The sequence below is a fragment of the Erithacus rubecula genome (assembly GCF_903797595.1).
Source record: "Erithacus rubecula genome assembly, chromosome: 1".
NCBI classification, from domain to species: Eukaryota; Metazoa; Chordata; class Aves; order Passeriformes; family Muscicapidae; genus Erithacus; species Erithacus rubecula.
In genome coordinates, this window is record NC_136658.1 from 77,714,710 (window position 1) to 77,786,798 (window position 72,089).

At 39.1% G+C, this 72,089-nt stretch overlaps 1 long non-coding RNA gene across 2 annotated transcripts; it reads left to right on the forward strand.

The window, feature by feature from the left end:
- The first annotated feature begins 3,262 nt into the window (after positions 1 to 3,262).
- On the forward strand, positions 3,263 to 59,201 carry LOC306803711. 2 transcript variants are annotated; one of them, XR_013774669.1, is made up of 3 exons: positions 3,263 to 3,336; positions 25,612 to 25,697; positions 57,930 to 59,201. It is a non-coding gene; the product is annotated as an uncharacterized lncRNA (long non-coding RNA). The 2 variants fall into 2 exon arrangements; XR_013774670.1 differs by lacking the exon at positions 3,263 to 3,336 and adding an exon at positions 13,442 to 13,578.
- Positions 59,202 to 72,089: the final 12,888 nt, after the last annotated feature.

A 72,089-nucleotide genomic window follows, 5' to 3' on the forward strand; every position in this document is an offset into this window, starting at 1 on the left:
GTTCTTAAAAAAAGTATCAATCAGAGAAGGTCAAGAAGCCTCAAGCAAAACTTTTATGAAACTACCAGCAAAGCTTCTTTGCTTTTGTTTTTCTACTGAAAAAGATATTCTGCAAAATGGTGTCCTCATATGAAAACAATCTGTGCAAGAATCATCATCTTGGAAATCTGTCCAAGGGCAGAAAAAGAAATCCAAACTCATAAAAACATCTTACAGCTAATGGGGAAGAAAAAAAATACTTAAATGCCTCGTATTTCACATTTGTAATTACTAACTTCTCTTTTCATAGTGTCTTTAATAAAAAAATGCTCAAGGTTTTTTAAGATTTATTAGTCAAGGTATTAGGAAAGAGATTTTTTTTGAGAACTCCAGTATTGCTTAAAAGTATGATGATGTAGGGACGTAAAGAATATCATATCTGTGGCTCTCATTTATTCCAAAGATATAAGCACAATATATTTAGTATATAAATCTAGTAATTGCCTAACTCATGCCAAGGCATGTTATACAAAAATGAAAGCATAGAGAATTTCCCCCTTTTCAGTAATATTATAGAACAAAGAATAAAAAATCTTTTTAAAGGGTTTTTAATGAAGAATTATCATTACTACAGCACTGCGACTAGTAAGGCAGAATTTGTTTTAGAAAAATGTGTATCCCCAAAAAGTGTTTATATTAGACTTCAATTAGATTCTGGAATTCCATATTTATTCTTATTGGAAGTATTCAGATAACTTCAAGATGAGCTTTTGTATCTTGGACTGTAACTTCAAAAGCTCATAAAATGAATGGTTTTGCATTTTATTTCCACAAAGTTAGACAGCTGGGAACTGAATGTTATATTTTGTTGTTTTTTTGAGTAAATATCTGGGAATCTGTAAAGGGTAAAATAAACCAACACTGAGGTAATATAAATTAGGAATCAGGACTGTTGACAGTGTGAATACTTCTAATGTGCTATTAACAGAGGGACAGTTTAACTAATGAGGTACAACATCAATAGTGTACCTTAAGGTATTAAAATACAATGCTCACATATTTGTTAAACCATATTAGCAGAGGGACTGTTTAGCTAATGAGGTACAACATCAATAGTGTATTTTAAAGTATTAATATATAATGCTCACATATTTGTTAAACCATAATATCCAATGAATATTCTCTTGCTATTCAATTAGGCATTTAGGTTACAGTAAATGGGCTATTTAATCTCACACTTTATATTTAATCAAATAGCTACATTCTTGTAAACATTTGCCACCAACATTAAAATAATATAATTACCATCTTGTAAATACCAAGTTAGGTGCCTCATAAAAGCACAAATGGATGAGGTCACAGCCCTGTGCTTCTATAAATTCTCCACCTCTATCTTTTGTGACTTAAAGCCAAATGCACAATGCACTATTCCTGTTCTGGAGCAGGAGGCACCTGCCCGGTGCTCTGTGTGAGAAAGGTCAGCATCCCCTGAAAGAAATGAGGCACTGCCTGACCAGCATCTAAAGACAAGTCTGCTGGGCTGAAGATTCCTGGCTGGAGCAGATCTCCTCAGGTGGAGAAGCCTTCTGCAGCTGGGTGTGCCACCACGCTGCACCGCGGCTCCAGCTCCTGGGCTGGGGTCTCCAGGGGCTCCCCCAATTGCAGATTATTTTATCTCTTTATTTGCCTTAGTCAGTGTTTTAAAACAATGTAAAGATTCCCTCTGGATAATTTTTAAAACTTAATGTGTATAAAAGATTTCTGAATGCGAAAAAAATATTTTCAATATATTTTTAATTTTTTTTTTCCCATGCTATCAGTTGTTCTCAGCTTTTCATTCAAAACTTTGGATAGAATTTTAAAAAATAGAAGTTCACATTTCACAGGATATTTCCCTGAACTGCTTTTTGTCCTTCATCCAGTTAGAGTCTGTTCTTGGAAAATACTTCCTCTCCCTAAAAGCCATTGATGAAAAACCCTATCTCAACCTTTGTGAAAGTATAATATCATTTTTTAATTATCTGAAGTATGCAATTGATAATTTCATTGTATAATTTGTTCTCCCTCTCTTTGTAAGAATTCCCAGTGATAACCATAGGAATTCCACCAAAAAAAAAAAAAAAAAAGCCTTATCTGACAGACACCTTCTGAGACAGACTGTACCTTGAAGAGAAAATGGCACCATCTAGGCACTCTCTTTTTTTAGGCTGTCATAAGGTCTGGGAATATATTGTCTAGGAACTACCTGGAAGATTCATTTGAATTTAAAAATTTGTTTTGGTTGGACCCATGCTCATTTTTTTTTTTTTTTTCTATAATGAACAAATTTATACCTTGTGCCCAGATAAAAAGCTTTTATTCTGGCATATGAACAGCAGACACTGAATGTTTTGCCAGACACAGAAATTATTAATCCAAGATTTTGTGATTTTTAATAGAAAATTTAGTATCATTTTCTCCAATGTAATTTTTTAGGGATGTTATTTAGAGAAAATGAGACAGAATATATTTGCAGAATATATGATTTGATATCAATTTTATACCTGGTATTAACTTTAAGAACAAGAAAGCAAGCATAGGCTTTTGCATTGTTTGTACATTATGTTCCCTCTGCAAGGTCAAGCACTGCCAGAGCTCAGGTGAAACTTTCAGAACAAGCAGTATGATCAATATGAGAACTAAGGATGCCTGGTTCCCCACAGATTTCTTTTGAGGTTGGTTGACTTTGATGTCTAAGCAGGAAAGATCTATGAATGAAGCTTTTCACTTCTTGACAATGTTAATAATGGCTCACTCCACGTGGATCCTCTGATGTTTAATCAAGGTTAAATCTCCAGTTTCATCAGTGCAGGTCCTTAACAGGCTACCTCAAGTGCCTTCTTTTTTCTTGGCACTAGTAAGAAGCAGGTTGCATTAAAAACCAGAAAACATCCACTAGTTTGAATGCCACTGGCCACTGGTTTTGGGGGAGATAAGTTAATTGGGAGGCAAGGCAGACAAGCAGAGTTAGAATAGGACCACACAAGTTTTCCCTCAAGAACAAGGAAAGAACCACAATGCTTACAACGTGGTACTGAAGCTGAGGCCCTCCCTTCTCTGTCTGAGTTACAGCTAAGGCTCCTTGCTGTTTCAAGGAGGAAAAACATCCCTGCATGTCTCATGACAGACAAGCTGAAGCCATGACCTCTGGTGGCTTTCTCTACTCATGTAAGAGGAGCTGCTAGGATTTCTCATCCAAAGCAGAGGGGTCTCTGCCTCTGATTAACCTGTGTGGTTCCCTGCACAGAGACACTGCTATCCAGTAATGACTGAGGCTATTTTGCACCAGATGACTGAGCCCTTCTCAGCAGGATGTAGGTAAGACATGAACAGAAAGATCTGAAAACACAATTACAGAAATGTTCCCAATGTCAACACGTATTTTCAAAGGTAGTGGCATCCTTGTGGAGTCACACAGTGAACAAACACTGAATCAGTGCTAATACAGCTTATGAAAACTCAGGTTATTGCCAGCAGGTGATGAGACTATCCTTATCAGGCATGAGCAGGAGCTAAGAAACTGCTCCCATTTATGACAGCCCTTATCAATATACTGAAGAGATCAAGCTCTTCCATCCTTCTGATTTTTGCTGAGAAACTTTTGAACTGCTCACTAAAAATCATGATGTCTGTTTGACTTTAGACAGGTGAAGTCTTTGTAAAAATACATCAACATTTCAGTGATAAAAATAAATCTTCTTTTGTGCTGCAAAAATTAAACTGAGAGATTAAAAAAGTTTCTTTTGTTGTTAGTTTGTTTCGGATTTTTTTATTTTTATTTTTATCATCTGGCCAATTTGTCATTTTTCTCTTACTTTCCAAACTTGACCAACCTCCACAGGGAGCAAAAGGTGCTACTGAAGCACTTCATTTCTTGGGGCTTGCAAAATCAGACTATGAGCTTCTGCTGTGATCCAAAGCAAGCCAAAGACAATAAGTCTTTCCACTGGCTTCAGGGAACACTAGATCAAGCTTTAAATTCTTACAGCCAAGGATGAGGGTGTTATATTCACATCTGATACTTCAGGTTGCAAAAGATCCCAACTTCTTTTTGAGATCTATGGGTTTTCTGCATATGTAGAATCCAATCTTGGTGTGGGCTAAATATTCAGCTGTTTAAATGGAAACATATGTTGTGCTCCAGAAGCTGAAATAGATGCTAATTTAAGATATTACCACTCTTTTTTGTCTTTCTGAGAGGGTAAAGGCAATAGGGACATCAATTTGTACCAGTGATCCCAGGAGTCAGACAAACACAAGTCTCTGAGTTCTTCCTGCTAATTGGAAAATTAGATACCATAAACATTCAAATCTCTAACAACAACAAGTGATTTTTCACTATTTATCAAACGAGACAGTTTAAAACAAACGAACTAGCTAAATGGAAAGGCAGAGAAAAGTGCCTGCAAGTTAGTTTTCTTTTGTTTTTTGAAAAAAATGTCCCTGACATATTAGCAAAGGGAAAAGGACACTACACAGACTCATGATTCTGCTGTAGTCAGCAACATCTAAAAGAAGAAAGCAGTTTGGCTAAAAATTTGAGCTTGTTATATTTATACAGCAGCATGTGGGGCAGTGTATTTTATTTGACTTTCCACTGCAGCTGTTGCAATTGGTCTTTGTAAAGCCTAGAGGTAGGTATAAAAATAATATTTGAACCTGCAAATAATATTTGCAGGCTCCTCATGCACTAAGTAAAATCCACCAGAGTTCTGTTTCTCCTATTTGAAAGTATAATAACTCACCTGCACATTTGGAACAAAGAAAGACTTTATAAGGCACCTGCTAGTTGTCATGGAATCACACACTATCATTTTAAATAGCATATTGCTCCTGGGCACAAGCAGCAAAGATCATAAATTACATACAGGTTAGAAGAAATGGTACTGTCATTGGTGAGATAAGTATGAACCACATTTTTAGGAGTATATGCTCTTTCTGCTCAGACTGAAGCATTTAAGTATTTAAATTTTTTTTTTCCCTTATAATGAAAGGAAAGAAGTACTTTAAGTACATTTTTTTCTTTTTTTTTCCTCACAGAAAAAAGTAAAAGCAGAAGGCATTTTTATGAATGTTTCAGTGTGTTGACATCATAAACACCCTTCTGTGTCACCTACATTTATAAATCTTGGGTTTTAAGGTTGCACAGAATCCTAGCAAACATAAAACATCTTTTAAGCCTCCCACAAGAAAAATCTCTCAAAATGAGCCTATGGGGAAGTGGTAGCCAAATGTTTGCAACAACATGTAGAAGAACCTGCCTCAGGAGTATTTAAGAATACTCAGCAGAGTATTTCAGTGCTTTAGTAGAATAAATTAAATGCCATATGCTCATAAGGAAAAATAGGTTATTTTAAAATCTATAGTGATACTAATAACATACCTGTGGATAAGAGTAATGCATATGAATTTAAAGAATGTTGTCATCTATTCTATTTTCTCTCCTTTTCTACCTGAGTAAAAAGCAGTGTGTTAAAGAAAACTGAGAGGCATATTTTTGGTGTATTGAGCATAAGAAGTGAATATATCTTGCAAAATTAAGGAGTTCTTTTGGTGTATATATATATATAATGTGTAATAGATATCATGCTTAAATATATATTTTTAACTCTAAAAAAATTTAACCAATGTCAAAGAGTAAGTCAATGGAGGAACGTCTCAAAACTAAAATCCTCTTAACTTATTAGATATTTCATTTATTAATGCTTTCTCGTAGAGATGATTAGAAAATTCCATATAAATATTTTATAATGTAAGGCAATAATCCTTAATAGTTGTTGGGAGCAAATTTGTTAGCAACACCCAGAGCCATCTGCCATATTTAGCAAACCTTTAAAATAAGCAGTAGAAGGTGTTCCTTTTGGAAGACTCAGAAATTCATTGCACAATTTTTCTAACAAAAACCTCTAAAGTCAAATACCTATATCCTTCAGGTCTTGATAGCAAGCAGAAACAGTGTAAGCATTCTTATAGAAGATGAACAGAATATTATTCAGTTCACTGGACTCATTTGACCTTTGAAGATGCATTACTGGGAGTGTATTGAAACAACCAGGATGTGATTCTGATGTAAATGATGCCATTTGCTCAAGTAGTGCTGATGGTTACTCATCATTCACAACAAAGTAGCTTGCAGCAGACATACACCTCACTGAGATTTCACATTTTAGCCTATTTTCTTTGTCAACTTTATTTTTAAAATGTGGAGGGTAGAACCCAAAAGCTTCTATTGGGTACTTTAATTTGCCCAAAGGGCACAATTGTTGCTTCTTTGTGCCCATTTCTTTTGCAGGTGAAATCAATAGATACGTTTGGCCAGCTAATGCACTATTATTTGGCTCACAGCATGGATCCACAATATCTCTGTTATCTGAAAAACTGAAGCAACCTGTGCCATTCAGGAGTCTTAAGAAAATGGTGTACTCAGAAGTCTTGATTCTTTACAGGGCTGCTAAGTTTTTTTACTGCTTTTCAGATCTTTATGTTAAATGTAGTTGCCGAGGCTCAAAGCAAGAGTGAAACATTTCCACTCTGTTCATGGATGGCTGGGCAGCCCACAAAAAAAAAATTGCAAGAGAACTGGGAACAAATGAAAGGGAATCCTGCTAGACATAAAGCATGTTCAGCTTTGTTACCTGAGAGACATTTCTGTTAAAGGAAACATAAAAGAAGTGTAGAAAGGTTTCTTATTGCAATAGCACAAGAAAATTCACAGCAGCTACCTTTTCTTAAATGAATCTGCCATAGGTGATCACAGCCACCAGCACTTAGGTCCAAAAACTATCACCTGAAACTAAAACCAAGGGTCATCTGTCATCTTTTAAAAAGATGAAGCTGTTTCAGAATCCTCTTTATGCATGCCCTGCACAAGCCCTCAGTGACATAAGCATGCTTGCCAAGCACTGAAATCACAGGAACAGTCAAAGCAAGAGCTAGCAGAGCAGGGCGTACCAAAAAATCACAGAGCGCTAGCACACAATTCTTGTAGCTCTGCCTTGGGTGACGATTACTGCAATGAAATTCAACAAGTCCAAGTGTTGGATTCTGCTCCTAGGGCAGAGTAACACGAGGCAGAAGCACATGCTTGGAGAGGAATGGCTGGAGAGCAGCCCTGCACAGAGGGATCTGGGAGTGCTGGTGGGGAGCCAGCAGCAAGCCCTGGCAGCCCAAGGCCAAACCCTATCCTGGGGTGTGTCACCAGCTGGGAAAGAGGGGATTGTTCCACTGTATTCCATGCAGGTCACCTCAAGGAACTGTGAGCATTTCTGGGCCCTGCAGTTGAAGAGGGCCTCTGAATGCATCTGGAGGAGGGCAGCAAAGCTGGAATTGGCTGGAAGGAATGTCCTGTGCCTTGGAGCTTGTCTTACTTGGAGTAAAGGAGGATGAGGGGAAACTCATTGTTCATGAGCTAAGTGAGCAGAGGAAGTGGAGAGCTCTCCCCCTGGGACTCCATGGCAGAACATGTGGAAATGGTTAAACCTGCACCAAACAGGACATTAGGGAGTATTTCTTTACTGAGAAGGTGGTCGAATGCTGGGAGAATCCTAGAAAGGTGGTGGATGCTCCAAGACTGTCAATGTTTAAAATGTATTTGGACAATCCACTTAACGGTGTGCTTTAACTTTTGGTCAGCCTTGAAGTGGTTTAGAAAATCCCTGTAGTGCATTAGTGATTCTATTCTATTCTATTCTATTCTATTCTATTCTATTCTATTCTATTCTATTCTATTCTATTCTATTCTATTCTATTCTATTCTATTCTATTCTATTCTATTCTATTCTATTCTATTCTATTCTATTCTATTCCATTCCATCCCATTCCACTTTATCTTAAAATTACCTTTTAAGGTTGCTCTACTTTTCTACCCTTTTTTTCATGCCTGAAATACTATTTTTAAATCCAGCTGATTCCTGTTTGAGAAAGGGGAAAATTATTTTAGCTAGTTTAATTTGCACAATGTTCCACAGAGTGGCTGGAGTGTAACCTGGTGTGTTATTGGCAATCCCCTTCAATCTGACCCTGACTTTGCTGATGTCAGTCACATCCTGGAAGAAAAGTTGCATGTATGTATGTTTTACTTTACCATTGCAAGAATAGCCTAATCAAGTGAGTAACTATGTTTAGGAAAATGAGACAAGTGGTATTTATAAGAGCTAGTCAAAATGGGTTGTAATTTGAGTAGCATGGATCAATTTCATGGCCAAAAGCAGTCATGAAAAATAGGAATTCCTGTTCTGAGAAGGAACATAGTCCCTGAGACATATTTATTTGCTCTTACTTTAGAAATAGATGTCCCTGACAGCCAGTGCTATGGTCAGCACCATTCACAATTAGCCTAATCTTGGGCAATGGGTAAAATATCCTCCCTTCCTTGCAAGCACTCATTTTCCCCTCTGCTGTCTTCAGAACTGGGGGCATGAAACCTCTCTGCCCCAGGACAGCAGGGTGAGCTTTCCATCCATGACCACCTTTGGCTTCTTTTGTCTCCTCAGAGCCTCTCTCCTGGGAGATATCACAGCTTCTTTTCCCAGTGTCTGCCTCTCTGCTTCAGTCTTTTCTTGCTTTTGGCAGGGTTGTCAGGATCTTGGTGGGAGACAGCAGGACAGTCTTCCCCAAGGTCACACCTAGGACATCAATCTTGTACTTTCACCTTCTTTTAGCAAAGTTTTAGTCACCAAGGCTCTAAAAGGCAAAAGTTATTAAAATTGTCTTAATTTTCATGCTATGCAGTCTATTAACTGACTTAGGGAACATTTGTTTCTCAGTATCTGACAATTAAAATGGTGATTATCAGTTTAATTGTGTAATAGTGCAGACAGGGGACAATGAGGGGTGATTTTGTCATGTGTGCTGAAGCTTGTCAGGAAAAGACTTCCTCTATCAGTCTTGTTAGCTCAAATGTTCAAAACCTGGAGTATGTCCTTCCATCACAGCCTAAAGCCGTGAGATGAAAAAAAAATTAAGCTAATATTTTCATATTTTATATTTCTGGATTTTGATTTTTAGTCCAAGAGAGTTTAAATTTTCCTTCAGCATGCCTTCTGAGGAACAAATGCAGTTCTTGACAAACCACACAGTAGTGAATGAAGAGTTTCATGGATTTTTACTTACATTGAAGTTCTATGTTGGTAATTTTGTCCCATGTCCTTTAAAGCATAGTAGGACTCTCTTTCCCTGCTGGATCCTGGGTCCCACTGGGATCCCATGCTGTTCACAGAACAGTAAACATTGGAAAGGACCTTTGAAGGTCATCTTTTCCTGTCATCTTGAGGATGTTAAACAGGACTGGACCCAGAAATGAGCCCTGAGGGGCACTGCTAGTTACTGACCTCCAACCACAATTTGTGCCACAGGTCACCAACCTCTTTATCAGCCTCTCTATGAGGATCTTACAGCAGGCAGTGTCCATGATCTGGTCTATAGCCTCTACTGGCTTGTTTTCAGTAAACTCGGGAGTCCTGGTAGACAATGTCCACTGCTCTCTTCCCCTTTATCAAGCCAACAAATTCACGACAGAAGGTTTTCAGGTATTTGGGCACAACTTTCCCTCTGTCCATGTCATTCTGTTGCTGGCTGTTACTGGATTCTCAGCTGTGCTGAAGCTGACTGGAGGGAGATACTGCACACTGCTGAAATCCCTGTACGTGCTCATTCTGGTCAGGGACCAATCCAAATCCTGCACAGGTCCCTTTGTCCCTTTGTCCTCTGACTATCCACTTCGAATCCCTGAGAAGTGACACCAGAGGTAATGCAGCTAGTGATACCTTCTGCTGCATCTGAACAATCTGCTCAATGTGGAGGTTGGATATGGACTGATGAACATGGACCTGGAAAACAGAAATCTGATTAACATAGATCCTCTGTACACAGTATCAGATGCTAATCCAAAAAGGCTGCAATGTCCTGGAAATGAACCTTGTATCCAATAACTGAAGAGGCACAGTAGTGAATTGCAATAAAAAAATTTCAATTGCAGCAGTTGTGACAATTTCTTTTGTTCACACAAGGTTTTTTAGTGTCTGTGTTTTCTACATGCTTACATTGGAAAATAAAATTCATCTGAAACAGGAGAAAGAAATATCTAACCTTTCCCAAACTCTTTCATGTTTTGAATATCTCATCCTGTAGTCTTAATGACCAAAGAGGACAGAGTTGAGCTGGTAAGAAAGATTCTCATTTACACATCTGGTTTTAGGAATCAGGAAAAACACATTTACTATGTAAAGAGAGCAGATGTCCTTGAGGTGTGATTAATATATGGCTAACAGTACAAGTAGGACAAGGGGGATTTTTTTGTTCTCAAAAAGAAAACAAAGCCATAAACAAAAGTATTTTCAATGAGGAAATACAATGATGGATGATTTTGTGTATCCTAAGGAAAGCTTGAGTATCAGTATATTATCACATAAGGAAACAAATCTTTCTTGGCAAAATCAGGACAGAAAATTATGTCTCCAATGCCAAGTCCCACAATCCCCAGGAAGATAAACTTCTTGTACTCTTACAGTCTACAGCAGCATTCCCACCTGAGGAATGCATTTACTGATGAAGAACAATGATGAAAAAATTCTGCAGAATGCAGTGTCATGACACCCAAACTCTAACACTTCCCAGTTTTTGAGACAAGGCTCACAAAAAGGAAAGGAATGAAACAAATCCATCTAAAGCAATGCCTCTAATTTTCAATAAATGTCAGAAAGATAGAATATGTGAAGTGTAGCTGTTTGTTGTGAGAAGGACATTAATTCAAGAAATCAAAGGCAGGATACTCGAGACAGCTGAAACCATCTTTGGGAAAGCCCAGTGGTCTCCTCACTGCTCTGGCTCTGGCTTGGTTGAAAGTGAGTCACAGTTTTACTGCACTAACCAGCAACATTTCTTGGAGATGCCGTTTTCACAAACAAAGAACATTTTATTGTGGTTGGGTTTGGTTTTTTTTATACTTCCACAAAAGTATAATGTTCTGGGGAGTTTTCCAGTCAAACTGAGGAGGCAGATGGTCAGTGTTGGCATGGTGTCCAGCCAGAGCCTTGCAGAAATGAACCTTCAAAGCACTCACTTTAATGGAGGCTCCACCTGTGGTCAACTCTATTGAGAGACTTTTATTTACCAAATGTTGAATAATCGGGTCACTGTCCTGAAAAATGATTGCACTTTTGTAATACTTTAGTCAAAGAAAGCAAATAAGCTGTTCAGAAACACAGCTTTAATGACTGATGTGCAATTCATACATTTTAAATAAAGTCCCTAATTGGCTGGCTGTGAAGTAGAAAGAGGGTTGGTGCAGTGAATGGTTTAAATGCAGCAATTACAGTATTTCTTATTCTTTGCCAATCTAAAATTAATGAAAAACCTTTCTTGCTGTGACCTTGACAAATGGTGGTGTAACCTTTTTCGATTCTCGGAGGGTGCTGAATTCTACCCTGTGAGAAAGTGATGTAAAGGAATTGCAGTTGAACGTTTATAATTAGTAAAGTGAAACCCTGTGACAGGGAAGAAAGCTAAAAGGTACTGATTAGATTTAACATATATTAGACACCATCCCCAAGGAATGGAATCGGAAGTTAGCTCTGAGTATTTTAATTTTTGCATACCTGATTATCTTCGGGCATCACTGAGCCCTGCATTATTGAATTGTCTGCAAAACTGATGTAAACCTGCTAGAATTCACCCAAAGTCTGATCCTGTAAAATATTGAGTATGTTCAATTCCTACTGCTCTGAGGAAATGCTTAACTCCTCAGGGAATGGGACAGAGAGAACAGCTTCCCAACAAAAGGTCTGACATTTGCACTGGAGATAATTCACCTATCCCTGGCATTATATAGGGGTTTTGACATGGAGGTGCAGCACAGTTAAACCAGCTTTAAACCCTTGTACACTGCCAAGGTGGTATAATGAAATCTGGAACCTTCACATTCAAATCTAATTTGTGTAAGTATCATTTCCATATAGGTATAAAACAGTGCTGGATTACTGAAAGTGATTTGTTGATCTGACACCATGAATACTCCCAGGAGACTCAAAAATCTCTAGAACACTGTTTTCTTTTCCTGATAGGTCATCCTGTGATATATAATGATTCAATTATGTTGTGTTATATCAGCTCTATTTTTATTCCTTCTAAGACCCAAAGAATTTTTGAGTGTTAGATAAACAAGAGAAACGAGTAAAAAAATGTACCCCTTCATTTTTTTTTTGTATTGCTAAATCCTATTTTCAACCACTGGACTGTCTAAATTGCCTAGGGTATCTTGCAAGTGATTTCTATTATTTCCTCATGTCTTGGACGAATTAGAAAATTCTCAATCCCTTTTGAGAAGCTGAGCATCTTGTGTTTTATTTAGTGATTCATATCCTGGCAACGCTTTTTATTCTGGGTCCCACCTCCTTGACTCCTTTCTGAAAAGAAAACCAAGTACAAATATAGGTCAGGAGAACTGATACCCAAATTCCCTGTCCTTTGCATGGAGCACGTAAAAATTTTCAGTGCAATTAAAGACTCTGCAAGGTTAGTGGAGCAGGTCTTTCTGACATTAATTTCTATTATATGTTAACTATTTTGCAAATTCCTTTGGATTATAATTTAAAAATAGGCACTTTTCCTTTCTAACAGCAAGTGGCCATGTTGGTCCTTAGTTCTGTCACTAAAAAATCAGTCCTCTGACAGCAAATGATTATGTTTGTGTGAGAAAGAATAGATATTGAAAAGAAAATAAATTTAAGTGCTTTCTGGGTTGTTATCAGGGAAAAGTTAGGTGGCTTTTATTATTTTATTCTTTATTTTCCTTAGTTTTCAATAGAAGAATTGATTTTACTTGTAAAATTCAAGGTAGAAGTGATTTCAGGCAGGGCTTTTAATTATCTGATCAATTCCTCACTGCAAATTACAATGGCAGAAATAGGTTGTGCTCTAATTTTATTTCCTTCCATTTTTTTTTACCTCTCATACTCTCTGCCATACTCCATCCAGTTTTCCTTAGCTTCGTTTATGTCTGACTTTTTGACTGATGCAACTGTGGCACTGGTTTATGGAATAATTGTAAGTATCTGGTGTTAAAATTAGCTGTACATGGAAAATAATATGAAACATAATTGCACCTTAGAAGTGTAAACATAATAGAAACAATGACTCTGCTGTATGAAAACTTTCTTACCTGTATGGAAAGAATTTTCCTACTGAGTATCTTTAATACTAACTGAGAAATTTTAAGAAAATATCAGTACAGTGAGTAAAATTAGTAGAGACTAAATTGTTTAATCATAACTGCAGTCCTAGATTTAGTTAAAACTGATGGAACTACCTTCTGCATGAAGACAACTTTCAGATTACATCTTTTGCATAGGTATTTCCTTTCTAATATTGAACACAAATCCAATTAAGTGCCAGTGTTATCACAAAAAAAATTATCAAAGGGAAAATTGTCCACATATTCTCAGAACAGAAACCCCCAGCTGACAGAAATCTCTTTGAACTGAAGTCAGAAGTGGCCAAGAGGCACTGATGTGATAACTGGTGCTGGTACCCCTGCCAGCACCTCAAGCCAGCCTTGTGTCCCAGGTAAGATTGTTCAACTTTCCTGTAGTTTTGATGGGAATAGAACAGTTCTATCACATGGTGGTACCAGCTGCTCATTCATGCCTGTGTATTTCAATAATTGTACTGTCAGTAATAAATTCCACCAGTATTTCCACTCAGATTTTGTCCAAAATCCAATATTGTCAATGAAAATCGCCCCAGACTACTTACCAGAGCTCTACCAGACCTTGAAAAAATCCAAATGTTTGCAAATTCTTCATTGTTTATTGATAATTCCTACGAATGTTGGCATTCTGAAGGCAAAAAAGAAAAGACAGCTTAAATTCCTATATTGAAACAAAGACCTTCTTTCAAATCAGTACAAATTTGTACAAAAACTTCCTTAAAAATTCAGCATTTAGCACACATTAACTTAAAATACTATTGGAATCAGGTCTTTGTTCTCAATCACAGCTTCCTTAGGAGATGGTAGGGAGACAAATTCTGAGCTCTTCTCCCTGGTATCCTGTGACAGGATGCTTGGGAATAGCTCAAAGGTGCACCAGGAGAGGTGCAGATTGAACATTAGGAAGAATTTCTTTACCAAGAAGCAGGGTCAAACACTGGAACAGGCTTCCCAAAGATGTAGTGGATGCCCCAACCCTGACAGTGTTTAAGAAACATTTGGAGAATGTACTTGGCAACGTTTTAATTTTCCTTCAGCCCTGGAATGGTCAGACAGTTCAACAGGATGATTGCTGTAGGTCTATTCTATTCTATTCTATTCTATTCTATTCTATTCTATTCTATTCTATTCTATTCTATTCTATTCTATTCTATTCTATTCTATTCTATTCTATTCTATTCTATTCTATTCTATTCTATTCTATTCTATTCTATTCTATTCTTTATTTCCATTCCAATTACTCTGGGAAAACCTAGAAAAGTTCTGCTGAAGAGGATTGGTTTCCATTGTCTTCATGTGTATTACAGGTATCAGGAGTTGGAGCCACCTGTCCCTATCTGCTTTCTCTTCCCGAGGGGTGGGATGCTGTGTCCAGGAAGGGACTGGATAAAATTCATTGCTCCTATTTTACCTAAAAGCCTAGGGAAATTATCAGACATTCTAAAGCTCAGTAGTTTTAAGCCCCATGGAATGATAAGTAATGCCACTTATTCTTTTTATGGCAAAATGAGTTTTTCCACTTCATTTCTTCACTGAAACTATTTACATAATGTCTGTGTTCTTTTATGACTTGTACAAAAAAACCAGTACCATACTAAATTTGCATGGGCTTAGGGAGAAGGCTGAAATAGGAAGAAGTAATAAATGCATATGCCAATCATTTATCTTATTTTTAACTATCTCATACATTATAAACTTCATAGAAATTTCAAAGTAGTAATTTCTAACAACTGAAGAATGCTTATTTCCTCATGAACTTTCAATATACTACCATTTAACATTTAGTGGCCCAATTTTCTTTGTATAGGTCAAGAGGATTTTTTCACATCTTGTCACAGGGAAAAGGGTACTTGAGTGGAAAAGGTGCACTCTCTATTATCACCACAGAATTTCAAGTACCTGAGCATATTCATTAGAAGCTGGAGGACTTTAGCAAAGATATGAGATATTAGAACAAAACCTGCATGTTCTCACTATAATGAGAATTGGTTATAGTCAAACTGATATAAAGGGCAAAACTCATTTGCCAAGCATGTCTGAGTTCTAGTTCAGGTCTGCATATCCTACTTTATAGTATTTTCTAGTCTTTTAGAGAATTAACTGATTATAAGAAAAGTTATGTTACAGGAGTCCCAGTGACACTAATGTATTCCAGCACCAAGCAGATATTACCATGTGCTGTCCTGAATTATCTCATTCATGCTGGCATTGCAAAGCCACAGAGGCCTCTGTTCTTGAGTATTGGAGTGCTGGGGAGAAATCTGGGGGTGGGAGGAAGACAGAAAACTCAGTGGAAAGGTAAATGAGCAAGATATCTAAAATGAATATTGTAAAAGGTTAAGTTCCTTTCCTGAATTTTGGATCCTTTAAGTAGTTTCAGAAGTAGGCAAAATAGTCTATTTCAAACTCTGACTAAAACTCAGGTGTTTTGCCATCTGCCTAGTAATTTCAATGTATTTTAGTATATCAAATTATTGATTTTAATAAAATTCACATCTTGCAACCCATAAAGATTTTTTTTCCCCTCAAGTTTTGTCTAAGTTGGCCTTGAAAATTATATTTCTCATTAGTTTTCCAAAGGATAGTTGACATTTAGGAATTAGTTAGAAATTACAGTTTTATTGCTCATGTTATTGCAATGTAATGTTCATTTAGAGAGAAACACAATGTCCTACTTAAGCAGACTGCATTTAAATTGTCCATTTTGTTTTATTCTGAAAAGAATTTGCATGATGATAAATGGATGAAGAATACTGATTTCCAAGGAGACACTCTCTCTATCCTTGAGTTAGACAAATGAAGGCCAAAGTTGGAACAAATGGTCTGGGAAGATGCAATTTCTGCAGCAAAAGAAAACACTGTTTTCTGAAGGATGTCTCCTTAGGAAACAAATCACCGTCTGAGAGGGGATGGAGAACAAGGACTTAAATTCTAACCCAAACATCAGGTTTTTTCTGCAGCAGAATTATTACAGATGCCACAACATTTCAATTTGGTTGTTGAAGTCTTCATACATATCACTAATGTTTTGATTTTCCATAACTTACCTTGATTTTCTTGTGTCAATTGAAGTAAGAAAGGAAACACTTCAAAAATCTTCAGACACGATAGAACCCTACATATAAATAGAGTCAACACTGAATGCATTCAGCTGGAATGCAGTGAGAAAAACACCTACAGAAGTAACATTCCCTTCATCACTGTGGTAGGTGCACATCTACTCACATGCACAGGTTTTTCTGACAACCCTAGGAGACAGATCTTCCACCATAGTCACACCACCTGATCTGAGTTCCCCAGAATGGAGCACTACCCACCAAATATAGAGGAGACCACACCAAGAAATGTTCTTTGAAAAGGCAATCACTTTTCTTCAGAAGAAGCACTGGGAAATTCCATATTTTTGTATTTCAGTATCTAGATTATAATAAATATCCTATACACTTCTACTGTTAATAAAAATATAAATGCGTCGCCATGACTATAGGGAGAAAATAAATGATAGTGTCATAAAACTAGACCCCATATTGAAGGGAAGCTGCTGTTGGACTTTCTCAAGGATCAATTTTTGGACAAAATTTTTATTGACCTTGGCTTAAAACCAAGTAGTGCATGCATAAAATTGGAGTATCATAAACACAGAAGGAAGATTGAGATATCAAATTAATAAAAGCATAGACCTGATTGCAGGAATGCCAGAAGAGGGATCCAAGAAAAAAATAGTTTTAAGGACAAGTATCTGAGGATTAATAACAGGAAAAATAACAATTAGATTTTTATTTAGAAGTGACTGAGGAAGCCAAAGACTAAAAGGTATACTATATGCAAATCACCATCTGGAGAGTAAAGTTAATCTGTGGAAGACTCAGTGCTGTTGGTGAGACTACAGCTGTACTCCTAGGTAAATTCTCATCTCATTCCCAAAAGTTGAATTCACATTTGAATTAGTACAGAAAAGATATACTGTGACAAAAGGTGGAGAGGAAAACTTTAGGAAGCAGGGAGAGAGAAAGAGCATGGATTAAGTAGCATGGCAAACTGGAATGTGTTCCTTAAATACACTGGGAAACATATGTAGAAAAGAAGAAGTATCCCCTAATGCCACAGAGCAGGGCTGGTATATAAAAGTAACTGGTCATAAATATGGTCAGGGTGGAAATGATTGGAGATCTCTAGTCAGCAGTGGAGTCACTTTCAAGTTGTCATTTTTGGAGCTTGGGAGAGGCTGTTAGAGAGGTGTCTGGTGCTGTTCTGTTCTGGGGGCCCCAGCATAGAAAGGACAGGGACCTGCTGGATTGAGTCCAGAAGACCAGAGGGCTGGAGCACCTTTCTTATGAGGACAGTCTGAGAGAGCTGGAGCTGTTCAGTCTGGAGAGAAGGCTTCAAGGTGACCTTAGGGCAGCTTTCCAGCACCTGGAAAAACAGAAGAGCTGAAGAGTTTTTTAAGGGCATAGAGTGATAGCACAAGGGGGAATGTTTTTAAATGGAAGGAAGGCAGGTTTAGATATTACGAAGAAATCCTTCATTCTGAGGGTGGTGAGACACTGGTACACGTTTCCCAGAGTTTTTATGCCCCCAATCCTGGAAGTATTCAAGACCAGGCAGGATGGGATTCTGAACAGCTTGGTCTAGTGGAAAGTAGACCCATGGCAAAGGGGTAGGATCTAGATGGTCTTAAAGGTCCTTTCTAACTTTACCCTTTCTGTGATTTTATGATAACTGGGATTGTACCACAAGATCCTTTTGGGTCCTATCCATATCAGTGTGTAGTTTTGTTTCTATAGGGACAGGTCTTTTAAAATCATAAATCAAGCCTTCCTCAATGTTGGGAGAAGACCTAGTGGATTTACATTTTAAAGAGAAGCAAAAAGATATAAACCTGTTCCCAAAAGAGGTTCACCTTCTGCAGTTACAGCTGTTAGCCTTTTTGTGTTATCGAGTTTCTTTAAGGAGAGATGATAGAAAATGTTATAGATGTTGTACATCAGACCATTCCAGAGTTATCTGGCTAAAAGAAACAGAGATATAATAAAAAGAACAGTGGATATTTGTATTTATTATGACTTTCTATTTTATTTCCTTTGATTACATATCTGTCTAATGATAGATAACCATTCAAAGCAATTTCAGCTTTGTTTTAATTTAGATTTTAGTATGGACACTTATCCGAATTATCCAAGGTACTTGGATATGCATTGCTGGACTGGAAAATTTGTGTAAACATAATCTAATAAGATTTCAGATGTTTTTTGTTTCCAGAAACAAGATACTCCATGTAGAAAGTTTATCTGGGAGCAAGGGTGACCAGAGATAGCTGGAAAAGTGGTGACAAAAGTGTAAAAGGGACTGCTATTCCTTGTGAGCTTTGTAAAGGTTGAAATTCTCATTGTTTATCTTGTTAGTCACAATGTGTAAAATGGAGGTACAGCAACCTTTTTAATATAATTTTTTTTTAAATCCTCATCAGTCATTCCATCAGCCAGCAGAATGACCAGGTTGTTTAACATGGATGGTACTTCTCTTTTAGCATCTTTAATCAAGAGGCAAACCAACGTCAGGCAATTACCTCCTTCCAAAGGGATATTGCCCAAGGAAGGGAGGTCAGGACAACTGTCACCACTCAGGTGGAAATTAAGCTTCAGACACCTAATGAAAAGATTCCCACACCTCAGCGAGAGACTGTGAGCTCCTTGTACATTCAGTGAGGACAAAAGGGCACTTATTCAGATACCTGCTTCATGGAGAGAGAGGCATAACTTTAAAAGTGAGGCTTACTCTCCACTGTGGACACATGAATTCCCATACTATGGACAACACTTCACCCAAGAGGACAATGGCAGAAGGTTTCCAGCTTTGAACTTTGTTGCCCAGCTGTGTGATGAGCTGTGTTTCATCCACTCAGGCTTGTAAGGTGCAGCTGGTCACGTTAGGAATTGAGGAGTGACTGCTTTAAGCTAAGTACAATAAGTGGGTTTTATTCTATTGCACTTTTTAACATTTGCAAAGCACTTGATGCAATGGGAAAAGTCCTTCAGAATTTAAATTAGAATGAGTAAATTTAGTATTCAGACTAATTTTAATGACTATGACTCTCCCATACTCTAATGGAGTCCCCTAATATTCCTGACATATAAAGTTAAGCAATGAAATATGAGGGAGTTCCAAATTTTCAGAAACTTTTTCTAAGTCTGTGTCACAAGTCTGGTGTCCTGCTAATGTGGTAATGGATTAAATTTACCTTAAGGGCTTCATAAAGTGTTTGCTTAACCTGTGTTTTTAACAGCCTTGATAATGTTGTACTCGTAATTAACACATCCCTTCCAACATGCTGGTTTTCTCTATTTACAATAAAAGATTAAATTTACTAAAGCTACCAAGGATTTGGAGATGAATGGAGTTCAGATTTAATGTTTACAGGGAAAATAAATGGCAATATTCATTTCCAGGATTTAATAATTGTCTGTATATTAGTTAATCAGTAATTAATTAATAAGTGATTTATCCTATTAAATACAGATTCCTGCTAGATAATAAGAAATATGCATGGAGGAAGAGTGCTAAAAAAATTTATAAATAGCTCTAGGGAGAAGACTGAAGGGAAAAGGGAACAGTTAAGACTCAGGACTGACTAACTAATTACTGAGAAAATAAACCATAAAAGAGCTGGTTCTGGGAAGTTATGCTAAGATATTGCTTGGGGTCTCAGTAGAAACTGTTGTGACACATGCCAAAGCAAAAGAGAACTATGCATTAGCTTTAGAGAGGGCCTGAAAAGGCATTGTATTATTTTTTCCATTTTGTAGCATTAATTGCAGTTTCAAGATGAAGTGAAAAGCTTCTGTTTTTCTACAGAAGCCTCTATTTACTGTTTTCAACAACCTCTTCCACTTAACATATAGTTCTAAGGTGAAAGGATGAGCACAGAGTACACCATTCTCAAGAAGTAGCAAAACTAAGAATATTTTTTGGTGCTTCATTGCTGTGAAAGTTTTGGGGGTTCAAGAATCAGTGTAGGAGCTGTTGATGCCAGAGATTAGGTCAGTGCAATGGGCTCCTCTCCATCACTGTGCACATCAATGTCTCACATGGCAGACAAGCAGTTTGTGGCTTCAGGGACTGTAAATGGGACATCAGCTTTTCCTTACTTTGTCAACACAGCAAGAAGATGCATTGGCTGAACTCACTCTTCTGAACTTGTGGCTTCATTTCCAAAGCAGTGCAGTCCTCTGTGGCTCCTTTGTGGTATCCAATAGATGAAACTGTACTAGGTTTTTGCCTGGCATCTAAGATGGAAGATGCTATCAAATTCCTCCTCTGAGCAATGTGCAAGTTTGGCAGAACATTATGTTGAGTTGATTTTATACTGGATCTTCCTATACTAAGATCTATGTTTCTTTTTGATTAAATATTTGTAATTTAAATGATGGAATATGAACAGATGTGTTTAACTTCTATGGTTAATGATCTCTTTGTTTCTTTTTTAATCCCTGCCTATTACACTAATGGACTCATATTAGTAGAGTGTTCAAGAGGCCATTAAGCACTTTTATAGAACATCGAATGCTAATGGAAATTTGGTATGAGAATTCAAGCATTTTGCTCTTTCACTAACAAATTTGTAGTTTTAATTTCTGAAAAAATAGCTTTCTGTTTTAGAAGAATTCGTAGGCTAAAGGATGCCTTTTAAAAATTGTTACACAGCTTATTCAGTCATATGTGTAAGTATTTATTTATGAAGTGTTCTTATTTGTATGCTTTCTGGAGCATGATACTAACCTTAAAGAAGAAATTTTAAACTCCTGTCCTCTTGTCTGAAGAAACCAAACAGTTCTTTCAGAGCTGGGCAATAACATTATTGTTATCATAAATAATCACTGTAGGCTGAAGCAATCCCAACTAGGAAAAGTAAAGTCTGGCAATAAATATAACAAACTTTACTCTGAGCTTCCAACAGGTAATCAAATTGTAAATTATTCTAATGAAACACAAGATGGTGAGTAATCACATCTCTTGACTAGCAGCTAAATGTCCACTTGGTTATCCATTTGCTGTCAGCCTGTCTACTACTTGGAAAGATTATCCTTTTCTCTTTACTACTGGCCTGTTGTCTAGGCTGATTTTATATGTGTGTTTACCAGCAGATGGTCTCATAATAATTACTAGAGTTGCCAGGCTATTTAGCATAACTCCTTCCCTAAGCCACTGACCAGAAACAACATTTTAAAAAATTTGTCTTGCATGTGTTACTCAGAAGGTGTACAGAGGGTATTAGAAAATTAAGGAAAATCTCTAACTGGAGAAAAACAAATGACTAATTAATGGCAGCAGACAGGCACTGCTGAAATGTAAGAAGGAGTGAAGAAGGACACCCTTTCTGGGAAAGTGAAGATTCATGAAATGTCTGGTCCCCACAGGAGGTAGGTTCTTTCTGGTCCTGTATCATATATCCTACATTTACCCAGATTTCATGAATCCAAAGGTCCATTAGTAATGAGTGCAGTGTTGGATTCAGCCCAGTAATATAAAAACATATGGAATGGTTTCTATAGGAAAGCAGTGAGTCCACTGCAGCTTGGAAGTCTGTAAAATCTTTGATGTTAGGGAAAAGGTGAATAGGTAATTTTAATTCATCACAGCAGAAGAACTCAGTGAACCACAGTGATATGAGGACAAAACCAAACGTGTTTTCATAGAACATATTGCTCATTTACAGGGATTGTTGTCAAAGAGCAATTGTCAGTCCAAAATTTAAGTAGATTCACTAAGAGAACAGACAAATTAACAGAGAATGTTTTTGAAAGTGGGTGTGGAACACAACTAGGTAGAGAAAATAACTGTCTGCAGTACTCTCTAGGGCTCTGATTGACAAAAACTACAAAGGTTTCTAATGCAAACTTTGTGCTCTATGGACCTGCTAAAGATTTCTTTTCTCTAAGCTAGACGTTGTCATTCCTGATTTCCTCATAGAGATGATAGGTTGAAGCAAAATGCAGTCCTTGATTTTGGGAGCTGAGGAGCAGACCTAGAACGCAGCACAGAATGATGAATCAAAGTGGTTCTTAAAATGAACCAGTAAAAAAAGAAAAAGATGGCAAGAACAGATTAAAAATGAGGATATTTTGAAATAATTATTTCACACTGAAGCTCCTGACAGACAAAGTGGAATGACCTTGAGGAGGTCCAAAAGGACACGGATCGGTATTTCTGAGCCCCACAAGAAAAGCAGAGAGAAGCAAGGAAGAAGAAGGATGTGCTTGATGGCACCTGATAACAGAAGAGAGAAGAAGACCTCTAATTAGACCTCTGTGAAGAGATTTGATGCCCTACAAAGGTTTAGGCATGGCCTGGCTGGGCTCAATTGGGCTTTCTGCATCAGGGACAAGAGCCTAAAGGAATTTCTTGAAGGAGGGCTGAGGCCACAAACATTCTACAAGAGCTAGCCATGATTCATCCCATCAAACACCTGCTCCAGATCCAGAGACTGGAGGGAAGGCAACAGACACCTCCCTACCCTCAGGGGGAAAAGTCTTCTGACTCCAAAACAAGCAGTGGGTGACACTGTGGGCATAGAGGAGAACTCAACTCAGTAAGGCTGAGAACTTTCTCTCTGGTTGGATGGCCCTTATCATGCACTCACAGTGTGTGCTGAGAAGAGGGACTGAATCCCACTTCCTCAAACTGTGCTTGTCTTGTCAGGCAGATAAGGAAGCAACCCAGCTGAAAAAGAAACTGGGACCATGACAGGACAGGAGGCCACCAAGTGTGGCTAAACCTTGCTCTTGTGCTGCCAAGGGCAGCAAACAGGTTGGAAGGTGCCCCATGGACCCCTTTTGAGAATTCACTCTAGGAAGAGGGAATTCTAGCTGAACCTGCCCTCCTGCTCACACCTGTCAAAGCCTATCCCAGCAAGACTGACTGGATTTAGGGGACAGCAGGTGCCCAGACACTATGGACCCATAGGAAGGGGCGTTAAGGCTCTGTGCAGGGGCTTGTGATGTTTGTTTCAGAGCCCACTGAAGGTGATATATATTTGGATGCAGGTTTTGCAGCCCTATGGCTGTTCAAGGGACCTATGGCCATTCACCTGAGTATTTGCAGATCACCATCTTCACCATCATCATCTCTTAAATCTTTTGCTCTTAACCTGCTTCCTCACTTTTTGGCACTATCAGAGATACAGTTTATTGGACTAGGGGCTGGATCTGTGGAGTCCTTCAGGCATGAAGTGAACTGACTCCCTCTTTTGCCTTCAGCAGTGAAATAATCAGATTGCTTTCTAGTCTAGAGATCCAAGCAAGTACAGTCTGCAGCCTGAATACACCACTGAGAGGATGACAGATCTCTTTCCTCCACTGACCCTTGCTCTAGACCACCAGATTCACTTTCTTCTTACACTGAAAATATCTGCTAGTGCTTAAAAATATGTTTTTCCTAAAAAAAGAAGCATTTCTTTCTGTGGATGTTGCATGATTTATTTTAAGCTTGTAAAAATGTGTCATATTCCAGTGAGTTCAGGAAAGGACACTTCCATATTTGAATATGTTTGGAAAGCTGTGTATTCAGTTTGCATGGCATGATTTTGGTTGCAGGGAACCAAAGAAGCTGCCAGGAGCTTTTCTTGTGTCAGATAGAGCCAATACAGGTGGCTCCAGCACAGACAAAGCCCCTGGCCAAGGCCAAGTCAACCAGTGATACTGGTAGCACCAGTGGAATCACAGATTTAAGAACAGGAGGGGAGTGTGGGGAGGATGTGGATGGAGAGGAGAGTGAGAATGTGTGACAGAAACAGCCCTGCAGACACCAAGGCCAGTGAAAAAGAAGGAGGATGTGTTTCAGGTGCCAAGGCAAAGATTCCTCTGCAGCCCATGGGGAAGACCATGGTGAGGCAGGATGTCCCGTTACATCCCATGGAGATCCATGGTGGACCAGATCCACCTGCAGTCTCTGAAGGACCCCACACCAGCACAAGTGAGTGCCCAAAGGAGGCTGTGACTCCGTGGGAAATGTGTGTTGGCTCCACAGTCATGTGAATCACTTGCCTTGGAGTCATGTGCAGCCTTGCTGAAGGGGCACTCAATCCTACCATGTCAATGATGAACATTTTAAATAATATTTATCCTAGTAGGTACTTTTGACAGATATCATTTGTTAGTGGTTTCCACTTGGATGTTGAACCATTGACTGTAAATCTCTGGATATGTGTATCCAGCCAATTTTTTTATCCATCTAACAGTCCATCTATCTACCTTATACCTCCAATTTATTGTCAAGAATGTGAGGAATGACTGTGTCAAAGGCCTTGCAGAAGTCCAGGTAGATAACATCCACAGCTCTTCTCTGTCCTCTGATGCAAGCACTCTGTCATAGGAGACCATAAGTTTGTTTGGGAACAATTCACCCATGGCAAAGCCCTGCTGGCTATCTAATCACCTCCCTGTCTTCAATGTCTTTCCATCCATCTTCCAAGAGGATCTCTTCCATGATTTTACTGGGCATGGCAGTGAGGCTGACAGTTACTAACTCCCAGAAGCCACTTTTTTACTCTTTCTAAAAAATGGTGTAGCACTTCCCATATTCCAACCACTGGAGACTTCTTTTCTGGTCTCTGGGAGCTACTATGTTAAAAACAGGAAATCCAAGGACAAATAAAGTATTAGTAAAGGACATAATTTCAGTCAATAGCTGAAATGAGTGCACTTTAAATCAGCTTATAGAATTCTTCAACTATAAGAATTCTTTAGATCTGGGCTAAAACTTCTAGATGCTGTAGCACTTTTACCTAAAAGATTTAAAATAAAATGTTATACTGTCTTGGATTGCAATATGGATTGTGGCCAGAAATGTGTATTCTATCACCATTGCTGAAGCTGGGTGGGGCAGTGATTTCCTTATCTCCATGGCACATACTATCTGCTAATGGGCCATCTTTAAGATAAGGTGAGGCAATCATCTTAATTTTTTCCACAATCCATCCTCCCTCCAGCAAGATATCATCTGCTGCTGGGCCATTGAGTCCCATTGTATGACTGATAAAATTACATCATCCCACTGGGAGATGCTCCAGCCAGGGGGAGGAGCCAAGCCTTTCCTACCTAGGATAAAAACTGAGATTTTGGACAGCAAGTTATCCATCTTTCCACTGGATTCCAGAGGAAAAAAAGACCTTTCCACATCACCCCTGGACCTTCAGAGGAAAATGGCACCCTCCTACAGGTGCACTGGTTAGCTGAACCACATCTGCCATTGCAGGAGGATGCATCCACCATTTAATGGGACTGCTACCAACACCCTGAGTGACAGGGTGTCAGGTTGTATTCTGACTCTGTTAGTGTTTTGGGATTGCTCTTTGTAATACTGTATTTCTATTTTAATTTTCCTATCTTTGAGAGACTGAAAACTTTGCTAGTAAGACAGCTAAAAGGATGATGAAAACTAATCGTGTACTACTGAGAATGGACAATCTGAGCTATTCCAGGTAAAGGCTCATTTCCCCAGCAGGGTTTTATATATACAATATATACAGGGGCTGTATTTACTGCTCTAGTGCATTGCCTGCTGTGTTCTGTGACTCTTGCAATAACAGATCCTGCTGGACTCTACTATAAACACTTCTGATCAATCAACACTGGCATCCTCCTGTAGCTTTGGTATTAAAAAGTGGAGGGAATTTTTAAAGAAAAGGCCATTAGTGTAATTAAAATAATACCAATAATTTCTAATGATCAAAGTTTAAGGCAAGCCACTAAAAAACCTATTTTCTTTCAAAAGTTTGGGATAATGGGATGATACTAATTGATAGCTTTAGGCCTCCCAGGTTTGTTTGCAGAAATGGCCTTCTTTAGTGTATTACCAGTAGGTTGGCAATGCATGGAAGGCAGGAAAGCTCATGTATTAAATGGATTATTTCTGTGTTGCATCAGTGAGTTCATAAACATGCATGAAAAAATGTCCTAACCATTATGATCATCAGTGGTGCATAGTAAGGAAACTATTGTAAAAAGCAACTTGTTTAAATTTTAACATTTATTTCACTGGAATACCACACTCTGAAGTTCAGAAACTGTGGCATGACAGACTATGTGAGACACAAAATGCTTATGAAAGTTTATATTTGAAAGACATGAATTAATCTGAGATTACTAATTTATTTTTATTTTTTTTAACTGCAAGAATTTGTGCTGGAACTCCTGTAGCACTCATGCTCTTGAAGAACAAAAGTGCTTTTATGGGACCAGTGTGATCAATCTTGAAAAACAGCAGTGCTGCTGAAGTGTGCCTGTGTAATAATATATATTATTATATATTATACCTGTGACATAATATATGTATTATGTCTGCAAAATGAGAACTGCTGAAGAATGTGACAGTCAGCTTGTGCTTTTGAATGTTCTGCAAGAGCTGTATTAATACATTGAATTACCCTATATTATCTGCTTGGTCACAATTTCTTCTCTAAATTGTAGGTTCCTTTTGCTTTACATATTGTCTAAGTACAGATGAGGATGTAGATATATTTCTCTTGTTCTTGTGGATGCTCTTACATGCCTACCATCTTTTAAAAGTGTGGCAATAAGGAGTTGAAGCAGCTAAGGAATGTTTGAATTGTCTGAATATCTGAACTGATTGCTAAATGATTCAAAGCTAAAATTTCTCATGTTGATAGACTTGACATTTTTATATGTAATTTTCTTTAGACACAGACTCATAATAGGAAGGTGATGGCATAATCAGGGAGTGAATTCTAATTAAAGGAGCAAACACTGCAAATTTTTTTTCTCATCAAGGGAAAAACACTACATTTAAACAAGGACCAGGAACTATATGAATGCAACATGGTAATCCCTTGTTGCAGAGGAAAAGGTAGTAGAAGGATTTTGCATTACCAAGAAAGGAAATATCAAACAATAGAGCAACAAAGGCAAACAAATAACCCAGCCAGAAGTCAGCTAGGATACATAGAAGTCACTGCCAGTTAGCAACAAATGAGAGATTGGACAAAGAGCACCTGGCCATGGGAACATCCCAAAAGTGATGGATTAAAAATCCAGTGTGAAAAAATGGAAAGCAAGACTATTAAAAACAATAAAAAATGTTCATTGGTTTAAAGGTATTGAAACTCTGGAGGGTTAGAGTTGTCACATTACCCTACAGTGAACCTGCAAGAGTATAGAACTTCTCCCCAACATTGCCTTATGGTAGCAAAAATTTCAAAATGAGGTTCTAATTTCAAAAAGCACTTTTCCACCTCTGGTTATATTTTAAAACTACCTTACTTTATATATGACTGGCTTGTATAGCCTCCTCTTACCCTTTTCCTATGAGAAGAGACTGCAAAACTAATTTGGTTTGAATAAAAAAGCATGTGCATCTTTAAGAGATGGGTGGAAAATTGAGCAAAGTGAAGACAAATGCAAGTTTAGTCCTGTAAGGGTAGTAACCCCAGCTACACCAAAGACAGTGTCTATATTAAGCCTTAATTCAGAGTCAAACTTCAAGCAAAATTATATTTTCTATCCTTGAAACTGAAACTAGTGTGACAATATCATGTACAATTGTGATCTTTCAGTGAGCAAGAAACCCTAGTTGACTTTAGGGTTTGGGAAGTGCATGGAGGCTTCGAGCACTTTGGTCACCAAATCTTTACATGTGACAGCATCCTAAACCCTCACAAGTAGGAGCAAGAGAATAACAATTTACATTTTCTTGTTTTTCTCACACTTTCTTTGTGACTTCTCCACTGGCCAAGGAAATAACTAGGAGTGTTTCTGCTAACTTCAAGTAGTGTGGGAGTGTTTTGTGTGTATATCAATTAGCTGTAGTGGTATATTGTGCAAAACTGCATGATCTCCATTCAATTTGCCACATCCCACTGGGCTTATATAACTAGAGCTTTCCAATAATGAAATATAATGAATAATAGTAATACTTACAATTAAAAACCTCACACCTGGTGATTTCTGAGGCTTAAAAGTAAAAGCCTAACACATCCATCCCAGAAAACAGCATGATAAAATAACACAGACTCTTTATAGACAAAACAGCATTTCTTCATTAAATATCTTTTCCTTGATGCCTTTTCAGCTCCTCTTTGTAAATTAATATGCCCAGGAGAAAACCTAGAATTTAAAAAGTACAATTTACACAGGAGAAAAATCCAGATTTTGCCTGCAACTTTGCTTGCCTCATCCTCTTTTCAGTCTCCCTCAAAAGTAATTAATCCAGCTCAATTTTTAGAGCTGGAAATACAAGATTTCACTCAGCTTTAGTGTTCTTTTTATCCTCATTTTCACACAAATCACTTTGTATTTAGACTGGGTTGCTTTGGTGAAGTGTTTATGCCAACTCAACTGCTAAAGTTGCACTGGTAGCTAATACATGTCAGAAGCTTCTCTCACACTATATGTATTGTAGAGGTGTTAATTAGATATTGATTGTCCTGACACATTCCTGCATTTTAGCCTTCACCATTTAAAGGTTGTTACTTATTCATTTGCGTAGACAATCTTCTCCTCCATCATCTACACCAAAATGAGCAGAATGATGGGATCTCTCTCCTACAAAAATAGTCTGAGAGAGCTGGATTGTTCATCCTGGAAGAGATGGTTCCTGGATTACCTTATTTCAGCTTCTCAGTACTTGGGAGAGCAAATTTTTACACAGGCAGATAGTGACAGGACAGGAGAGAACAGACTGGATGATAGGAAGGAATTCTTTATTTGGAGAGTAGTGAAGTATTGGAAGTATTGCTCAGAAGTTGTGGATGCCCCATCCCTGGAAGTGTTCAACACCAGGTTGGATGGGGCTTTTAGCAACCTGGTCTAGTGGGAGGTGTCCCTGCCTATGGCAGGGGGTTGAAACTAGATAAGTTCCCTTCCAACCCAAATCATTCTATGTTTTTCTTCATCTATTTTCATAAAAAATACTGCTACAAAAGAGTGACTGTGATAAAGGGGATGATAAAGTGAACATTTACCATAGTTAGCAGCTCACCTAGAGCAGACTTTAAACAATTTGGGTTGTCTTTCTGAGCCTATACAAGTGCCTCCTGTTTCTATAAAGCCCTGCATCTGTGCATGCAACTTGATGAATATGCTTTTGCTCTTCTTTAAATACTTATATTACACATGTAGACACACTTCCCTACAGCTCAGCAGACTTGATAGTTGTGTTTGAAAATTTTTCCATCTATATTTCATTGTCTTCAGAGGAAAATATGATGATTTAAGTGACAGTGATTAGCTAGAACATGTTAATCACCTAGTAAACATACTCAGCAATTTACTCAAAGCAACAATTTCAGCCATTTTTAATTGGCCAGTCAATATATGCTGTCTGAAAAGATACACACCCATGCAGTGAAGTTAGTCTTACTGAAAACAGGCTTTTTTTTAAGCTGTGTTTTACAGACCTTTCAGAAGTAATCCAAGTGCTTCCAAGACTAGACGGTTTACAAATTGAAAATCCTTCATAAAATCAATTTCTTCAGACTCAGTGGACAAATGCAACTCTATTTTCTTTAATAATAGAATGGCAAAGTAATAAAATACTGTGAAATAATTGACTAGTTAATTCCTTTTTTCTTCTTCTTTAGAATGGGTGTTTTCTAGGAGGACCTGTTCCTGTCTTTTGATTAGGTTGCTTGAAATCACTGATTGGAATAGCTAATTGAACACGACTAAGTGATGAGTCAGACCCAATAGGAGTCAATGATAAGACACAGTTGCCAGAAGAGAAAATCAGATTCTGGGAAGTATTAATAGCAGTGTCATATGCGAGACATTGGAGGTAATTATTCTGCTCTATTTGGTTGTGGTGAGGATGCAGGTGATGGTAGTCTGGTGCAGGCACCTTATGTAAGGGATGATAACAAATTGAAGGGTCTGGAGGAAACTGACAAGTGCAATAAGAGGTTTAAACAGTATTATCTGTTAGGAAAAGTGAATGTAAGATTGGTATCTTAGTTATGTAAGGCACTTTTGTTGTCACTTGTTCACTGATGAGAGGAGAAGTAAACAGCTCATATCGCAGCCATGGCTGTGCCTTCTCTCCTCAAGTGTGTGTTTATTTCTGACCCAGGGAGGCATCCCTGTCTTCCAGCTGTGGGGTGCAGGCTCATGGGTGCTGCCAGGGCCCCACTGCAGTGCTCAACCCTGGAAGCAGATTCTGCCTCAGCTCCTATCCCACTGCATGTTGCACTGATTATTTCCACAACTCCATAACACGGCTTTCAGGTCCATTTCCACATCATATACTCCTGACCTTCAGTGTGGGCTCCTGCCTTGGCCTGGCAGTGATGAAGCCTCTTCAGCATCTGTGTGGGAAAAACCCAGAACTCACATCCATGTCAGTGACTAGAATTTCCTAGAATTTCTAGAAGACACACTGCTCTGTTGTCCCCTTCAAGGCATCCTTCTGCAAAAAAGGTACAGTTGTGTTTGGAAGAATCTGGACTGGGCTCATTCTCAATAGCCCAATTAAAAAACTGACAAGATAAACTCCTGCGTTTATGAGACTCCCACAGATTACAGGAGAACAGCCATATCCCAAAACTGACCTTCTGCCTCCCTGCACAAGGAGAAGAGCAGTTAAGTCATGCAAAGGTCTGGATCAGATGCTGACCTAGTATGTGCATGGCATATTTGCATCTTTGCTGTGGTTTGTTGGAATAAGTGGATAGCAAAAAAATTGGGCACTCTGCTGAAAATGGAAAACACCTTTGAGAAGAGACCTGTACCCTCCCTCCACCAGGATCTACCCATTTAGATTAAGAAGTGGCTAAGCACAATTCATTTGCAATGCATTTTTGCTAAGTGTAGACCTCTCTCAAGGCCTCCATCCTCCTTGGGGTACTTGTCAAGGGTGATGAAAGCCAACCCACGGTGACTGGGTACAACCCATGGAAATATTGCTCAGTGTGTATTGGGTTTGCATGGCAAGGTCATGGTATGGGCAGAGAGGAGGTTTTTGCAGGGGTCACTCCTGTGAGAAGCTGCTAGAACTTCCTCCTGTGTCCAACAGAGCCAGTGAAAAGAGGCTCTAAGATGAACCCACCACTGGCCAAGGCTGAGCCCATCAGCGTGGTGGTGGCAGCTCTGGGATATGATTTGGGAGAAGTGGGAGAAAAAGCTGCACAACTCCAGCCGGAGAGAGGAGTGAGAATATCTGAGAGGAACAGCTCTTCAGACACCAAAACCACAGAAGGAGGGGCAGGAGGTGCCAGAGCTGAGATCCCCTGCAGCCCCTGGTAAGGCAGCTGTGCCTCTGCAGCACACAGATGTTTGGGGAGAGTAGATACCTGCAGCCCCTGGAGGATCCTGTGCCAGAACAGGATTGTGACTCCATGGCAGGTCCATGCTGGAGCAGGTTTTCTGTAAGAACTTGTGGCTTCATGGGAGATCCATGTAGGCAGACATCTACCCCCATGGTACTGCCTTAGGTGTGGAAGCTGGAAACACCAACTCTGTTCTTCCTAGGGCCACAAAACAGAGTGCATCTGTGCCTCACAGGGTGCAATAGCTGACTGCATCAGAAAATGTCTGTCAGCTCCTTTGGATGTCTGAAGCAGCACTGAGCTTTGTCCCAGTTGCTTCATGGTAAAAGTCTCCTTTTCAGAGCTGTACCTGAGACATGATCTCTATAAATAATGCAGTGTTGATTTTAACCTTTTCTAAAGTCTAGTAATGATGGAAGCTTATTTTTTCCCCATATTTTAGTTTTTTGAGAAGCTTCTGTGTGCTTCTTTCCTAGTGTCAGTGTTTGAGATTTTTTTCCTTACCTCAAGAATATTACCTTGAATTTCTTCACATATGTATCTGTTCTTTCTGCATGTTCAAGGAGTTTAACAGCCTAGTGATTGGATCTCCCTTCTGCCTTTTCTGATACCTTCCCATTTTTCCAAGGTTTCTCAGTTCAGTTTTCAGAGCAGTATTGGATATGTAATGCACAGACACTCCCTTTCCAGCAGCTCTGAATTACTCTCTCTTTTTTTGTTTTAATTTTTTTTCCCAGCTCTGTATCCCAGACACTGAAATTGTTGTTGCTGTGGCTTTGAGGCAGGACAATGAACTGCCTTGTGGGCTGCAGGCACCTTAGGGCTAGGTCATGCAATAGAGGATTTAGGAGGCAGATGCTGTATGTACAAGTATCAGATGTTTCATTCCTACATTTTTGGGGGGGAAAATTTAAACTAGAGATTCCCTGCATGAGCTACCTGACTGGCATACATAGTGACATAGACACAATAAAATGTTTCAGATTTCAGTTTTATTCTGACTCAGACCAAAAAAGGAAGGGAAAACAGTAAACAGGGACAGTTTACAAAAACCATAATTTTTAAGAAAGGCTTGCATTCTATACTTGAATTGAAAGCTTATTAATAGCAATGGAGTTTCAGTTATGAAGCTAAATTACAGAGATTAAAATTTCAATAACAATATGTGCTAAAACTTACATACTGTCCTCCCACCACTAGTCTTTTATCTCAGGTTGGGTATTCTAGACATTTTTTCATGTTGTTGAAGATGCTGGTTGACTGAGACAGGATACTATTCCACAGCAAGTTGGTTTGGAAAAAAGTGATGAATATGGGAACCTCTACTCCATGTGAACCAGTGTTGTAATAAAAGAAACACACCAAAGAAATAAATATATTTGAAGAGAGAAAAGAAGGCCTAAGTAGTCATTCAAGGACCAGAATCTTACAGAATACAAAATGGTATCAGTTGCCTCCCTTTGTTGAGGTAACTATGATTTATACTTGATGGGGGTCCTAGGCACTGCTTTTCAAAACATGGAAAGAAGGAGATCAGAGACTCTTCAGTCAAAATCTGATGATGAATGTTCACTTTTCTCCTATAAAACATGTACAGGGAGAAAAAAATCTAGACAACTTTTTGCATCATGATAATGTTAATTGTAAATTAAGTATCTCTTAAATATTCCATCCTCCTTTCAAAAGCATAAATATTGTTTATTAATTTATTTTTTAAAATAATTTCTTATCAATTTTTCACTTTTGGTGACATCGCAAATCAGTAAGCTTTGAAGTAATAAAGTTGTGCAGGAACAGATTTAATAGAACAGTAGAAATAAAGATGTTTCACGGTATGGAATTACAATTCCACTAACTTAGCCATATCTAATAAAAGACTTTTTCCTTGACCCACCAAACCATCTTAGCCAAATTGACTCCAAATGAACTCACAGCTTAATGAAATATATGACGGGAGTTTTTTGCTCTTTATAGAAGTTTTTAAGTCAAGGATTTATTATTTTGTTCTCTTAACCACTTCAGTTTTCCCTTAGTCCATTCTCACAGCCTGAGCAAGAGACTAATATCTGCAGGAAATAAGAAGAAGGTACAGATATAACTTTCTATAACCAAGTACAAAAAACTAACAAACTATACATTGTCTTCCAGAGAAAAATATGTGCTTTGTTGTTTTTTTTTTTTTAAATCTCTATGCCTAACTTTTCCTGTCATATATGTTACCTCTAGGAGTGTGACATTTAATGGTATTTTGATAAAATTTCAAAGATGAGTTTCAGAAAGCAGGTGTAAAAGAGCAGGCACTTTCCAGAGCACATCCTATTTTCCCTGTGAGTCTTAGTAACTGTTCTCGGGTCATTCTGGTAATTTACATCATGGTTGGTTTGGGATCTGATTTGTGTTTATGTATGAGTATAAACTGAACAGATTTGTTTCCTGAAATCTCTGAGAGTGATAGAGGAACCATAGTTTCATATTTTCTGTCAGGCCTAAAAACCCTTGAAGGTTGATAAGAAAAGAATGAAGTTTTCCCTGGTATTGCTTGTGCTGTTCAGGTCAGATACTGTAGATTAGTTGAATTGAAAGCATTCTATGTGAAATCCATGGAGAGGCAGTAGTTTTACAACCACTTGAATAAAAATTGTCTCTAGGGACATTACATTTTCTAAATCCTTGCCATTACCAAGGGGATCTCTTGAATCTTAACTGGGAGCTCAAAGAAATTATGTGGAATGAAAATGGTGTCAAAGGGAAATAAAAAGCGTGGTTAGTCTAGTGCCTTTCCCAGTGGATATCACACAACAAAGGACTGAGACTAATCAGATTAAAAAGACATCAGTTTCAACTTCCAGTATGGTGCTAGAATATAGGTATTTGTATCTTTAATAAAGAGGTTTGTTTTTTCTTTCCAAATGTTTGCAAAATGTCCTTAATCTCTATTAACTAAAGAATATTTACAGGGAAATAAACACTTTCCAGCAATTGACTTAATTTCATTTACTGTTTCCACATTCTGTGTTCCTTGATCTTTGAGCAACTGCTGACTAACTAAAGCTCAGTGGATAACACGTGGTTTAGGACCTTTCAAAGGTATCCTGGCCTCCAAAGAGCCTCTCCAGTCTGGGATGTCAGATTAGGCATTCCTAATTTTGGCACTTGGGCTGGCCAAGAGATAGAAAAGGAGTATTGCCCAGGCAAAAGTGTGACCTCTATACATCAAACTTCCAGAAAACATTTCTAAGTTTAGGTGAATTCTCCTTTAGCTCTGTAGCTTTAAAAAGTGTTATTTATCACTAGTACATTTATTATACTTCTCTATCTTTGACCTTATGATTTCCTAAAATTGCTATGTGTCCTAAGCATAATATATTTTGCCTCTTTTCTTTATTCTTGAAGTTTAGAACTTATATGTTTCTCTTGCTGTTTGGTTCAGATTTTTGACTGTTTGGTGGGATTTTTTGCTTGTTAATTTGAGAGAACTGAGTTATGCTCTAAGCAACACACACATGCTTGATACACTGTGGGATCATTCATGTTTCCTATAATTATTTTTACCAAGAGTCCAAGGCATCTAATGAGTAGTGATACATGATATAACTATCTCCATTGACCACTCTTGAAAAAAAACCAGAATTAACCCACTTTTAAAAGAAAAACAAATCTGTCAGAAAGGTGGAAGACTGAAAATATTGTACAGTTCTCTTTAAATAATGAAGTCTGTTAAATGGCTTTTGACAGGTCCAGAACATCAACATGTCCCTGTCATCCTCATCTTTGTCTCTAGATTTTGACATGAAATTTGATTTCACTTTTTTTTTTTTTTCATAGCTGAAAGTCCATCTGTTTCCATCTTCAGCTACTAATGATCAATAGTCTGTCTGAGCAAGCCTTACCTTTAATTGCACCATCACATTTTGCCAGGTTATAATTTCCATTTTCAGGTCACCCACTTTTATTTTGAAGATACTTGCTATGTAATTAGCTATTTCCCTCCTATAACTAACAGAACATGATAATGGAAATTGCCACTGGTTGATTTTCATCACATCTAAACTTCCAAGCTCCTTATTGTTTTCACAGTTAGCTAATACACTTTGCTGACAAAATGGGTCCCATAATTTACTTGTGGGCAAAAGAATTCAGCAGTATCTGCTATTGAGTTATGGTTCACATCTTGTTGCATAGAAAGGCCTAATTCAAGCTGGTCAGCAGGTCTGCTCTTTTTGCTTTAGTCACTCCTCACTTTTCTGGCTATTGCAGGAGTTCTCACACTGCAGCCCCCAGTCTCTGCCTGCCCCACCAGTGCTTCCAGCAGCTTTTGTCCCTTCAGCTCCAAGTGTGTGGAGCATGGGACAATGATCTGGCTACCAGGAAACTCTCAAGCAGCTTTATTCCTTTCCACACCTTTGCTTAGAACTTGAAATGCATGAAACCTTCTGCTCCTCTTTCTCTAATCTTAGCACTCCAAAGTTGCACAGAGATAGTTGACATATATTTCCACAGAGTGTTTTAACTACAAACTTTCTCTTCCTTTATGATATATAGTTTCCTTTTGGCAGAGATACTATGAAATGTGGAAGCATACCAAAAGCTAAACAATGCTGTTCAGACCTGAAGATAGGCTAAATATCTATGATTCAGACATGTCCATATATTTTCCTTTCTCTGCCAGAAGGGACCTGAGCACTCGCAGGGGACTGTTAGAGGCTCCTCTCTTCTCTGGAGCTCTTGGAGAAGAAGGGAAGCATAGGGATTTTCCACCTTCTCAGTCAATCTTACATAAAGGTATATGAGATGAAACACGCAAATTAGGGTTTGAAAAGTGGTTTATAATCAGTGTCCCTCTGCAGAGCAAATCCAGCTTGAGCAGGTACACACAAGCCACCACAAGCTGCTCTGTGAGCCAGGCATTTTCTTTCTGCTTTAGAGAGGGCATCAAACTGCAGTGCACAGCACACACAGAACACTTGCTGCTATGCTTTTCTTTCCTGATGAATCTAACAGACAATTGCTAAAAAAAACACCTCCCACAGCTTGCTTGCCTTTTGAAAATTATCCCATTTTTGTTGTTTGGCTAAACAGTTCTGGCTGAGGTAGCACTGGCTTGTAAGACTTGGAATCAGCCAGAAAATCTAAATGTTAATTGGTTACAGCTGAAATTTGAATTCACGGTGAGACAGAAAGTTGACCTTTAAAGTTTTGTTACCCTTGAATAGCCCTCAGCCTTGGGAAAATGTACCACTGTCAAAGTGTTACTGTATTCCTAGAAGCTGTGCTAGAATTAGAAAGAAGTTGTTCAAAATGAGGCTAAAGTATGCCATAATCATGGAGTAGTCTTATCACAGGCTGAATTAATGCAGGATCAGATACAATCACGGTGTAGTTTCAGGAATATTAGGTGATAATTGTGGAGTCTCAAATAATTGCTTCAAGTGGTCAGATAACCTCTGATACTCAAATACTGTGCTTGTCCCATTAAAACTTCCTCTGGAAGAATCAAAATACCCACTTTTTCAAAATTTAAGGAAGGTACAGTGCATAGTCCATTAGTTGACTCTTTCTGTTAGTAGTGTCTCTGTTATATAAAATATATTCTTAAAACCAATTCCCCAAAAGTTCAAAGCCCTATATTTATGTCTCTCACATTGCTGTAACTGCAAGGCTTTATCTAGCAAATATATACATTTCCACATGACACAATAAAGATATTGATTTTAGGTTTATTCTAAACTGTCAAGTAAATAGGCTTGATCACAGCAAAGCACAGATCCTATTGACTTTGTTGGGCAGAGACAAATAAAGCTCCTAAGCTTTACTTGGCCCAAAATAACCCTTTGTAGCTCTGATCTGTGGTTAGAAGGAGAAAACTCACACTGAATTTCACTTTACATTTGCATTGAGATTCATAGCGTAGTTTCTTTTTGTTCGTTTGTTTTTCTCTAGTTTATTTTGATATCGTTTTAGCTTTTGTTTTTGTTTCTGGGTTGTTACAGAATTTTTTTGTTTGTTTGGCTTTGTTTTTTTCCCCAGTGGTATCAGGCAGCTATAAAGAGAGAAAGCTATCTATGAGGACACCAGCAAGCAAGGACAACCCTTTGGTCTGTGATGTTTTGTGTCTTTCCTTTCTATGGTAGCACCTCAGTTTCCCTGCAGCCCTATTCAACAATCATGACTGCAGATTCAGGAACTATTTAAAATGAGTCAGAGAGGCAGAGCTTGGCCAAAGGGCATGAGGGATGTTTCAGGCAGTGTCAGCAGATCCAAAGCTGATCCAAGACCAAAAAGATGCGACAGCTGCTGTGGCCCTGCCCCCCTGCAGCACCTTCTGGTTATTCACCCACCTGCTACATACATTTTGTTTTGGGATGATGGCCCCTGTCCTGTGCACCCCTCAGCACATTGGCTTCAAATCCTGCCTGCTGCCTCAGGCTAAAAGCAGAGGAACAGAAGAAAGCTGAAGGAAGAAACCTGGAGCAAATTGCACAGCAGTGTACCCATATACTCAGTGAGCTGGCTGCACACTGCAAGACAGGTATTTGAAAGCTTGACAAAAGCAGCCCTGCCTCACCTCAGGGTAAATTTGTCACCTTTGAGAAGGAGATCACTAACTTTGAGATGTAGAAGCATGAACTTGCAATTTTTTAATGGACCCATACATTCCTTGCTAGACATTAACCCATATATATATATATATAATAAAAACAGTGGGATTTGCGATCAATCATAGTTCTTTTACTTGGATTGAAAGGATGTGATTGCTTTATGTAAATTCTACTTCTTCCTTTTCCCATGCCTCCATCCTTACAGAAAAGGTCACATGATATCTCTTTAATTAACTCCATAGGATTGGGATGAGGTTGAAAGAATTCAAGAAGTGATGTTAGGAGGCCTCTCCACCAGAAAATTCAGATGCAGATATGGAACGGAATAAGCATTAAAATGAAAGTTTGCTTGAAGAGATATCTGGGATTACAGACACAGTGGACAAACTCTGCTGATATGACTTTTGTGTGTGTGTTGGGCAGGAGAAGGGCAAGGACATGGCTTGGAAGGCATTAGTGTGTCAGCATTCAGGAAAGCTGATGGAGGTGAGTGTCAGGCTAGTGCCAACATTAATGGTTAAATCCTGTCTTTAATCCCTTGGAAATGAGGGCTTGTACCTGGCAAGGAGCCTGGACTCTCACCTGGGTGTGTTAGAAGGAAGTTTCTCATTCTATTTTGATCCTTTGGGAAGAAGCGAAGAATTAAAAATGCTTGTTTATTCCTTACATTACTTACAGAAAGTTATCATGATTGTTCAGGAAGCATGGCAAGCTGCAGCAGTGGCTCTCTGCACAGCAAACCTGAGGATTCCCACTTCCAGATGGAGTGGAAGCTGGGTGCAGGGGCAGGCTGCAGAGGGCCCTGGCCCTCTGACTCCTGGAGCCTGGGATTTGCTCTCTGCTGCTTTGCCTTTCCCTGAGTAATAGGCACTGTCTCCTGCTGCCACAGTGCCAGGTCTGCTCTCCCAGGGGGATGGATGGGATGGTTTAACATCTCTTATTCTTTGACTCCTTCTGTGAACCTACACACTGAATACTTCAGACTAAAAGCCCACCATGAGTAAATAAAGAGTGGAAAAGTATAGAGAGTCCATAACTGCCTGAAACCAGGAAAAATCCATTTGAGAGAACAGTATTTTTTTGTTGTTGTTGTACCATGTAATAACATTGTAAGTACTATATTTTTGTTTTAGTAACAAGCTGTAAAAAACATCAACACATACAGAAAGAAATACTGCCAGCTTTTTAGATGGCCAACACTTTACTCTGCTTTAGACCATTAAACCTCTCCATTAGCAGGCCCACTTTGCATCTGTACTCATTCCTCAAGAGAGAGCACCTCCAAAGTACAGCTTGGAAAGCATCTCTGGACAACAAAGTCCCCTGAATAATAATGAATGTTTCTGTGTCCTTCTGGCTGAAGAACCAGTCCTGGGTCTTGGCTGATGTCCTGCACATCCTCACATCAGCCTGACATTCCTAAATTCTGTATATCATGCTGTATGATTTACTATGAGATTTTTATTCACATATTCCAGTCTTTCTTCTTAATTTCATTTTTTCAGAGATCCCTATGGTTTATGAGCATTCCTGTTTAGTATTACAGGTGGTTGAGACATAAACTGATAAAGCAAAAATTTTAATTTGTTCATGACTTTTAATGAGGACGTTCATCATCTTTAATGTTCTTTTTTGCCAAACAACAATAGCATACATTTTTATTTAAGATTTCATGTTTCTAGAAGAGTGGAGTCAGTAGAGAGAGTGAAGAAGCAACTTGGGGTTTTTTTCTGGGATGTTTCCTATAACTCCAGACATTATGTGGATTTTTAGAGATGATCAGCAGCTGTTTGAGAGGATGTTGTGTTGCTAGGAGACACTAATAAGGATGTACAATGAAAAATATATGGTCTTTTTAAATTGAACTTGGGCCAGGAAATGGATGAATAACAAGTAGATTAACGAACCAGGGTATTAAAAATATAAAAGACTGCAAGAATATTTAACTTTTGTGCTGGAAAACCAGTGTTAAGTGTAAATCTTAATGCAGTTCCAACCAAAATGCATCAAAATTAGAAAAACAGACACTGTGGATCATTAACATTGGTAGCCTGAATCAAAAAACATAAAAGAAACAAAAACAGAAAAATTTTTTTTACAACTGCATGGTTTTTTCACCTTGCTGGTGTTAAACCAAGATCAGTGGTAGATATCTCAGGTATCTTTATCCAGTTAATTGATTAAGCTTACTGAAAAAACTCTCTCCTTCTCTTTATAATCACTATAAAAACTATAATAAAGTTAAGTCAGAAAGGACATGAAAAGACATCTCACCCAAGGAGGAAAGTTAAACATCAACCATCCCTGGTAGATATTTGATCAGGCCATTCAAACCACCTCTACTAATGGAGGCTCCTCCTCAGGCACTCATCTGTTGCTTCCCTTTCCCTGTTATTAGGAAGCTTTTCCTAATGTTCAAACTAAAACTGTGTTATATTATTGTTTAAAATGGAAAAGACTTTTAAGATAATGGAGTCCAACCATTAACCCAGCACTGCCATGTCCACCACTAAGCCATGTCCACAAGTGCCACATCTACGTGACTTTTGGACACCTCTAGGGACAGTGACCTCCATCACTTCTTCAGGCAGCCTCTTCCTGTGCTTGGGAATTTTGGTGAATTCTCAACATCCAATCTAAACACCCCTGGTGACAGCTTGAGGCCTTTTCCTCTTGTCTAATTGCTTTTGACATAATTGCAAACCCAATCTCACTACAACCTCCTTTCATGTGGCTGTAAAGAATAATGTGTTCCCTCAGCCTCCCTTTTTTTGGGATGAACAACACCAGTTCCTTCATTTGCTCTTCATAATGCTTGCTCTCTAGATACCTCACCAGCTTTGCTGCCCAAAGTTCATGAAAGTGCCTGCATCCATCATGTTTTCAAAGCTCTGAATCCTTTTGGTATTTGTGCTGGAAACTGTTAAATACTAAGATATTTTGTGTAAAAACCCGATAACTTCTCCTAGACTTTGGAAACAAGTGAATGAGAAAGAACACAGATTTACTAATTCACAGCCACGGAGACTTACTCATGAAAACAGTGCATATTTTGTCGACACAACCTTACCCTTTCAGGTCAGCAGTGAGTATTCAGTCTCTTCTGTGGTTGCCCATCAAAAAGAAAATAAGAGATGCCTGAAAATGTCAAACAGAAAATGAGAGATAACTGAAAATGTCAAATGGCTTCTCACAAGCCAGAAAGTCCAGATAAAACCAGGCCTTTTTCTAGAAATAACTAGGCTGTTTTTCTACTTTCACAGTTTTGCTGAGGATCTATAGCTGCAAAAGTTTTTAAAATTAATTTATGCCATGGTTGTGTTGTCATGTCTGGAAAATAGTGATGCTACAGTTTTAACAGTCAATTAAATAAGCTGCAGAATCATAATACCATAATATAGCTTCATACATTCTCTGCTTAATGATACCAGCAGATCTCAGCACCTCTACTGATGTGATAATGTGCCTGAAAGGGTCTCTGATAGAGTGGTATGATAGTAGTACAGGCCCACCATCCTCATTTCCTTTTAAATTTTGTCATTAAAGGTGAAGTCAATTTAAGAAACAGAAAAATTATGGTCAAATAACATCAAATGACTGAGAAAGCCATGAAATTAAATTCAGAGTTCAAGCTGAAGCACAACAGGAACCAACCAGTTTTGGCTGTCTGATGGCAGGGTGCTTGTGCAGAGGGAAGGCTGAACTGTGTGCATGGCTGGATGTGTGTGACTGCCCTGCAAATCCACAGGTGTCCAATGATTCACAGCACAGAGCTGGAACTTCTATCTACTGCCCAATTCCATGCACAGTGAATTACATTCAAGTGGCAGCTTTACCTCAGGAGTTATTTTTCTATTTATGTTAGAAGCAAAATCAGGCTCTATAGTAACAAAGCATAAGTCACCCACTAGTATTTTACCTTCATTTTATTTCTGTATTGATGAACTCTTGAGTATCCAGACTGGCCAGAGCATTAGGAAGTGACCCATGCTTGAAACAGCTTTATTTTGTAACGAAAGATGTACTTGAAAAAGTTTAAAAATTATTCAAGATAGGCAGATTCCTACTAGAAGCCAGAAGCTTCTCCTAAGTCTGTCAGAGGCACTGCCAGGAGAGATCCACCACTGGCCAGTGCTGAGCCCATCAGTGATGGTGGCAGAGCCTTCAGGATAACAAAGTTCAGGAACTGTTGTGAATCCTGATTTAGGCTGACCATGCCAATTTGTCATGAAAGACTGGTTTAGCTCACTTTAAAAAATCACCATCAAATGTATCAGTAAAAGCGAGTTTAGTGCAAATCTGTAAAAGCACCATTGTGTTCAATGTTAGGGTTCAATACTTACTACATGGATGAAATATATGAAAAAATCAGATTAGAATCAATTAAGAATTATTTTCAGGGGTAAGAGTGCAAGAGGGCTTAGCAGCACTCAATCTTTGTCTAATGTACAAAGTGGTTCAATAGGATTTGCTACAATTATAACCGGACTTAATTATAGATTTGAGATAGTAACACTCATTCTACACTTGCTAGAGGCTATTTAAATCCTCTCAGTTGCTGACACAGATACACACAGACACACACACACAGACACACACACACACACACATAAAGTATTTACCAGGGTACTTGTTAAAAATTCCCCTTGAGTGTCAGTGAAATACTCATGTTAATTGCCTTGGGCTCTCTTAATAGGTGAGAGCTGAGTCTCAAGGTTTGGGGGCATCAGCCCAGGTCCTGCTGTGTCTTTGGGGCTCCTCTGAATTTTGCAAACCCGAAAGGGTTTGGGAGCTCAGAGAGGCATCCCTATGGGGAGATGCTGCTGCAGTTCACTGAGTGCTGGAGAGCTCCAAGGGTCTCACTCAGGACTGCTCTTTACAGGACTGTGAGACGATTTCCATTTGTCTTCTGTAAAATCTCCCTCCTCAGGTCAGTAATAACCAGAGTTTCCAGAACAATTGGAGATGGTTTCCAATACAACTGGATATTGCTTCCAAAACTCCAGCCACAATGAATGGCACCATTCCCCTCTGGCTGTGGCTCAGGTAGGGAGTGTTCCAAGGCTGTATCAGGCTATAATGGCTCTCTTTAATTGCAATCTGCCACTTTAATGGTGTGTTGCTAACAAACCACAAAATATTACACAACTTACAACATCGATAACTTTCCAAACAATTTTAAAGCCTTAAAAAAAAAAAAAAAAAAAAAAAGGTTGGGTTTTCTTGGCACTTTTTTTATCGGGGGGGTGGTCTATTCCTTTTATAATTTTGGAAATGCACTTCTAAACCTGAAGATGAATGGCAATTTTTCCACGAATTTTTACTGCACAAGGAACACTAGATGTTTCACAAGAGTACAAATGAATTAAAACCTCAAGTATACTAATAACTCCTGTGAATGACTTACTCCATACTTCCTTTTAGCTGTGGCTCTCAATGTGGACATATCAAAATATATGATGAACAAGGCTTAACATGGCTGCTTTGTGCTCTTTTCTCCATAATGTAGTTCCAAATACAGTGTTGGAACCCTGTAATGTTATTTTCCCATCTGCTCTCACATTATCACAAAATTGTGTTCCTATAAATTGTTTTTTTCTGCCTTGCTCCCACATCATGTTTAGTTGTATGATAGTAAGAAAAACTGAACAACAGTGTATCTTGACTTTGTGACTTGATTCACCATTATAACAATGCCAAAAGTTGCAGCTTCATTCTATTAGTTTGTTAAAGTGATTTGCCTTGCAATAAAGGAAAACATCTCAACATATTTATTTTTTGAGCTTGGTCTTTGAAAATCTAATGTAAAATGCAATTGAAATAATTATTTTCTGCAGTACTTACCTCACAGTGAGGAGCAAAGAGTGTGGGACACAACACTCTTGAGCTTTTTCTCCTGCCCAAATTTTTATACCAATTAAATAGAGGGTGTTTCTTGGCTGGTTTATCTCACCTGCAGCTTCACTGATTCATGGCTAGCTGGGGCCAGTGTGCATCCTCCAGCACCATCTGCAGTTAAAACACAGGTATTATTATATAGTAACATCAGAAATAATCCCCAGAGACCAAAGTTTCTTTCAGGGATATGATATAATCTGTAAAGTCGGTATTAAAACTCTAGTCACTCTTCAAAGCAACAAAAGTGTAATTACTGCTGTTCACTTTCCTTCTTTTATGAAAATAAAAGAATAGCGTGATGTATAAAACAACTTTCTCTAAGCTGATTTTTTAGCTTTTTGAAGCATTTAGTTATTAAAATTCCAAAAGTGATCCTTCTAGATTAATCTTTAAACATAAAGGCTGACTCTCCACTGGAGTGCTGAGGTGAAATGAAGAGGGAAGAGCAGCCAGCAGGGAGCTGATTGCAGGTCCTTGATCTCCAACAAGTAGCCCCCATGGTATGTTTAAAAGTCATAAGGGTTACCTTTAAATGTTAGACTACAGATGTAAGCCCAGCATGATGCCACAGCCCAGCCCTTGTACCATCTACCAGCTCTGCAGCTGGAGAGCCAGCAAAGCCATGAAGGACACTCTATCCTTTCCATTCTTAATTTTACCATAGTAGACATATCTCTAGGCTGAGGAAAGTTTTCAGACATAGTCCCCTCCTGCCTCAGAAAACCTGAACCTATTTGTTCTATGACATTAACTGTGTCTGCAAGAGTTTAACAGCACCCATCCATATCCCCACATGGAGACAAAAAGGAAAAGAATTATACATGTGGTGCATATTTGTGAGGTAAAGGCCACAACAGGAAATATTTTCAGTTTGTCACATTTATTCTTACTTTGATTTCCTCCTGAGTCTGCACTGAAGAACTGTTTGGGCAAGGTGTTGCCATGCACTGGAGTGCTAGAGGTGCTAAAGGCACCTAGTGCCTACTAGTGAGTAGTGGCACTGGTATGTCTCATCTTTTCTCTCCAGATTTTTCAAGCACTTTTTAATGTCCAGATTAGCTTTTGGCCACTGCTGTGCTCTGAATTTGCATTTTCATTCACCTGTTATGCTTCTCAAATTCTTTTTTGTCAGATGTCTTACCCCTAATTGAAGGGGAAATTCCAATAGAAATGGTAATTTGTGACCAAGGTAGGATCTGGCACAGAAGACAAGGCAGCCCATCTGCAGAAGCATTTCAATGAGATGGAAGCAGGATGTCAGGGGCAGAACTCTACCAGGGAGTGAAATTTGCACAGGAGATAAGAAATGCTGTAGTATTGTCTTGTAACAATTGTGAAATATTCTCAGGGGACATTTTTGGTTAACAGACCTGGTAGTGGGGATGGATCCAAGGCTGAACTGATCTACTTCATGCCAAAACCTACAGGACTGGTGCTGGGATAAATGTATGTAAGGAATCAGCTCTTGCTGCATCTTTGCAGCCTGCTTGCAGAACCACTTATGGTAGTAGGGCTCTGCCCAATCAATTGCTTATGAAATCTCTTCATATTTAATCACAAATACATTTAATTTTCCTCAAGGGGTGCAAGAAATTTTTTTTCTACATATTTTATGTTTTCTTTATGTTTCCACTCTATGTGGGATTATTGTTTTCCCATCTATATGTGTCACTTTTTCTGTATGAAAAGCAGTGGTGCAGTGTTTCCAGGCTATTTGGTGGCCTACAAGGCTCCTTTCCTGCCTTTCTTGCTTATAGCAAACCACAGCTTTCTCTTTGATTACAGCAACTCTGAACTAGGCACAAAAACTCCTGGCACAAGAACTAGATGTAAAGTTTTCAAGTAACTCTGTCACTGCTATTCCTGAAATAAACTTAATGGAATTTTTAATATCTTCTACTTTACTCAAGACAAAAACAAACCAAACAAACCACCACATAGGTTCTCACTATATTTTCCAAATTTTCCAGAGTAAAGTTATTTTACATGGGAAAGACTGACACCCCGACCTCACAAAAATGTGGTTTAAGCACAGTTCCTAAAAGTAGACATAAACATAGCTGACACAGATCAACACCAATTACCAGCAAGGGTCACCCAAACTTGAAAGTATAATTCAGGTTACCACACATTCCTAAAAAAATTATTAATTCTATCACAGTATGTCATCAGTATGACTCAATGAGATACAGATGAAGTCAAACTCATTAGATGGGCAAAACAGGGGTTATTTTAGTACTCAAAAACTGTCCTGACTTTTATACTGCTAGAAGTATGAAAGGATTGCACAATCTGATTGCATTATTCAAAGTACTGTAAGTGGATAAAACAACCTGCATCTGTCTCTGGTCTGACGCCTTCAAGTTCATTTAGAGCTGAAATGTTTAATCAGTCAAAGAGAAGAAGGAGAAGCCTGGTGTAAAAATGCCAGCTGAATTAATCTGAATGCTGAGATCCTGTACAACTGGGAGTATCACAGGTTCTAATTTATTAACCCTTAAATCTTTCAGAAATATGAGAAGAGGAAGGAAACCTTCAGATTAACCTATTTGTAAAAATGGAAATTCACTTAATTTTCGACCCACATTTGTGTCTGACAATGGACTGAGCTCTACGTTTACCTGCTAAGTGTTTTCTCCAAGAATCAGATGTATTCCCCTGTTTCTTCATTTTTCCAAGGAAAAAACATTATACAAATTTGTAGTACTTGAAACAAGTTATAAGTGATATGGCTTGTGTTGGATGCTCAATTATTAAGGAAACCTGTTTGTCTTTATCTCTCTTCCCACCCCTAGTAGGACACGTGAATGCAAAAATAAAAGACAAAAAAACCCACCAAAAAGCCACAAGCAGATCATCTTCATTCCCAGATCTGAGTTAAGATGGTTTCTAGTACTAAGTTAGTAGAATGAGTTCTATAAGGTTCTTCATTTTCCCACCCCCATTCTCTGTTAATAAAAGAGATTAGATGCTGTCCTGGGGAGAGTAAGAACCTTGAAGTTCAGTGCTGTGGTCAACACTGTCTGACATCTCAATTTATCACTTGGCTGATGGGACAGAGTGCACCCTCAGCAAGTTTGCAGAAGAGACACAACTGGCAATCATCTGGCTGATGTACCAGATTGCTGTGCTGCCACTCAGAGGGGCTCAGCAGGCTGGATAAATCAGCCAATACAAACCTCCTGTTGCTAAACAAAGAGAAATTCCAAGGTCTGCATGTGCAGAAGAGTTGTGCCACACACCCATACTGGCTGGGCACTGACTGGCTGGAAAGCAGCTTTGCAGAGAAGGCCCTGGGGATCTGGGGGAAAAGCAGAACAAGACCCATCAATACATCCTTTAGCAAAGAAGGCAAGCAGACTCCTTGTCTGCATTAGGAGGACATTTGTCACTACTGAATCTAGAATATTGGGTCCAAGCCTGGGATGCTGGATGCAGGACAGATATGGACTTCTGGCAGAAAATCCAGCAGAGGGCCATGGGGATGATTAAAGGGTTGGAGCATTTGACATATGAAGACAAGCTGAGAAAGCTGAGATCTTCAGCTTAGAGAAGACAAGGCTCAGGGGCAGTTCATCAAGATGTATAAATATCTGATGGGGAAGAGAGTTAAAGAGAGTTAAAGAGAGAGACTCACTCCTCAGTGAGTGCCTGCTGGCAGGATGAGAGGCAATGGACACAGATAAAACACATGAAATTTTATCTAAAAAACTTTCTAGGGTGAGAGGGTTCAAACACTGGAATAGTGTGTCTAGAGAGATTGTGGGATTTTCATTTTAAAGCCTATTCAAAATCTCACTTGACTGGACCCTGAGCAATCTGCTCTAGATGACCCTTCTATGAGCAGGGTATTGAACTGAACGATTTTCAGACATGTCTCCTACCCCCAGCTACTCTGTGAGTCTGCAAATCCTGCATTGCTTCATACAAAATAGATTTTTCTTGTATTTTATTAACACCTAACTTGCAAGGACAGTGCACATTCAGCACAGCTGCTGGCTTCCAGAAATTTTTCCCTAGCAACTACTCCATCTGAAAATTCTGATAGTTTTTTTGAGTCCTGGGAAGCTTTTAGTGCCACTGTCACAGATAGGAGCACAGACCCAGTGGACATCGTGGGAACAAATCTGAAATTATGTCTGTTTAAAGGCTGGAATACATGGATTTATTTTCTGTGACATTTGGTACATCTGTCACAAAACAGGACTTGAAAGACAAAATAATATGTTCAAAAAAATGCATGTTGGTAGTCTGAGTTAAAATACTGGCACAGTACAGACATTTTAAAGGGGAAAGAGACAAAGAAAGCAGTGTTACTCAGCTATAATACTGGTGTTTATTCCTCCTCCCTACTTCCCACAAAAAGCCCCACCCAATGTTTTCTAGGCTAGAAATATCCGAGAAAGGAATTAGAAACAAAAATCTCTAAATGTGTTTTAGAAGACTGTGTATTTCTGTTTCCTCCTTCACTGATATGCACATTTTTCCACAGTCAATTTTTAAACTCTTATTTCAGAGATGAAAATGCGCTCAGTCTGACTTGTTCTTCTGAACTGATAAGAATTCACTGGTTTTGTTTCCACCTTCTGTTTTTCAATTTGTTTTTCAATTCTTTTGTACCACCTGTTTTCAGAATATTTTGAGTCAGATCCCCCTCAAATCACCTTTTCCCTACTCAAATAAAAAATAATCATTTTTTTGTGCTTTCCAAAAATCCATGATCTCAGGTAGTCTCACCTCACAGCAAGGCATGCATGAATTTTGAAATATGAAAATGGACAAAATTATGGGGATGCTGATGTCGTACAACAGATAAATAGTTTTGTGAAATTTTCCAAGTTATTTCTGTTGTCAATAAAGCTTCACTGCTCTGCTAGTTGTGCTGATCTAAGCAGGTGGTGTCAACACTTTTTGCTGTGTAAAGCTAAAACACTGAGTGAATGAAAAAAATACATGTTTTCTTCACATCTTCGGAACTGCTACAGGAAGTTCATATTCCTATAACTCTGTCAAATCCTAAAGTTCCCAGATTTTTAAAAATTAAGTCAAAAGAGAGCAAGCTGTTCTAGGTAGAGCTGGATGTAGAAAAAGAAATGTAGCAGTTCTTTTAGTCTGACTCAGGCAGTTTATTGGTTGCTGAACAAGCAACTTTTATTAGCTGTCAAATCTGCAAGTGTGTCTTCCCCTTTGCTCAGGAAAGAGTTTTATTTGTGTTACAAATAACTACAATTATGCTTTGAAATCTCCAAAGGCAACAACAGTTTTCTTTCAACGTGCTAACTCAAGCTTTAAAAATTGTCTGAGGTCTCACAAGATGAGGTGCAAGCCACTAACCCCTATCCTGAGTGTTAAACCTGTCCTGAAAGGAGTCATGGATGGGAACAGGACAGGAAAAGTCAAAACAGAATACTCTTTTTGGGAGTGTAAGCACATAGGCTCATCATCTCAATTGAAACACAGAAAAGGTATCCTTAAAGGCTGAAGTAGGTCTAAGAGATGTGAAACTATAACCTGCAGCCTGTCTAGTTCTGCTCCAGGTAACTAAAGCATCCTGAAAAATACCTATACCAGTGCAAGCAAATGGCCAAACAAATGGTTTAGATGTGGGAGAGAAGTGGATGGTGAGTGGTGGGACAGTGCTCCCTGGTGGAAGCAGAGCACCGGCTGATCTGCCAGGCAAAACTCATCCTGGGTACTTGCTTCCAGGGCAAGGATGCATATAGCAGCAGTTTAAAGTGCCAGGAACGGGATACTCTGCAGAACTATTTATCTGCTGGACTGCAGGTGGCAATGAGAGAGGGAGAGGAGAGGAGAGGAGAGGAGAGGAGAGGAGAGGAGAGGAGAGGAGAGGAGAGGAGGAGTAGAGGAGAGAGGAGAGGAGGAGAGGAGAGGAGAGGAGAGGAGAGGAGAGGAGAGGAGGAGAGGAGAGGAGAGGAGAGGAGAGGAGAGGAGAGGAGAGGAGAGGAGAGGAGAGGAGAGGAGAGGAGGAGAGAGAGGAGGAGAGGAGAGGAGAGGAGAGGAGAGGAGAGGAGAGGAGAGGAGAGGAGAGGAGGAGGAGAGGAGAGGAGAGGAGAGGAGAGGAGAGGAGAGGAGAGGAGAGGAGGAGAGGAGAGGAGAGGAGAGGAGAGGAGAGAGGAGAGGAGAGGAGAGGAGAGGAGAGGAGAGGAGAGGAGAGGAGAGGAGAGGAGAGGAGAGGAGAGGAGAGGAGAGGAGAGGAGAGGAGAGGAGAGGAGAGGAGAGGAGAGGAGAGGAGAGGAGAGGAGAGGGCAAGATAAAAACAACCTGTCAAAAATAAGTTGAAGCCTTTTTCAATAAACAGAACAAAGTCATCTAGTCAAAGGTGATATAAACTCTTTATCATGCTTCATTTATTGGCAAATGTATCTCTCAAGATTTGTCTAGAAGGCACAAAGGTACAACATTTCCTTTATCAATGGGAAACATTGCACATAGCTAAATGGATGGGATAAAGATACAAACAGATAAATGTTAAGCCAGATATAGATGTGTATATTTATATAAAAGTTCTTGGATTTTAGAGTGCTTCATAGCATTAGTGCCTACAGGCAATGAATAGTGTCATTACTCTTCAAGTAAAAAGATCTTTCCTTCAAAATAAGCATTAAGTATTGCACCCTTTGTCAGAGCTGATAGGGCCTGAGTCAGCAAAACACATAAGAACATGCTTAGTTCTATTCAGCTCTTCAAATATTTTTATGTATTTTTGTGAGTGTAAACAGTATTAAGTATATGTCTATCATCTTCACTGGATGAGGGGTTTTTTGACTTGTTTACACTTAGAAAGGACTGGAGCAAAAAATAAAGAATCTGCCTGGGAGCAGCTCTTTCTAGTCCTACTATCCTAAACCCCTCAATTTGGAAGTTTTGGTCACCTAAGTCAACCTATGCAAAGTAACAGATTTAATAAAATTCCCCACAGGAAAAAGAAAAATCTTACATTATCCTACCCCAAAAATATATGCTGGCAGAAAATTATATGGGAGGTGTTTAGGAGTAGAACATATCACAAAACTGCAACTCATGATTTCTTTGCCAGAGTGCCATTGTTTGGGTCAATATTTGCTGTACAAGTTAAGGCTGGCTGAGCATTAACATGAAATAAATGTATCTTGTAGTGATATCTGCCAATATTTAACAGGGAGTTCATATAAACCTTTCTCCCTCGGCCTTTCATTAACTGTTTCAAGGACTTGTTTCTCTGGATAAAAGAGACTCAGGGCAATGGAAATTTGGGAATGTCTTCTTCCCTTTCTTTCAACCAAAGAAGAAAACAAGAAGGCAACACAAAGCAGATGTATTGTCTCCTTGCTTCAGAGTACACTGAAAGCCTGGAGGAAGTTTGCTGGTGCAACAAAGCACATCTGTACTTAGAGGACAAAGACAGACAGGATTTCTAGATATAGTTAGAATAATTCAGGTGTTTTAATATGGTTTTTTAAATGATCTATAAACTTAAAGCATCTTTATGGAGGCAATGCAATATCATCAGAGCAGAGTGAACCTTGAGTAGCAAGAAAATCACTCCAAAATTCCATCTATGTGATGCTGTTTCTAGCAGGACATTCAGAAAAACTCCATCCTGCTGTGGACAGATGAATTTTGGTTTATGTGGTTTGTGGTACTGGTGGCTGGGAGAACCAGGTCATCCACAGTCACTGCAAGGCCAATGTGTCTGCCTTCATCTTTCAATTCACAGATCCTTGCAGAACCATAATTTACTTTCTTTCTCAAATTTCCAGTTGTTCAACAGTAAAGACAACCATGTCACCAGAAATTAATATTAGTTACCCCTTGTACAAAAAAGAAAAATCACCATTTATATTCTTTACATTATTGCTTGTGTTCATCCAAAGGAATTTAGAAACTGGATTTTCAATTTATGCAAACAAGATGAATGAGAGTTGTTTTCTGGAGCTGAAGGAGCTGAAGGTTTTCTGAGGTGTTTTCTGCTTCCTCAGGGCCCCACCTGTTACTCCTGAGAGATGTCTAACAGCTCTCTACTAAACTATACTGTCATTCAAATTCAAATGCATGTTTTCCACATTTTTTCAATGTCATAATTTTCTGTCTATGGACTGATGTGCGGCTACTGGGATTTTCTATTTTATCATCAGTGGTTTTGGAATTGCACAGGAATTTTCTTCTCTAAAAAAGTTGCCTTTCATTTAGACAGATGAAATTCCATTGCAAAGATAATTCCTGTACTGCAGTCAGATACTGAGATGTAAATTGCCTCTTTTTTAAATGATATAAATCTGTAAATGAAGAGGAAATTATTCAAAGAATGTCCTTGAGAAAATAAATGTATGCACTTCAGCAAGACATTTACAGAAAAATTACATGTGCAGTAAAAGTAAAAATTCAGTTTAACTTTTCCCTGTGTTACCACATGGTGGCCACATAACCCCAGCCATGTGGGCTGCTGCTCCGACAACACTGAGAAACCTTTGATAGTAACAGTTCCTCTTTTCCATGCACCCCACATGAGAAGATCTGATCTACAGTAAAGACTTCTATGCAAGTCCTACGAACTTACTAGTATTTCCTAAAAACTCAGGTAATATATTTCTGCCTACTATGTAGTCTGATTATGGGACTGGTAATTTAGATAGAAATTAGATGTAATCAAAACACCAGAAGAACAATAATAAATTAATAAGAATTGAAAAAAAATATTTTAGAAATATCAAACTCAATTTTTCAAGTTCTTTAGAAAATGAGTGAATTTACTACGATGATCTTTTAATATTACTTATATTGTATTTTTAACAATGACATGTAACACAAAAATCACAAATGTATTAGCAATGCATTCATTAAATGAAGTATTAAAATAGATTTAATTTAAAACAAATGTCATATTTGATCTGTGGAAATATTTCTGCAGCAAACTAAGCTCAGCTCTGACTCATGGTTTAGAATGGGCAAACTTTTCTGTTTACCACAGTGTTCTCCTGGTTCAGTCTTCAGTATAACACCCAATGCCCCCACTGGCAGCTGGGGATTTGGGTTCTCTAAACACCTCCCACAAGAATGGGACCAAAAGGGTTTGATATACATCACCTGCTCCCCTGGGATGCCTGGGAAAAGCTCAAGAGCCTGACTTCAATCAGTTGTCAAAACATATGTCAAAATTCATAAAGGATTACATATGAAGGCCAAAACCATAGAAAATAAGGGGAAGTCCACCTGTCAGACTTTTAACTAGGAACAATTTGAGATTATTTGTATTTCCCCCAGGAATATTTTGACACACTAAACAGAGAATTAAAAACACTGCTGTGGAACCTTGCAAGAGTTGTGAATATGCCACATTCATCCACCACCTGCTGCAAAGGAGGCCTCTAGCTCAGGGACAAGAACTTACAAGTATTCATCCTTTCTGCATTGTGAAAAATGTCCTTTGGTCAAGAACTTGCCCCTGAAATTGTGTGGAGATTTAAAGCAGCTGAACCCCATCACTCATGAGGCACTGTGGTATCATTGCAAAATAGCACTTCATATTTTTTGCACCAAACTCAGAATCTTTTTAGGTTTAGGTGTTTTCCTATAATTAAGGTATAATTAAGTATTGAAATTTTCAATGGAGAGCAAATACTTCTCTCAAAGTACTTTTTTTACATTGGAAATAAATTACAAATTGTGATCTACTCACAAAATCTGTGGAGTCATCTGATGCAAAATTGGACAATTTGCTGCCTTAAAGCAACTTTATTTAAACTTATTAGAATCCTTTAGGCTTCAGTACTGTGTCATAAAGACATCAGTAGGAAGAGCTTTCAGAAAGGCTGCCCAGGTTTGTCTTAACTTGGGCAACCTGTTGGAGATAATCCTGCTTTTACAGATGTCTCTTCCAGATTCCCAAAGCAAACCATAACCAGAGCAATGCCTACCCTAAACTCCATAGTTTGCAGGATCATAGAATCACAGAATCATTAAGATTGGAAATGATCTCCAAGGTCATCCAGTCCAACCTCTGACTGCCCACTGCCTCAACAACATGACCATGGCACTCAGAACCATGTCCAGACCTTTCTGTAATAGTTCCAAGGGTGGTGATTCTACCACATCCCTGGGCAGTTTGTTCTAATGCTTAACCACCTTTTCAGTGAAAAAAAATCTCCCGATGTCCAGCTTGAACCTCCACTGGCACAGCTTGAATCTATGTCCTTTCACCCTGTCACTTGTTACCTGGGAGAAGAGACTGACCCCCCCCGGCTCCCCCTCCTTCCAGGCAGCTGCAGAGTGATGGGGTCCCCCTTTGAGCCTCCTTTTCTCCAGGCTGAACACCCCCAGCTCCCTCAGCTGCTCCTCACAGCACTTGTGCTCCAGACCCTTCCCCAGCTCCGTGTCCCTTCTCTGGACACGCTCCAGCCCCTCAGTGTCTTTCTTGCAGTGAGGGACCCAGAGCTGAGCACAGCATTGGAGCTGCGGCCTCAGCAGTGCCCAGGGCAGGGGGACGGTCACTGCCCTGCTCCTGCTGCCACACCACTGCTGACCCAGGCCAGGATGCCACTGGCCTTCTTGGACACCTGGGCACACCCTGGACCATGTTCAGCTGCTCTCTGCCAGCACCCCCAGGTCCTTTTCTGCCAGGCAGCTTTCCAGGCACTGCCCCCAGCCTGCAGTGCTGCCTGGGGCTGTTGTGACCCCAGTGCAGGACCTGGCACTTGGCCTTGATGAACATCACACAATTGGCCCTGGCCCTTTGATCCAGCATTCCTCTGCAGAGTCTCCCTGCTCTCCAGCAGATCGACACTCCTGCCAAACTTGATGTTGTCTGCAAACTGACTGACACTGCACTCAATCCCTTGATTCAGAACACCAATAAAGATGGCAAAGAGGCCCAAATACTGAGCCTTGAGAACATCACTTGTGACTAGCCCTCAGGTAGAAGTAGTTCCACTCCCCATCACTCTCTGGGCCCTGCCATCCAGAGGTTTATAAACCAGAGAAGAACTGTGAGGTGCCAGGTTCTCTAGGAAAATGTTGTGGGAGACTGAAGTACTGAAGGCTTTTACTAAAGTCCACAGAGACTACATCCACAGCTTTTCCCTTATCCATTAGGCAGGTTACCTGCTGCAAAAAGGAGACCAGGTTGGTGACGCAGGACCTGCCTTTCACAAACCCATGCTGCCTGGGCCTGATGTCCTGGATGTCCTGGATGTGCTGCACGATGGCACTCAAGAGGATCTGCTCCATTATATTCTCTGGGAAAATTCCCTGGGGCAGTGAGGAAGCTGGGGGAGCAGGATGAGTCTTCTCAGAAGAAATTTTATTTCATAGAAACATCTCATCCCCACTGACCCACAACCATGGTGCATATGCCCAGCACCCTTTCCCAATGCCATTTTGTGCTACAGTCCTTCCCAGGGGATTGAAGCTTTTGCAGAAAAATATAAACAGACTGTCAACATTGACACAGTAAAGTGTCCTTCCTCATTAAAAGAGGGCATATTGCCCCCGAGATTAAAGTGGAATGTAGGATCAGCCCAGGTACCAAAGTGGGTGAACTAGCCCTAAATTCCAGTACCTGGAGAACCATCTGGTAAGGACTTACTAAATTCTGTGAGTATATTCTTCTGTGTAGAAGCACAGATTAAAGCACCATGTTTAAAAACCTGTTGGTAACTCCCCAGGGAAAAGAGATCATGCACAGAACAAATTCCTTGATGGATGTAGTTACTCAGCCATGGAAGTGAGGACAGGAAACTTTCAGCCAGAATGGGGACACTGTGAATGATTTCTGCCATGTCACAGAGCCAAATCCATAATGCCAGAAAACATCACCGAGGATCTATCATCCCACAGCTTCCCAGACCTTTTCCCCACAATTCGTGCACCAGGTTATAAAGTCATGGGGTTTAGAGCAATGAGAAATTCAAGTTCTTTCTGAAATGCCTTCATAATATTGAGTATTGTCTCAGTAAACTGCAATCACATCTTGCATATTCCCCAGAAAATGCCTTCATTGAGAAGAGATGCATTTCAGGGAAATACCATTCTTGTTTCAGGTTGCCCCTTTGTGTGTTCTGTAAATCTTCAAAGTGGTTGTGACTATAATTCATCTGGGCCGTGGGCAGAAGGAGGCATTTCTCCCAAGAGGGGCACAGACTCCATGTGTGTGTGGTCCAAGGGAAAGCAGCTTTAATCACACGCTGAGAGTAATAGGCATTGTACTGTGACTAAATTTACTGTGCTTTCTGGCAGACTCTTTCTGAAGGGAGAAGTGGTGCATTTCAAGCTCTAATCTTTGTTTTGTCTGTAGATTTTCACTCTTTCTATACTAACTTGATACTGAGGGCCTGATCTTCACAAAATGAGGCCCAAAGTCAGCATCTACTTTTGCAAACTCAAGTACCTAGCACATGTCTCAGAGCAAAGCAGAAGTGACTCACAAAGAGCTTGGGACACGTGGCTCTGCAAAGTCCCTTTTTGCTTTCATCTATGCTAAAGGTTTTACACAACTATAGTTACATTTCTGAGAATAAGATGCTGGCTGTTAGTTCAGAGATACATTTTATTCCCATCTCATTGCCAAAGGCAACTGAAGTATTGAAATACAAGCACGGTGCCAACTGTGCGGTTAAATTGAAGTCACCAGCTCAGCTTTTCTGCAGATTTAATTGGCAAGAATGCAGTCTTTTCAGATCTTTTCAGATTTGGTCATCCTATTTGTACAAAATTAAGAGAATTAAGGCCAAATCCAAGCATAAAATAGCACCATAAGACCCTCATTGCCCTCATGAAATGGACAAACATGACATGTTTTCCTTCAGTTTGATTTACACCATCAGCATTTGGAAGCACAGTCATTGTTTAGCCAAACCTGCCAAATATTTTCTATTTAATTACACAATGCAACCACAGAGTCTCCTAGGAAAAGATCTCTTGTTTATTTATTTACTTAAGTTGATGAGATACTACCAAATGACTAGACATAATTCTCAGGGAAAAAAGTACTGAGAAAGCAAATTTATAAACAAGAAAAAAAAGCTGTTGTATGGGTTGTGGGGGTTTTTTTTAATATTTGAGAACAAGAAAGAAGGAAGCGCAGAAAACAGAACTGAGACTTTTTGCATTTTATTCACTATAAGCACAAAAATATATGGGAGAATAGGGATATACCACTGTAGTAGAGTTGTGTGTCATTTTATGTTGCAGACAGCAAGCAAGGGGTGTATATCATGACCCCTTAGTCTTTCTTCTCTCCATCTGTCCTGCCCTGCTTACTGTCTGTCACAGCCAGTCCATCCTGTCAATCTGGAGTTTGGCTTTATTTAGTTCTGAAGAGAAGGTGTCTCACTGTCACAAGATGTAACTAAAGTGATTAGTTCAGATTCTTTCAAAGGGAGATTGTACTTTTATGAATAAAAATATAATCTGAAATTGCATTACCTTGAGTCATAAGTAAATCCTTTAGGGCATAAACTGATCACCAACAGGCTTGACAAAGGAATGTCTTCAGGCAGTGTATTATTGCTAGTGATGAGTGATAAGTTATGTTATTTCTATACAGAAGTACTGACTTGCAGTCAAAATGGCCTTTTAATTTATTAGAGCACGACAAGGAAGAAAAAACTGTAATGTCTTTCCAAGAAAGACAGGCTCTTGTACACAATGCAGCCTCTCAGTGTTAACAAGGCAGTGGGCACAGTGTTGGAGTCACTTTTCAGACAGCAGGCAGTTTTCAGATTTAAAGAAACCTCGTAAAGTAACCTTAAATTTATTACTAGAGAAAGAAAACCTGCTGATCAGAAAAATAAGCTCTTTTTTCCTTCAAAAATATTCCCATCAAGTGTTCTGGCTCATACTCTCTAAAGGTTTGGGATGTATCTCCTTTTACTTTCCATTGCTTTTCTTGTGAGAATGGCAGCTTGACCCTATTAATCCTTTCTCTCATGCTTTGTTTTAATAGGTCTTGAGAATTTTGGGATGAACAGTTCCACTCCTCACCATCACATTGCCCCTTGTTTAACAAAAGATCTTCTCAGGGGTCTGAGAGTGCTTGTCTCCCCTTGAAACTCCTAGCGAGAGAAAAATAGACTCATCCACTGGCAACCAGCAGCTTCTGAGTGCCCACAACCAATTTGTGACAGCTGGGTAACAAAAGAGAACCAGTGTTTTCAAAGCAAAAATGGTGAACCTCCATACAGCATGTCTTCTACCCCAGAGAGTGGGCTGCTGGACATCTCCAGGGAAAGGGCAGCCAGGCTTCAGTGGCTGAAGTGATGCACTGGTAGAGGTGGTGGTGATGGAGAGGGACCTTGTGCCCTCAGCCCCCAGGAGCTCTTCCCACTTGTAATGGTGACAATACCCATAGGTGTGTCCTCCAGAGGCAAAAAAGGTGTAAAGAACAGGGAGGTGGCAGAACAATTTTTGAGGGATCCCAAGACAGCTCCATGTGTGGGGTAAGCTCAAAGCCTGGAGGGAGAGCTCGCTAGACCCCCTGAACACAGACTCATGCATTCAAACTTCCCCAATTCTGCTTCTTCATGTGCAATTTCCTGAAAAAGGGTGTATCATCCAAAGTGTTTTTAAATAGCATATACATCCCTCATCATTATTTTAATTTTAAAATGTTCTGCAGAACTAATTATTTTTAATGTGGCTTAAAAAAAAAGAAAAAAGGTGTGGTAGAATAATATTTTTAACTCTAGCAATTGAAATTCAGAACTCTTATAAATTACCAACAGTCTTTCAAATTGCAGTTCAGAAAGAGTTATTTCCTTTTATGACACTCACTCCCTTCTTTATATAATATTTAACCCATGGTGCTGTAAAGGTTATAGGAGCTGCATACTTTGAAAGGTTTATTCCTCATCCCACTGTTATGACACACAAATAAGTGACCGAGTAAGTAAGTAAAGCTAAATAAATGAGGCTGGAGAAACACAAGCCAAAGTGAAGTATAGCTTATTCTTAATCCTGCCTCTTTTGGGGCACTTCTTTGTGAGAATCCTGAAGTAGCTGAAGATCCTTTCAAAGAAAAGCTAGTTACAGAAAAACTTATCCCCAGCGCTCATGTGATCAGGTAATGTACTCGATTCACACACACAGGTAATCCACAGGGCCGCACTCTAGACAGTTAAGTGGCTTTAACATAAACTCCCATTGCAGAGGGCTGGAAAGCAGATAAAAGCTTCATTTGTCTTCTGAGCCCCGGCCGAAAATCTGCCCATTATGGAGCGCAGGGGTGGAGGCTGCTGGTGCCTGTGTGCCGTGGGGGACGGAGCCTCTCGGGGAGCCCACGGCACGCTGCTGGCTCCCCACATGCAGCCCGACCCCAGCGGGGGCTCTGCTCCATCTCCTGGCGTCAGCCACGGGAGCACACAGCCCCTGGCCCACGGATAGACAGGGCAACAAAGCTTTGCTTATGGCTCCCGTGAAAAATAGTTTTTTTGTGCGAGGATATTTATCATCCGCTCATGTCATCGTTCCTGGCTTTCTGGTGACAGTTGCGGCGTGGACAGCGTACAGAGTCTTTTATCTGTGAATGTTAACATTTCTTTGAAGGCTAAGCATGAAATATATTACAACAAGTTTACTGATAGAAGAGCTGGAATGACTTCATAAGAGTAGAGGATCACAGAAACAGACACATAACTGTTTGTGACCTGTTTAGAAAATAAAGCAATGTTCAAAAGCACAAAACTAAACAAATTTAGCATTTGTTTCAGAGGTCTGAAGGTGGGACCCGATCTACCCCTCAGAGAAGCCAGCAGGAACCTTCCCATGGACTTCAATAAGCTTTTCATCCAGCCTCCACTTGGTCTTAAGTTACTTGTGATAAAAATTCTTCTTTACCGATAATGTTGACAGGTTTGGGTGAAGCTGGCATGCATTACATGACTCTTACAATCTGAGACACAATCTTCTAAAAGGGATGCAGGCACCTAGAGCCACTTTCCTGGGAGTAGGGACAGCTGTGTTCTCTCCCAGCGGTTGTGTTGTAAAGTGGTGGGGTACTGGCAGGCCCTGCATCTACTCTGCCTGCCTGGAGCTTCACAGGCTGTCATGGTTCAGGAGAAATTTTGGTTCTAATCTTGAATTTTTTCAAATCTAGTTGATACTTGCTGTTTTCTTTGAATGCCTGTTGTTACAGGAATAATGAAAAAAACCATCAGATTGTAACACCTTCAACACCAGTCTTGAACTGAATGATTTTGGTGCAACTTTTAAGTACTGGGCCATAAACCAAATTGTGAGTAAAAAATGCCCATGACATCTACCCAACCCAAATCTGGAAATGTGATTTTAATCTCTAAATATTAATGTTCAAAAATATGTTTCCTTTCTACTAGGAAAACTTGTTAAAGTTTGGAGCAATTTGTGATGTTGCCGATACCATTAAAACATTGAAAGTATGTTTCTGAATGAAATTAAATCATTACTTTGCAATTCCAAGCTGCTGGAAGTTAAAACCCATGTGGGCTGCATGCCACTGAGATATGCTACACCAGTTCTGCAGTCTTCAAACCCCCCCATAGTTTTTCATGTTTGCTGGTATGGGCAGCCCACCCAGCACAAAAAGGCATGCAAATGATTTTAACAGACAAGTATTTTGTTGACTAAGGTTTCCAGTGCTAAACTATCCAGAAAGATTTAGGCAATTTTTTTCCCTATGGTAAAAGGCATATGTGAGTTTGAAGATGAAGAAAAATGAAATGTGTTTTTTATAGCATGAAATATCTGTAATATTACACACATGTGTATTTCACTTAATCCCTGTTTTGATAAATGCCCACACTGCTAAACACCTAATGTCCAACAGGATGTGGCTCCCACTTAAATTAGCAGATGCTATAGCTTCTGATTCTGTTAATGATGGACCTGTTTGCCAATAAAAACAATTGATAGATCAGCATGTGTGAGCTACTGAACCTCAGCAAAAGCCCAAACTAATAAGAGAGAGACAGAAAAATGCTTCAGGTCACAGTCTGCAGATGGGAAATGGCCAGATGTCTGTCTGGGGCAGGAAAAGTGCAGCATGTGTTTAAGTATATATCTATGTTTTCATATGGCAGCAACCCCTGAGAAGTTCAAATACTTGGACTAACCAAAGCAACGGTTTTGAAGTTTACTTTTGCATTTTGGGAGACAAAAATAAACTAAAAGAACAGATACATCTCTAAATGTGCAAATTCAGCTATCAGGTATAGCTGATATAGGCATAGAAATGCCTATTACATGCAATTTAGATCTCAATAATTAAACTTTGGATTTTGCCAGCATATGAAAGCTACATTAGGTGATTCTGGCAACATAAGATGCCATCTGTGAGGAGTAGAAAATAAATTGTATTTTAACTTTCTCTTAGAGTTCTACTAAGCAAGAATATGCTATAAAAAGTAACACATCTAAACACTTTGTGCAAAACTGTGCAGCACACAAACGAATGGAGAATATTAGCTAAAAATTATTGAATTGTGTAATTTCTAGAAAATAACCATGTGATATGTTTACATATTAAAAGCTAACTTAGCTAATTTCCTAAGCGTGCAGGCAGCAAAATTATGATTGGAAATGTCACAATTTTCTTTAATCACATGCTACTGCAAGATTGTACAGATCATATGTCTCTGAGTAAAATAAATAAGCCATCCTTATTTTTTACTGAAAAGACTTTAACTTCTGCCCAGATTAAGCAACCTGGTAACACTGTCTCTGAGAGAATTATTCATCAGCTAAAAGATATGCAGGTGCTTAAGTGTCTGACTGGACTGGGGCCTATAAGGCAAAATTAATTACAAGTAGAAATGCAATTTAGTTGTGGATTGAAGCAATTTGAACATTTCATTTAACTACTCTATAAATGGAATTTTCCTGTGCATAGTTCACAGCAAGAATGTTTTCCACAGGGAAAAATCCAGACCTCACCAGAGTCAGTGATCATCTTTCCACTCACTTTGGTGGGTTACTGGATCAATCCCCAGCTCCCTGGCAGTGCCATCCCCATGCTCCACCCTAGGCCAGGGCATTCTCAGCTCAAGCACCTACAGTACTCAAAAAGGAAGCTGCCATGCGTTTTTTGAAGTCAACATCAAGCAGAAAATACAGGAATCTTTCTTTTGAGGAACTCCCCTAATTCCTTAGGGTGAATAAAAGCCCCAGCAAGGGCAAGATACAGATATTTTTTGCCAAACCCTTGATTTCTGCTGTTGTACCCAGAAAATGGGCTCTAATATATCTATATAGCAGTGGCAGGAAATGAATGCCAGTGGGAACTAGTGACAGTGCTGGAAGGCAAGGAGAAGGAGGAAAACAGGAGATACCTGCAGATCTCTTCCTTGGCTGGTACAAGCAAAACTGGATGCAGTGTGACATGGATACACCCTCACTGTGGGAAGAATGTTGTCATTCACATTTTCTGTGTGTTTTTCCCTGCCTACACACCCTCTTCACCCAGGTTACATCCTTCTTATTCAGAATCTACAGCTAAGACAGCTGTATATTATATATATATACAGGACAGGAGCCTGTATATTGACTTTCAAAAATTTTCCAGAACACCCACCCTCGTGGATCCTAAGGTGAGTGTGCTTTGTGCCATGCATGATATTCCGTGTAAAACACGCGCCGCTCACTCGTTAAAACGTCGGAAAGAAAGGTAGAGGTTATTCCAGCACAAGAGAGCTCCTGTTCAATGGTTTGACTGAACAACAATAGAAATCTGCACCTGCACGAGTTTCTGCCAAAACTGATCTCACACAACTGTTGATCTTGATTAAATTCATTAGGCTGGGAGAGATGGATTTCTATACATCTTATTGTGCGTGTTTTATGGGTTATGCTCCTGGGTGGAATATAAGGTGGTTTTTGTTCAGGAGACAGTAGGAAAATCATGCTGAGACTCAGGCCTGCTTTAGAATTCAACATATTCAGCAAAAACTTTGGCCAGGACTTATTTTGGACTTCAGTAAAACTCTATTATAGGAGTTTCCGTAGGTTTAAAGGAACTGTCTGAGAGTTTGTATATATTACAAATCCTTTTCTGTACAGATTTTGCCTGCAGTAGCAAAGCAGCAACATTTTTCAACGATTTTGGCTTAACTTATAAAGCTCTATCCTGGAGCGATGAAATTAGAAAAATATTTTACAAAACCAGAGCACAGGTCACATATTTGCAATATCTTTCTTTAGCATTAGCCATCTTTGAAAGAAGTTTTATGTCACAGCTGCACAGCACACGCTGAGTAGTTGCATCTAAAATATGGAAAATAAATCACATGTTTGTCTACACATTTGATAACGTAAGGAAAACCAGCAGGCTTTCCTTGCTGATACTCATTCCTCTCTTCTACCTATGTTGTGGAGATGTATCTTTGTATATGTATATACAGACATACAGAAACATACAAATCTAATTTCTGCATTTTCACTTTCCTTTGATTTACTGTTGTGCAAACAAAAGGCTTGAGAACTGATTACAATCTCATTAAGTTAATCAGGCTGTTTATGTCAGTAATTAATCAATGTTGCCTGTAAAGGCTCACAACCTGCCCCAAGGTACATAATTTGCCCTTGTCTTTCACTTTGCATCATCATTTGCATCATTACAAAGGGAGTGCAGACACATGTGCTGCTGTATTCTCTGTGCACCCTTCACTCAGTTTGAGCAGAGGGAATCCAAGCGAATCCATGGTCAGTAGCAAAGAAAATTTCATCTGATATGGTTTGAGGATAAGCAATGGTATTATTCAACACTCCATAGTAAGGCAGTACCCTCCCTGCTATAACAATATCTTTTAAAACTGGATTAATATGCCCATTCCTACTGAAATTTGGGCAGAGTGAGTGAAGTGGAAAGGGGTAAGATCTAGTAGTGAACCTATGGCCTTTTCTAAAGCAGGTTCTGAAGTAATTTCTGAATTGAATAATTGTATATACAGATGAAATTTTCTTTGCTACATTCTGCAGTTTTTAGCTAAAGGTGGCATGAGTAACACTGAGACAGGGTTTGCATCTTCTCGATTAATACAGAGGATTACACAACTGAGGCATGTGAGGTGCTCAGCCTTCAGATGGTGGAAGCAAGGGTGAGATAATTCCTATGCTGTTATGCAACTAATTATGTCACCTGGACTGTACCAGGCATTCAAAAAAGGCTTCTCCCTGAATTTAATGTTCTCACTGTGAAATGTGAGGAGATTGTGGACAAGTAAAGTGAACTGGCATTATTTTGGCATCCTTCCAGCTAGATTAAGAGGACCTTTCCCTGAGAGGAGTCCACAGGACTGTGCACAACACTCATGGTTAGAGGAATCAGAGGCAGCTTGGAGCTTCCCAAGGGGCAATGGACATGATCGCATTTTACTCAGAGACAAAACTTCCACTGACTCCAGCGGTGCAGCTTTATTCATGTGCAAAAGACAGTCCAGCAGTGACACTCACACTGAAGTTATGATGTGGGTATAGAAAATCAACATATTCTCAAAGCAATTTCCATAGTCTTAGCATATGGCCCATGCACTGAGCCCTTATTTGGGTCAATGAGAGCTTCTCATGCAGAACAAGCAAAGAAAATGTGCACAGTCTGTGCCTGAGAGGGGGCAGATGCCTGCAATAGCTAAATATTTTAACAGGAGAAACACACTTGAACAAAGGACTTAAGTGCATAAGCCTCAGCAAGTTTTATTGAGGGTATTAATTTACACAAGCTGGATGATTGTGTTCTCATGAAATCTGCCATGCATAATTACTAAAGATGTTAATAAACAGTCAGCAAATCAGAACAGCTGGTTATGATGATACCCAGGTTTTCTAAGAAACGACAGGCTTTAACCTCATCACCATTAATACTGTGAAACATACTCTGGCCAGTGCATGTGATGGGATATCCTAAATAGATGAATATCCATTGCACTCCCTGTCCTGGATAGTGCAAAAAGGCCTAAGGTTGGCATTTTCTTTGATGTGGACCTTCCAACATAATTGCCTTTAGTTGAAAAAATAAAACCCAAAGCAAATCCCTATAAATGATGCAAAGGGAGGAAGGGCTTATGTTTTCCTTTGAAGTCATGTGAGATGTTCAGATACAGAGATTGATGCTGCTTGAGAATGCAGTCAGTATGTAGCTGCAGTCAGTTTTCACCACTTCTTTGATAAGACTGATCTGTTGAGCCTATATTAAAACCACAGTTGGGTACAAAGAAATTATCTTTTTTCCTGTATATGATATCAAAATATTTTCTTACCTTATTTACCTAAAAGTTCTTTCTCTTCACCTTTTGCCTGTTTCAACTAACACATTGGAAGTCAGTCCAGTTAACTGTATGTATTGCAAAGACCAGCATACCCACTCTCTGCATTTCTTATTTTATTAATTACTGATGTATTTGTTCTGAACTTCCTCCCATCCAAGAACATTTCTGCAGGGCTCTCTGTGAGCATGCTTGGCATGCTAATGAAGTGTGGCTACTCATGTGCTGCTCAGGAAGTCGTGCTTGTCAATATATGTAATACCTCAGAAACCTGCTAGTTTGGAGCAGAACCAAAACTGGGGATAATGTATCCTTACAGCTGGCTGGCAGGTTGGCACCTGGTGAGGACTTAAATTTCCTCAGCAAATAAGTACTGACATTGAATTCAGGGGCTAAAATTCACATAAGCATCATACAGAGCTCTCCCTCTGACAGGCTGTCTTTCCATGGTTTTCATGCTCAGCCCACACTGCCCTAATCTTCCTTTAATACTATTGCTGCTATGCTGTTAATTTCCTCCACACATAAAGATAGGTCTGATGAACTGTCTATTAAGGCTTTATTCCTCTCTGTTAGCTAAAATAGAATCACCAGCTCTGATATTAGCTCTGATATTAGCTCCATATCACACATAAGACAAACTTCGTCCCCTTACATCAACAGATGATTATGTTGACAAGGCAAAACAACCAAACAAGACCATTTATTGTGACCATCACAGATCAGGATGAGAGACTGAGCTGGTTCAGCTAGCTGGAGATGTGGTGTTGGTAGTCCCAAAAGTAGGATAAATCCTTACTCATTATGCACTTTCCACCCTTGGCAAGGTCTCCCTGCAGTCCTGAGGTCATTAATGGCACCACCACAGCTTCTGCTCTCCATGGTCAGAACTGAGCTGACGATTTTGGTGGCAGCTGCCCCTCCAAGGTGTGAAAAGCCTCAGCCCTGCCACACATGCCATCCACTGCCCCACCCAGGATAATCCCAGCCTCTGGACTGGACCCATGGCTGCAGTTGCCAGCCCCACAGCTGGGCTTTGTGGGGAGAACAAAATCCTCTGGAATAAAACCCAGTCTGCAGATCTCAGACATGATGGATTGCAGCAGTTGACTGTGAGAGTATCCAGCCTCCTTTGTCACCAACTGCAGCAGCAGGTTTGGAGGTAGCAGCAGGCTCCTGTGATAAAGGTCCCTTCCAAATGTCAGCCTGTCACATCCTGGTGGGAGAACGACTGAAAGCATTTCAAGGGAAGGAAAGTGTCTGTTGGCACACTGAGTACCTCAGGATGCTTATTATAAGGTGCTTCTTTTGGAGTGTAGCATTTTAATTTTTGTGTTTATATATAAATTCTGAAAGGTAAACTCCTGCATTGGAGTTTTTGATCTAAAAAGTACAATTTTCTCTTTTCCTGTAGCAGCTCATCCTGTGCCCAATGACCCACTTAAAAAAAAAAAAACTACAGGAACAGTTATTATTTAAAACAGAATTTCATAATTTTGTCTGGATGATAATCAGAATTATGAGTCTCTTCAACTTAGAATAGGTTAAGTGACAAATAAAAACATAGACCCATCTGTTCTGTTGATTGGTGTTTTCCCCTTTTTGTCTCAGTTCCCTAATTTTTTCAATGCTCAGACTATGAATATTCTAAATTTGCTCTTCAATATATTGCAGCATTTCATTGCATTCCAGAACTGCAGATGCAGTCACCTGTAAACAGTTAATCAAAAGTAAAATCCTGATTTCACATAAATATTTTCTGAAAAAAACCCTGTATTTTGCATGTTCTGTTTTGTCTCACTTTTTCAGTTTTTAAGGGCTCCAAAATATTTTCGGATGTCAGAGCTTGCATTGCATTTTTCATTTTAAAATCTGGAGAGAAATTATGATAAATGGAATACATTTGTGACCATCTTCCCACCTGCAATATTGCTTAAAACTTTCCAAATGTCAAAAAACAGGACAGACAGTGTTTTTTTTTTTCTTCTTAAATCTGTGCTGACTGCTGAGAATTTTATCAAGGATGGATGTGAAGAATGATTAGACTGAAAAGCTTCATGGTTTCCACTCATGGACTGCAAAGAAATAAAGTAAAGGGGCTCATTATTTCTCTTCCCACATCCATCATAGTGATTACTGCACTCTGAAAATTGGACAGCCAGGCCAAAGTACAAAGTTTCTTTTTTTTTTTAAACCACTCTCCACATTACATGTGATTTTATACCATCCCAGAACAGGACTAAACAGAAACAACAAAAATAAATTGTTCATTAAAAAGACTATGAGATCAAATTTATTGTGAAATCAGTAGTTTGTTTTTTTTTTTTTTATTTTACAAAGCAGTGAGCAGACAGAATATCAAATGACATAGAAAGCAATGTGGAACTCCACGTGGAAGTTCAGATCAAGTTAGTAAAGGGAAGCGATTTGATTTGAAAGTTAAAAACACAAAATGAAGCACAAAACTTGGAATGAAAAGACACTTTGGAAAAAATAAACCCTAGGATTTTATCTGGATTCAGTAAGGATAATTTTACATGGAGCTAGAATGATTTTACACTTCTCTTTAAATTGATACATTCAAATTATTCATTTTAAAAATGCCAGTGTTTTGTGGCTGCTTCTATCACTGTGCCCTTATCTCCAGATGTGGAAACACACCCACCCTCTGTGTGTGTGCTTTCCTACTTCATCCCCCACGGGGCAGGTTCTCCTGCACTATCTTAAAGCAAATATTAGTTAAGTTTATGAGGCTGCTTATTTCCCAGTAACTTGTGAATGATTAGTCAATGAAAAATCACTGCCTAGAGAAAGCAGACGACTGCTGAATGAGTTGAAAAACTGGGGCCAGGGAAGTCTAATACACCCAGAAGCCAAGAGAGTAGCTATCAAAATTTGGTGTTCTGCATAGTCTTGTAACTTTCCCCATGTCCTGCCTCTCAGACACCCTGCTGTGCTTTTATGGAGGCACACGAGCATACAGACTTTTCTCACTGAGATGTGAATTCCAGTATTTTCTGCCTTGCATTAGATAAATCTAGGAATCCTAATTCTCTGCCTTCTCTGGTGAGCCCATGCTACTTAAAACACCAGCTCTGTACACTGTCTGAGTTCTCTCATAAATCTTCTAGTGCCAGAAACAGCCGGAGAAATATCTTGTAGCACAATCTGAACAATTAAAGTTTGTTCAAAATTTGAAAAATTTCTTAGAATACACTTACTGAGATTATATTAAAAGTGCAATGCAGAGCTATTTGTGAAAAAAACCCCAAACATGTAGACACGAAAGGTCAGCATGTAACTGGTACTTCAGTTGTAAAATATTTTCTTTAAAGAGTTCCATGCTTCATGATCTTGGATAGTGCCAGGTGAAAGCAGATCAGAAGCAGCACTGCAGAAACTTCTGTACATACCAAGTCTGAAGTCTGCAGCTTCTGACCAATAATCTGACAGCTACTGTTGCTGCCATGAGATATTGGAAAAGCAAATCTTTGAGAAACTTTGAAAAAGCTAGTGAGTCATCTCCAGTTTCTGCTTATGATGATTATACAACACTTCTCATTTTGAGTCTGTTTCATGACATGCTTTACATACTAATTAGCTCCTTGTCACAAAGTGGTATTTCCAAATGAATCATATATGATTTTCCCTAGATATAGACACCAAGGAACACAGCAGCTAAGACTAACTTTTACAAATACAAGTACTGTAGCAGTGCCATTGTAGAAACACTTCTTTTTTAAACAGAGAAGGGAAGGAAAAGTGTACTTCCCTCTTCTGTCTGGTGGTTTTTCTTGGGCCAGTCAAGACTATTGTATTCTGAGTAAGGGGTTTAATGCTTTAAATACTTTTCACAACGTGGATTAAACTGTCTACTGCACTAAGAACCTCTACAGTCATGGAGGTAATGGATATGGGCTGGGTGTACCTCAGCATGCAGAGACAAGTTTCCTCCATATAGTCTAGTTTATCTCCAGGGAAAGTGGCACAAGTGAGGCCATGGCTGGAGTGTCTGTCTACTGCCTTTTGCTCTTCTTCTCATTCCAAAGTATAACAGGACATGGAAAATCCAAGGACTGTTGGGCTCATGCAGTAGCAGCAGGGTAACCTTGTAATACCACAGTTTCCTTGTGGTCTTGTCTCTCTGCCATGGAGCCAGGGATTTTCTGTATATGCTATGGTCATGGACAGGAGCTCCAAGAAGAAATCAATCTCTACCATCCCACACACAAGCAAGAAAATGTGGTTTCCAACCCTGCAGCTTTTCATCAAAATACAACTGTCTGCTCTGGCAGGCCACGAGCTACTGGTTTAAAATCACTTGTGCCTTTGGCACAGTTTTGCTCTCTGGGACCCCTCTACTGAAGAGGTGTCTGTTGAAGAAATTATGGCAGCATTTTGGTTGAAGTTATCTTCCTTTAGAAAGAAAACTGTAAATTACTTCTTTACCATGTGGTGGAGCTGGTAGACAGCAGTTCCTAAATTTCTTTTTTTTTCACTGTAGATGTTGCTATGTTTGGAATCTTTCTTTTTTAACAGTTTTCACAACTATGTTTAGTCTGGTAAACTACCTATAAAACTTAATCTTTGCTTTTGTATTTATATCATAAGCCTCAACATTAAGGAAAAACTCAAAGCTTGAATTTTGGAGTCAGAACTGCCAAGTCTGACAGCAACTTTCCACACCAAAGCATAATGACAACTCATCTATTATTCCATGAAGGGCAGTGTTTCTGAGGGGATCTGTAGATCTCATTTTTCAGCTTCTAGGTAGCAGAAGAACTTCTAGACTACTGCTGAAGGTGGTCATCTAGAGTAATGCACACAACATAGATAGAGCTGAAAAACAATCCAGGAATAAAATTTAGAACAGTGTTTGTGTCTCAGGAAAATTTCTCATTTCCAGCATGAGAATATTTCATGGCTATTGAGTAAACTTAGAACAGATCAACTGAATGTTGTGCTCTTAAACTAGGCAATACTTCAGTGGTGGGCTGGTGTGGAAACAAGTTCTGAGTTTCTTCATTTCAGTTTGGCTTTGCAAGGCTTAGACCCAGGTGCTTACAGCAATTTAGGACCCAGACTTCCCCTGAATATGCACAGGGCTTTGGAAAGTCCTTATAGGTTTGTGCCTGCAACTTTTCATATAAATCTTTCCAAATGCATAAGGAGTATGTCACAGGGAAGAAGGTAGCACAGTAGAATACAGAATTACTAATTATATCCCCTGCATTCCTATTAACCATCTGTGTTGCCCAAAGCAAGTGGTGCAAATCTGCTATGCCTCAGTTTACTCCTCTGCAACACTGGCATAATATCTATCTCTTATAGCACTACATATGCAAAAATTTATTTGAAATTCCCAGATAAAAAGTACTTTGACAATACAGGGTAGTATGAACATTGCTACTTTCAGACTTCACCTCATATAATTTTCTAGACTATTTATTATTTTACACTTCTCTCACTTCTCAATACTGTAGTAAACAATGTAGTTTCATTCCTGAGAAACTGCATTTACAGGCATTTCCTCAAGGTGTTGGTAGCATATGGTCAAATTCCAGTATGACCATTTTGCCAACTGAAATTCTCCCCATAGTTTTAAGAGGATTAAGTATTTCTCTCTTCTACTAATGTGTTCAGCAAGGCTATCCACCATGAAATACCCTCTGCATTTCATTCCCATGTAGCTGAGCAGTAATGAACCAAGTTTATGTTTCTGACTGTTTTGACTACAAAGTAGTTTGAATTATTTGGGGAAATGCAAGACAAAATTAATAATACTGACACTGTGTATAAAATACCAGTGTTTGAAACCACATTTGTGAATAACTGTTTTATTTCAAATTTCTTATGGGCTGATCTTTGCACATTAAAAGAAGACTTATATACTGTCCAACCTCATGTGTGCATTTTAAATTATGGAATGAAAGAGAAAATCACCTATTTCTTTTCTTTCCAGCATTCCCATAGCTTGCAAATAGTCCTATTTGCTAAAAAGATATTATGCACAGTGTATAATGTGGATTGACTCAAACAATGAGAATCTGTTGGATGCTAAGTTTGTTTGGGCTATTACTGAATGCTCTTTCAAGGCTTATTAAGAAAAGAACACTCAGCTATGCTAACTTTTAATGGGTCACTTAAATTTTTGTGCCTGGAGAAAAACAGGGTGCTTACTTACATTTAAAAATCCCCAGACAAAACCATACCACAAAACCCAGCAATGTTCTATGTCTGCTTGTGGTCAGTTGTAAGATAAATGATGACAGCAAAATTCAGATTTAAAACTGAAGTTTGAGTTTGAACTATCAAGGAGTTCATTTGGGTCTGGAAGTACTAGCTGACCTCATGTTTATATAAACTGCAATGACAAAGTATATCTGTGGATTAAAGAATCAGGGCCAGATTTTCAGCTAGAGCAAATTGCGGTAGGTCCAGTGAAAGCAACAGAAATAAACTGATTTATGCCTTTTATAGCAAAGAATTTATTTGCATTATTTGTTTAGAGAAAAAAAAAAATTAAGCTTTTCACACATACATTTGCACGGTTTCAATTGTAAGACAAATATTTAAGAAATGTGCATGGTAGCTTCAAGGTCACCTTAGAAAATGTGTTTATTGTATATGATTCAGCCATGTAAAATGAGTACATATTCTTACTGTATAAGAACACATTTCATTAAGCTGCACATTTCTATACCCCTTTGATATATATTGAAATGGCTTCATCCCAACATGACCTTGAAAGGTTAATTTAAAACAAGACTTGATTTTTTCCCCTTATTTGCTTTTCAAAAAGGGTTTATGTAGGACACGTTGTTCACTTGATGCTAAATTTCATCTTACAAGGGTGTTCTGGAATGTGTTGGAAT